We start from the raw sequence: 72,089 nt of genomic DNA, 5'->3' as shown, positions 1-72,089 counted from the left end.
GATATGGTAATATAAAATTTTATGACAACACTGCTGATTTTTCCTTTAATTTGTCACATGTGGAACACTGTAGTTCAGTAAAGACACTCTAAAAATCAGCCACATCACAGTTAGACTGATGCAATACTGGATTTACTTTAGACAATACAGGGTAAAAAAAACCACTGGGTCACACAGTAGTTGTTTTTTTCATTAGTGTGTGAATTTTTATATTACACACCTGTATTCTGCCCAGTATTAGACACAATAACCGCAAGCTTTATGTTAAAACACAAAAATGTATTATTAGATGCACAAACCAATATGTATATGCCATTCAAAGGTGGACACAAATGATCCATAATCTGTGGCAATTAGTTACATGTGAAAGCCTGGCGTATTTAGTTTGTGTAGGCAAGCAGAACTGGAAATAAAAGCTCGCACTAACAGTGGTTAGAAAAAAATTAGTTTGGTGTTATTATATATGTTTGTGCAATTTCCTCTTAAGCTTAATGTAGACTCTTTAAAGTTGGCACTAATATTTGTATTCTTTGCAGCTAACAACTGATTTGTTACAGTTTTAGGTAACATGTAAAAGAAAACAAAAAACAAAAATAGAACCCAGACTTTCAAATCATCACTTCAAAACTATTTTTTGCTATGTCTTGCCCTTTCCCACTTTCTGACATTTGTCATTTAATCCATCTCAAACTTTTTAAAATAAATTTTCTACAGGAGGTTTTAGCAATGAAGAAGTTGGAGTTCTTTCTTTAACAATCAATTTCCATTCTTTTTGAATAGCACATGTGTAGATGTGTGTGTAGATGTGTTTAATCACAGACTTATTACAGTACAAAGGCTTCACATGCAGCAGTAAATGTAAAATTTTGCATGTGCGTGTATATAGGCAAATATAAACAGAGCAGGCACAAGTCATATATGTGAGTTTTATTCTTTAATTGTGAGACTGGAGGCTGAGACAGAAATTTGTCAGGCCTCAGACTAATGTGGCTTCATTACCATTATGCATATATGGCTGCTTCCTGTATTCCGGCACACAGGATGCAGCCAGTCTGAGTGAAAACTTAATCTTAATTCTGCATTGCTTTCTTTGGCCTTAGCGCCTGGGTTCCTGTTGTTATTTTGCCTTCTGGATACAGTGCTTTTCTTTTGTCTGTATACTGTATAGAGAAAGTTATTATTATTATCATTATTGAAAGAAAGAGGAACTTCCTCGGAGTGATCACCTCCAGCTATACTGGAGCTCAGCTGGAGATATTGTGAGCAGATATATTGTTTTTACTCAAATCTGTAACTGCAGGACAGACATCATTCAGGGAGGCCTTTGGTGGTGAAAATAAAGCAGCTTAGACAAGTGCAATGAGTTACGCCAAGGTGGGAAAATTTTCATCACACATTTTCTTCCTTTTTTTTCAATGTCATTGTTGACACCTGCTAGGTCAGGCCAGTGTGACCTGAGTGTGAGAACTGTACAAGTCAGTTTCTGAAACTGTCTATAAGGTACAGTAGCTCCACTGACATTGCCTGAGGTGAGACGGTACAAATATCGAGAAAACAGTTCAGTTACCCGGTTGGTTGTAGTTACTGACATTCCCCCAAAGAAACCACAAAAAACAGCAGCATCAGATTGGCTTCCCAAACTGTTCAGGAACTTTGCCACGTGCCATAATTACCAGTTTACTTCCAGCAGGGGTTTGTAATTCAAACTAAAGCACGTACGACCAAATGCCTACAAATCTGTCTTATTAAAAAGTGATGAAAGCTTGGGTTGTATTAGATTTTCCCAAAATGAAATGCAGAAAATACCCGCATGCATTCTCTGGATTAAAAAATGATGTACTGAGTTTAAGTCTCATAGAATTGTGGCTTGTTCCAAATCACTGAACAGGGTGGTAAAGTCTCATGTTAAAACAACATGAGATCATTTTCATTCTTGAGTATGTTACATTGCCCTACTGCATGGATGTATGTATTGTAAGGTGAAAATGTCTAACTGAAAAATAACAACAATAAAACAAAATTTTTCTGAAGTGTAAGGCGACAATTAAATCAAATAAACTTTCCCCTCTTCTAATCCTGATGGAAAGTTACCACCTCAGCTTGCTGAAACTCAGATTGGACAAATCTGTGTACTTGCTACTGCTTGAGTTGCCACTTTGAAACTGATGAAACACAGCAGATGTGAAGCAAACAAGAACAAAGTTCATTTGGGGCAGATCCATATAGAGTTGGTCATCAACTTTTGCAATATCAGGAAGCAAGCCTGGGAAACACATACATTTCTTGGACAATTCAGGACTTTCCCACCTGTCTGGACACATCTTTCATGTCACGTTGTCTTTTCAAAAAAAGAGCATTTGGGGTGGATGCCAGTGTTTCCTCTCTGATACAGCATGATGATACACATGATGCTCCTCAAGCTGATGAAAATCCTCACTGGTCCTGAGGCTATTTCAGTCTTTATTTCTCTTGACTATAACATGTTACGCATTTCATTTACAATGTAGAAATACTTCTGTTGTGTCACATTACTAAACTGTCAATTACCAGCTGTTTGGTCAGTGTCTAATTGTTTCATACCAAGTATTATCCTCTTTTCCTTTTGGCTTTTCCCTTCAGGGGTTGCCACAGCAAATCATTTGCTTCCATAACCCTATCCTCTGCATCCTCTTTTCTCACACCAACTAACTTCATGTCCTCTTTCACTACATCCATAAACCTCTTCTTTGGTCTTCCTCTAGGGTGGCAGTTCAAAACTCAGCATCCTTCTACCGATATCTTCACCATCTCTGCTCTGTACATGCCCAAACCAGTCTGGGCTCTCTGGCTTTATCTCCAAAACATCTAACATGTACTGTCCCTCTGATGTACTCATTCCTGATCCTATCATCCTGGTCACTCCCAAAGAGAACTTCAATATTTTAATCTATACCCACAGCTCTGCCTCCTGTCTTTTCCTCAGTGCCATCGTCTCTAAACCATAACACATCGCTGGTCTCACCACCATTTTTTACGCTTTTCCTTTCATTCTTGCTGTTCCTCTTTTATCGCACATCACACCTAACATTTTTCTCAACTTGTTCCAACCTGCTTGCACACACGTCTTTATTGCACCCTGAGAAAGGGGAGTAGCGAGGACAGAATGGAAACTCCAGTCCAGTGGAAACTATTTATATTTTCATCATGCCATGTATGATGACAATAAAACCATCCTATTCTATTCTATTCTATTCTATACTGTAGGAAGTCTAGCTGATCACATCATGATGTCCCTTACCATATGGACTTCAGGAGATGATTGGGGAATGCAGTCCCACCTCCACTTTGAACTCCTCTGTCGCACATACAGCACATCTCACCACCATCTTACAGCAGTCATACATGTCCTGCACCACTCTAACAAGCAGACCTCCTCATGCTTTTTAATTAATTAATCGCAATTAATCACATTTTTGTAGATACGTTTTTTTAATCGCTGCCCACCACTAGTCCCGACATTCAAAGTCCCTACTCTCAGTCCTAGACTCTTGACTTTAATCTTCTCTCTCTGCCTATGAACACACCTTCCTCCTCTCCTTCTTTAACCAACAGTAGCCCAATTTCCAGCAACAGTCTGTGGGTCAACAGCACCGATGGCGGTCGTAGTTAACCGATTATTACTGATCTGGTATGGAAAACATAGGATTGACTCGCATATTTGATTTGGCCGTAGGATGCCTTTCCTGGGACAACTCTCTGCATTTATCCAGGTTTGGGACAGGTACACAGAGGACACTGGCTCATGCCCTCTTCAGGCTGCATTCATTCAGTCTTATAATCACCATTATTCATTTATCTCACCAATCAGAGTGAACCAATCAGAAATTGGCTCATAAAAACAACTCGTGTCATTTAATGTAAAATGCACAAGCTTTAATGCAATGTGATCAAGTCTTTTATAACTTATGGACTAACAAACTGGTCAAATTGTGACTTTCAACACATAATACAAGTGAATTAGTGTCTTTTATATTAACAGGATAAAAGAAGGAACCATTTATAACACATAAATAAATAAAATTGCCCTTCTGTCAACGTCAGGGCTTTTTGAGGCTATTGCTGTAGCAGCTACATCCTGATTTAAGTAATTTACCAAGAAGAGCTTGACTGTCTATTTTTATTCTCATCTCCTCTGGAAATGATAAGCAATCAGAGTGCTAGAACAAAGTGTCTGTCACTATTAAACTGACATCATCAATTGAGGATAAAAGTTTTTAGATCTGTGCTATTGTGCAGCTAATTGATTCTAGCTCTGCAGACTTAAAGGATTCCATTAACATTTTGGGAAATATGCGTAGTTGCTTTCAGGTGGAATTAGCTGAAATTAGTAGATTGACACCACTTTCATCTCTCTGTGTGGTGAATACAAAAGGGCAACATAGCTAAGCATAAAGATTGGAAACTGGTGAAAATGCTGAGTCTTATTCAAAAAATACAAAATGCCTTTAAAAACCTTCTTGCCCTCACTAAGTAACATGCTATATGCCGTTTATTTCAATCTTGACTCATTGTATTCACCTTATATTTGCATAGCAGCTTATTATGTGCACAGAAGCTTTTTGGGGATCAATGTGTAAATTAGCATGTTGCTTATTATTTAAACTGTATTCAGAATGTAATTTTCTTTCAGCAAATGCAGAAATTCATACATTTTAATGGTTATATTCATCTTACATGAAGCCTAATCTGAAAATGTTGGAAATGTAACTAAGCTACAACCTCTTTTCATTTTTTTATTAATATAATATGAAGTTGTGAGAAGAAAAAAACATACACGTATAAAACTCATGTATATTATGGCAGTCTTGAGTTCTAATGACTCCTATAACAGAATTTTCTATGATGGAATCTTGGCGGTCAGTGCCAGTTTAGAAAGGGATCATTTAATACACTCAATAGACTTAGCCACAAACAATTCAGTGGGAAAGTAAGAGGAGGTCCACAAAGATTTGAAAAAGCAAATCAGTGACTTGAACAAATTAGGGGAGTCACTTGGGGCCCTTTCAAAGCAGCTACAGATCCCTAAATCAACTGTGCAAATAATTGTAAGTATGAAGTACATGATACAGTTGTGTAGATGAAAACACAAGCTATCAACAATGTATTTTTTGGGGTTTCTTTTTTTTTATCCCTTTGGCCATTCTGTGACACACTGCTGAGTACAGAATGGTAACTTGCACTGAAAGCTCTTCTTATAATCTGAGAGAAGCTTTTGGTTATCAGACTCCCATCCAGGCCAGTGACTTTACCCAGAGCCATGTCACTCACTCTGCCTCAGTGCTTCCGCTGTAAACCACCACACTGTCTGAGATATTGGATTTATTCAGCCTATTCTGCGTCTGATGGCTATAATCTGATTGCACATTTAGTTGATTTAATTTGGCATGCTAGTGACCAGACTGTGTAGGGGTGTTGACAGACTATTAGGCCTTGGTGAGGGGCACTTCTCAGATGAGGCCATGTGTGTGGCGCATGAGTGTGTGTGCACAAGCCCAGAGAGTCTTCTTCATGTTACATGCGGATTTGTTAAATTGGGTTGCTTCGACCCACAGTGTGTGCACTCATGGGACTCTGCTCTGCTCCAGGGTGGTGATAAGACAACCTCTGAAATACAGCTAATGAGCTCTAACAACCTGACTGATGACACTCATGCATTAACCAGAGAAATGAATCTGGTGACTCTCTCCTACATCCTGTGAGTAAATAATGTTCATTAAGCTGAGTGACATGGCACGCTTGAAACATGAGGAAAGTGTTTCCACATGGACCAGCTACACCTTTATTTTTCGTTGTTTGCAGTGCCTGCATAGGCTGAGACAAATAGCTGTTGTGCAGGAGAGAATTTTTTCTGTGGCTGAATGAATGAATGTTTTTATTTTGGACATGTGAGAAAAGAAAAAGCCACAAAAACAAATCAAGATATTCAAAACATCAACAAAACAAAATAAAACACAATAAAACAAACAAAACAAAACAAAGCAAAAAAGTTACAATGTTGTGTAGTTACAATGATGCCGTGCCGCTATCTCGCAATGATACAGAAATCTTTAACAAATCCGTGAATCCAGACTATAAGCTGCATCACTGCCAAAATCTAATCACTTGGTCCTTGTGTCACTTCTGACCTTCCCTGAAAATTTCATCCAAATTCGTTTATCCGTTTTTCAGTAATGTTGCTAACAGACAGACGGACAAACGTATGCTGATCGTCACATAACTCCACCACATTCCTTGGCGGAGTAACAACCCAACATATCCGAAAAGGAGTAGGATTAAGCATAAGCTTATTCACTCCTACCCCTTCTCCATCAGGCACTCAGTACCACACTCAAATAGTTATGTACATATTAACAAATAAAATAGAAAATAAATAATAGGAATAAACAAATATTCAACAATCAGTGATATACCTGTGTTAAAGCCTCTCCTCCTCCCTGTACCTCATGAAAACTGTATTTTTTTTTACTGCTTTTGAAACTACGTCGTACTTGGACGTTACTTGAGCCCCACCTCCAATCTGTTCCATAATCTCACTCCACATGGTGAAAGATGAAAGGACTTGTGCAAAATCTACCATGTTTTAGTTTTAAACCCCCGCCCTCCAATTATAACCCCCATCTCTGTTAAAAAACAAGTTCAGAATATTTACGGGAAGTTAGTTGTTTATTGCTTTGTACATTATTTGTGCTGTTTGGGGTTGCAAGATTTCTGACATTTCGTTTGGAAATTGGCAATTTTTGTATGTTGGGCTTGGGATCATTTGTGAATGGCTTAAATAATAACGAAAGTATATTAGTGCCACAAGTAATCTTTTTAGGGAAATCATGAACACATTACAGCTCCTGATTTCCAAACTATGGAAGTTTTTCAGCTACGTTCCTTAATGAGTGCTTATATCTTGACTCTGTTAACACCACAATATCAACAATGTTATGAAGCATCCTTTACAAAAGCAACAGAGTGGTTAACAGTTTATGGGTTAGAGAGTTATGTTGAGCTCAAAGTCAGTGTCACAAAAGTGTCTGTTAACCTGCTAGATCACCATGGTGACTGATGCTGCATAGCTAACCTGCTCCACTGGAGGTTCTGTGCAGGGTTTGGGATTTCAATTGGCTGTAAAAAATATCACCAATTCTTCTCCTGATGTTGTACTAGGTGCGCAATACATATTCTCAGGTCAGGGAATACATATTATCTTTAAACCTGTTGAGCTACTGATCCCAGTTCGCAAAGCTGTGCAGTCACCGTATGCACCATGTTGCAACGGAAATCTGTAAGCATTAACTTAATGATGAATAAAATGCATGAATACATTTTAGTGTTTGGTTCTGATTTACTGCCAAGTCTGTTTTATGTAGCATGTATTGCAGCTAATAGGACACGGATTAGAGAACTGATTAATCCATTGGTATTTATCACTGAGAACATCCAATAAGTAACATTAATTTCACTTGTGAAAGTGATTTCTATTCATTCTTCATTATGGGGCAGTGTCTGACCTAAATGTTTTATGTTTAAATGTTTACAAGTCTAATGAGCATTTGTTATGTTTAAAATAAGCACTGAGTGCACTGAGTGGGAAAATAATTACATTAACTTATGTGATTAACAATCTTCTGTGTGTGTATGTGTGTGCTGGAAGTGGAAGCTGGAAGGGGACAACTTTTTATGATCTCGTTAAAATGCTATTGCTTTATGAATACATGAACAATCGAAGCATTTTATGGCTTTGTGAGTATTTTTCAGTTTTATGACTTTTTTATGTTATTTTTTTCCTTATTTTGTTGAGCGTGTTCGTTTTTTGAGATAGAAGACAAGCAACTTCTCTCAGTTAAAGTTGTTTATTCTGCAATGCCAAGTAGCTTGATATCAAGGACCCTTACTGTTCAGAGGACCATTGTCGACAAAATGTTAATCTTTAGCCATCTTCCCAGGGATGGATGAAATTCACAGCATACAGAGTGTATTTATGAAATGTGCGACAATCTCATTGGTCAAACACTGATGGAGAGGAACCACATTTAACCCAGCCCTCTCTTCGTTGGTACACAGGCATGTCCTCAGCCTCTTGGCACACAACCCTCCAATCAGATGGTCCTAGGTACTGAAAAACAATCCCTCCTTATTATGATTCATATGTTTCTTAGTGTATTGTCCCTTTATCATTAACTGCTGACTTCTATCTCAGTCATATATTATCACAGCTTCTAGTTGACGCACCAGCTTCAGTCATATCTATTTTATCAGTTCTTAAACACAGCAGCTTTTGTTCTCACAAGAAGTCCTCATGACTTGGAGTGGCCTTCAGTACCGAGTGAGTGCATGTGTACGTGCAGTGTGCGTGCATGTATGTATGTGTGTCAGCAATGTATGTTGGTGCATAAATGAGTGTAAGCAGCTGCATTTTGTTCTGTCTGATCTGGTTCAATTTATCTTTGGTGCTATTCGATCACACCGTGGAATAGCTGCTCGAACACCTTTCATTTATTCACAGATCAGTGCAACTCTTTTATTCAGCACATAATGCAATGTGTAAATCAGTATTAAGCTAGCAGTATGTTTAATAGAAATAATAATAATAATAATAATAATAAATCCTAACACTTTAATCACATACTTAGCCTTGTATTCTCATTCAGCCAACTGTAGCACCTTTAATCATCATTATCAATCATGTATTTATATATGCACAGCAAGTTGGAAAGTCTATTCCAATACATCTTCTGGGTACAGCTTGTTTTGAGGCATAACAACTATAACGTGTTATGACTGAACAACTTGTGCATTCGTCATGTCTGGGTATGAACACTGTTCACCTCAGAAGTGATGAGTTACAGTCAATGCCAAAAAAAGGTCCAGTTTTTCAAATTACTGCTTATTTTTGTTTACAAGGGCACTTGTGAGACTGGCAGTGCCCGATGCTGGCTCACTCAGTGTGGGTGGAGTGGCATGACAAATTGGAGCTGCCTGCTAAGAGGATTTATACGGCAATAGAACACACGTGTAATTTATGGCTCTGAAGAGTTTGCAGTGATCAATAGCTAAACAGAGGAACCAGCAGTTAAGATAAGGCTTGTGTGTATTTATAGTGGTCTTCAAGTGCTTCTAAAATGCAAAAATTAACATTCTGAAAGGATATGTTAGAAGCACAGAAAGAAAAGATGAATAACTGGAATGATGATAAAACAGAGAGAGCAACGTCTGTAGAAATATTTACTTTATGAAAGCAGCCTTTATTTTCAAATTAATAACATTGCCTCGTGTTTCTGCTCTGGGATGTGGCATACTTTGGCTTGTTTTGAAAAGCTTGCCTAATTAATTCACCATTTTCTGTGACTGTGCTGCTCTGAAATACTATGACACAATCCTTCTTCAGATACGCAGATATAATACAGAATCATTATCATTGCTTTTTCACCCATTTAGACATCAGAGTATGACAGCACTGATATTACCATCCATGAATATAACTTACTACTTTAGTCATTAAATCTGATGTATCATATAATTCCCTGTGCTGCAATAATTTCTTCTAGTCCAGAGCACACATCTGCTTTCAGACATACAGATTTTAAGTCACAGACCCAGCGAGGTATATGTAAATGTTAAATATTCATTCACAAATGCACTGTGTCTCTCCAGATGTGCCACACTGAGGGTCCTGGAAAGTGATGATAGCAGGAGAGTCACAAATGCCTGTCAGAGAGCTGAGGCTGGAAAATAACTCACTGGCTTTATGGCCCAATCACACATAATCTGTTTGTCTCCATCAGGACACAAACCCAGTTGCCGGGCCTCAGGCAGAAAACACAAACACGACATCTCATAACCATCCCCCCCATATGTTTACTTCCTGTGCATTATGGAGGGAAGATAAGACGCTCCATCCACAACTTTGCATTTTCTTACACCCAAAGGATGTTAATTGTTAAACAAAAGCATGCTATTAATTTAAAAAATATATTCCAGCTCTGGGGATTCTGCTTTTCTGCTTTTTGTCAGGGTCGAATATGTTTGGCCTCTCTCAGACTTGCACTTTCTTCTGTTAATCTGAGGCAACTAAACATGTTTGCTGCATATCTCAATGAGCACCCTGCTCGCTTTTCTACAAAAGTTTCACTGGCAGACTTATTAGTAGCATTTCCGTATCATTTTCAATGCAACGCAAGTCTGAACTGCTTCCACTCACATTAACCGATAGACACACACAAGCAATGCTACTTCGAGTTGCATGAAGTGATTCAGAAATGGCTTTTCAAAGACATTGAAGCACCAATATCCATCCAAAAACATCATAGAGAGCAAAAAAAAAAAAGTTTGTGTCCCAAAAATTACAACACACCATTCTCACTCACTTTGCTCCACAACTAATCTATTAGGCTACAAAATGAAATGCCTATAATAATCAACTTTATTGCAATGAAAACAGACACTAACAGCTGAGATTCACTGTCTTCACCAATAATTAATGTAAACCATTTTTCCCCCACAGCATGCTAACAGGAGCTGAAGTAGCCTGAAGGAATATGAGCTCTGACATGGAGAGTGGATCAGCGTGATTAGCGTCTCTAAAGCGAGAGAGTTGACTGCATTTATGCACAGAATCACAGCAGTAACTTAATTATTTAGTTATTTGAAATTATCCCGAACATGGAGACAAGATTGATAAGCTGTTAAACCCTGCACAAATTAAGGATATGTACATGATAAAAACAAGCAATTTCTGTTTTTCTTAAGTAAATCTCAGTCAGCAGTGTCAAAGTATGTTTGTGTTAATAATACAAGCTTTAAAAATATTTGTCCCTTTAGTAGTCATAGTTCTGTTGAAAGATGGTAATATCTGCAACAGTGAAAGAAAAATCACAAATATTTGTTTTTTATATGCCTTAGAAAAATGAATAATTCATTAAGACAACTCACTGTAAACATTTTTCAGGGCTTCTCAGGCTTCTGTGTTTTTGGATCCACAGAGCATGTGGATTAGCAGCCTAACTCAGTGATTTTGCTTTGACACTTTCATTTCCATTGGATCCAATGACTGAAATCATGATTAATACATCCCATCCATCCATCTATTATCTATACATCGCTTAATCCTCATTAGAGTCCCCGGAGGGCTGGAGTCTATGGTGATTAATACAGTCTTTTGGTAAATTCTGATACAATTAATGCAATCTGACTTTTATTTGTTTTATTCTCAAAGAGTGACACATCATCCAGGCCTTGTCTGTCCATGTAGTCTTTGATTTCTCCACCATTTTGCAAGTGGTAATCATAAAACAGAACTATTTCTCCGGACATGTTGTCTAACGTCTTCAGGAGGACAGCACTTGGTTGTTTTCTTCAATAGACTCATGAAAAATTAAAGAAAAGGGGGAGTATAATGAGTATAATGCCACTACATTTGTATCTCTTCTGGAAAGAGCTTAAGGAGCTCCTCTTGGTTGGATACATTAAATGAGAGAAGTTCAAACCTGGGCTTCACCTTCTGGATCTACTCTGCTGAAGTAGGTGTCAATGTTCAGTTGACAGTTTGGGAAGTTACAGCCGTGATGCTGAAGAAGTGTTAGTCGCTGCTCTGAAGCAGGATACTGAAAAGAAGAGATACTGGAAAGCTGAAACAGAGCAGCTTGAATAAGTCAATAAAAGTTGCCATATCCCGTGCCTTAGCCACAATAAGGACCGGTGTGCCATCAAACAGCAGATAACAATAGAGGTTGAGTCAATACTCACCTCACTTCTAAGCCAACCTACTGTTCATTCAGCGACTCCAGCCAGCCAGCAGGCGAGCAAGATCAACATTAATCTGAGAAAGTCGATCGTCACGTGCTTCCTTCTTTGTATTTGAACATCATGAATGCTCACCAACACAAAAGCTACTGCAAGTTCAAATGATCTTTCACATACATTGTAATTTATTCTTTCACCATTTGCACAAAGCCGACACAATATACGATCAACTGTACACACCTGAATACAGTCATTTTTTACTGATTGATTCTTCACATCACATATATACTCTATATAACCATCTTTAAGAGAAAATACAAAGGAACATATTGATTTGGGCCTTTCAGAGAATACATTCAGGCAGAACCACTTTGGCCCAGGAATGGGAGTGACCCAAGCTGCTGGCTTTAAATACATACATGGTCAGGGTCACAGCTTAAAACACAGGTATTGGTTTGAAATAAAAAATATCAATATGCTTACCTCTCCTGAATATTCACGTTACTGGATGTGTACAAAATTCCTCTAGTACTGTGTGAGTTATTCTTCTCCGCAAATAAAGACGAAGTCACTTCTGAGCTGCAGAATGTGCGTCAAACTCCCAGCACAATTCAGACTATTGGATATTTACCAGCTCTATTACAGTCCTCAGCAGATGTTGAAGAAAAACAATCTGCCATTTGTTTTTGCTCACTGACTCGACAGCAGCAACTGGGGGATGTGTCAGTGCACAGAGCTATTACCTCAATGACAAACATGTCGCTGTTGTGCTCTAATTTGCTCTGAGCTGCAAAATGACATTGAGGAATCACACTGAAAGTGGCTTCCAAAATCAAACCTAGAGCTGTGTCTTCCTTACGCCTTATATAGGCATCTGGGAATGTCCTTTGGTGAAACACTGTGTTTGCTAGACTGAGACTGGCTCATAATGACCTCTGACCTCTGTGGGAAGCCACTTGCGCTGGTTTATATCAACCCATCGCTCCTCTGGCTACAGCCAAAAATTCATCCTACTGCAACACATCCACAAATCTGCAACTACACACATTCATACCCTGAAAATATACTTGCACATACGTACATGCCCCCCTCACAGACATGCATGAAATATATTGACTGCAATCAAATACAATCACCTCCATATAAACACATATATACACACACACAGTATTTACCAATTATAAATTAACATTGTGCAAATTGTCATACATACATAGTCAAGTTCAGTTAATTGTGGCAAAACATTTTAGCAACTCAGTGTATTGTCATTAGAAAACTTTGTTCTGCTTTTAGGGTAGAGAATTTTGTTCGAAGCGTCCACACCCACAGTAGACACAGGGTAAGTGTGCATATTAAACACCGTCATTGAACATGCAGTCATTAGCGCAGTCTTTTTTTTCATACATTGCTGTGATGGCATCGTACGGCACACATCCTTGGCAAGTGAGTCAAACACCTTAATCCCACCACATCTTTGCAGTTTTCATGCGTGACAGCTTCTATGTAACATCACAAAAACACCCTTGTGCCAGAGGGGACGTGTCATTTTGAGTGATGACGCTCAACTCGTACTTTATGCACGTGCGGCTTTGCAGGTCATGTCTGCATGTTGTATATTTTTTATCCTAGATTTAACTGCATGATTTTCCCTATAAGTTTTCATTGCATTGGGACTGAGTGGCCATAGAAGTTCATACACTATGCCAAGGTGTGCGACATCATAATGGCAAAGGGGGAAAACAACACACATTTAGTGACCCAGAAATTCATCTGTTCTCCATGAAAACACACCTGGCACATTTAAACGGTTACAACTGCACTCAGCAGTGTGAAAGGTTTGAGCTAAATATATATAAAAACGAATTATTTTTATCTGAAACACATATGAAAGTTAAATGATGATCATTTTAGCTTATTTATAATTCATCCCATACCATCACTTGACCTCTTTTAATGTCTGTATGTGAGCCAGGAAGGACCTGGAGAGAGCAGCTGCCAATTTCCCAGAAGCCCTGGACGGGGCCGCTTGAACAACACTGTGGTCTGTATGACGTACAAGCAGCAGAAAGTTTCATCTTTTTACATTTTCAACAAAAGACAAAAAACTATTTACAGATATCAGAGCAAAGCATATTAAAAAAAAGCATTCTCCTTTGCCCCCTTGTTTTGTATCATTTGTTTGGTCTCTTCGTGTACACAGTTCAATGTCCAGTTTGTATTGAACGTCCAGTACCACAAAAACTCAACCTTTGATAGACAACACAAATTGAAGCAGAGGTTCAAGCAAGGACTCTGTCTTTTTGTTGTTGTTGCTGCTGCTGTTTTTTGTTTGAGGTTTCAGGTTTTTTTCAATATTATCTTACATGGCTTGTTTGTCTTGAGATGCCATTGCTGAACATGCAATGGCTTATTATACTGTCTGACAAATATCTAGAGAAATCCTTCCACGAGACTCACAGCACATCAGACTTCTCAGTGTGAATGTCTGCCGTATTGTTCTCTGTTCTCGGGCTGTGGCGAATGCTGAGTGCCGCTCGATCTCCCAGTGAGGCTAATCTTCGAGGACTGCTCAGACAAGTGACTCCATCAGCACAGCACCTCAGCCAACCGGGGCAGTCTCTCAGAGCCAGACGAGAACTCATCCAACTTTCTTTGTCGTGCCAAGGCCTTTCACAGGTGGCTCTCCATGTTCTCTCTTTGCGCCTCGCAACACTGCATCTTGTCCGTGCTGCTGATATCTTCCACCAGACTGCAGTTGCTGATGGTTTCCTTTTGCAGCGGGCAGGCACACTTGCCTGCCCCTTTACTGTGGACCTCGCCGTTATGGCAGTCAGCCACAAGCATGTGCCTCTCTTCGGGGCTACAGACTGGGGCGGAGGTTTTGGCGATGTCCGGGAGGTGAGGCAGTCGTGAGACATGGTTCAACAGGCTCGCTGTCTTTGTGTTGGGGGTATTGCTGTAGGTGTGGCGATACTCCTCCTCGATGTTCCTCCCCAACTTCCAGCGCTTCCACTTCTTCAGGATCTCAGACTGCACCTAAGGAGAGAGATGGGAGTAGACATTATGAATGCAATGGCTAGAGAAAAATGTGTTGTGCACGTGTGGAAACTCACTTCTTGGTTGACAAAGCAGTACAAGATGGCCACCAGGAGACCCTGTGGAGAAAACCAACATGGAGTGAGTCCTTGCATTTACTCATGACACCAAAAAATATTCACGTCACTGTTAAAAACAATAAAAAACATGTTGATGCACTATAGCACAGTGGGGGGTTGCAAGTGTTTTGCTTTGTAACCACATGTGCATTTCAGTAACATCTGTCTTAGGATCACACAGCTGCACTTGTCATCGTTAGCTTGGAGCACTGGAGAATTTGGTACTTGTTATCAAATTTGAGTTTATGTGAACTTAAGATCTCATAATCAAATCCATGCTATGCTAAATGATTGGCTATTATTTCATCTTGTGTAGGCCTGATTCCCTGCATCTCTTAGTTTCCCTTATCTCAGACAGCTGAGAAGTGCTGTATTTACTTATGTGTCAGAGGGCATTACATTAACAAAGATGCAAAGAGAATCCCAAAGGCATTGCATCTCTCTCTTGCTGTATGTCATCTGTCATCTGTATCCCCAAAGCTTAAAGGTCAATGTCATTATCTCAGCGTGATACAATCATTTGGTAGTGTGGATGGTGCATTTTGTTAATGTAATCCCCTCTGACACATAAGTAAATACAGCACTTCTCAGCTGTCTATGAGACGAGAAAGTCAGCGATGCAGGGAATCTGACCTACACAAGATGAAACAAGAAAAAGACTCAGAAAGCACAGTACTCCACCAAGGCTGTTCATTCCCCTATATGGCACTGACAGAAATGCAGCATTTGTTTATTAGGTATTGTTGATGAGAAATCAATGTGGCCATTTATTGATGAACCCACAAACAAAATGACCTTGCGCTGAGCACAGGCATGTGTTATGCATGTGAACATTATGTACAGATTCCGAATCTAGTGACCTAAATACATAGCGGGCGGCAGGAATTGATGGGACTTGGAAACACCCCTACAATTTAATCAGTTGTTCCTTGTATCATTTCCGACGGATAAATCCAGATAAGACTGCAGCGGTGGATTTGTAGTAGGATCGCAATCATATGATCGTCAGCAGGCAGCTGACATAGTGTTCACTTGTTGTCATGGTTACAGTGACGTCAAGACTATAAGCCGCATCACTGCCAAAATCGAATCACTTGGTCCTTGTGCCATTTCTGACGATCCCTGAATATTTCATTCGAATCCGTCAGTCCGTTTTTGGGTAATGTTGCTAACAGATAGACAGACAGACAGACAGACAGACAGACAGACAGACAGACAGACAGACAGAGAAACCAACGCTGATCGTCATATAACTCCACCACGTTCCTTGGTGGAGTAATAATTTAGAATAGCATGAATTTAAAGATATGGATTTGATTCTGAGATCTTAAGTTCACATAAACTCAAATTTGATAACAAATAACAAATTCTAAAATGCTCCAAGTACCAGTGCTTAGGTTTCACATCTCTGTCCCAAATGGCATGGTGTGATTTCTATATACATGTCCTATCTCATACAGGAACAAAAGTCCATCAAAGTCACTAATACCCCCCATTATTTCATCGTCTTGCTCTCACTGGAACCACATTAGTTTTGATTCATTGCCCTTTGAGCCACAGCCCGGCATATTTTTCCTGAACTGATTAATGATGCTGAGTAATGTCATAATTGGAGCGCTATTGCTTGTGAAAATAATAATAAAGAGATGCTTTGGTTCAAGACCAAACATCTTTTTTCATCGTCCAACCTGGAAGGAGGAGAAGAAGAGATCAATGAAGAGCTTGGTGAGACGCAAACCGATGGTGGTTTTGGTGGACTCATCCGTCACAAAGATAAAGACCACCTGATGGATACCCAGCAGTGGGATCAGGGTTAGAGTTGACTTAGCCAACCTGAGATAAAGACAGAAAGCACAAACTTAAGCAGAGTGAAGTTGCACACAAAAATCAAATGTTAATCCTACAAGGACTCACCTGAACTTATAATCTGTGTATCTCATTTGGTGTGCTCGAAGTTTGGACACAAGAATTTTGATGATATGGATAAATATAAGGAAGTTGATCTGTGAAAGAAAGAGAAACAAGTGTTATTAATAGTGTTGATTGCATACATTTACTTATTGTGATTTGTAGTCATGCAAAAAGTTTTGGTTTTATTCACACATCTAAGATACCATCATAAACCGTCTGCTTTAGTGAAAGTATGAACCTGGGCTTGTGCTGCTCAGCGCATAGCTGCATTTGGACACAGATACAGACAGGCCCAGAAAAAATAAAGAAAGAAGATAATGCATCATCTGTAGTGATCAATGCATTTTTTTGTAATGTGGATGAACCATCCTTTGAACATTATTAGACACAGAAGCATATTGTTACAGCTGGCATTTCACCACCCAGTAGGTGTTCCGATAAAAGAAAATGACTTGTGATGTGACCTTTTATATCTATAGTTAAGTTGTTGATGAAAGTGAGCTGCACCTAATTTGTACATATAACCACTGCCTAGGACCAAACATAACAAAATCCTGGTAGTAAAGAACAAACTATACATTTTAAACTCAACATCAACCCAGTTTTTACCAGTGGGAAGTGTATACATTTGTTTGTTTATCAAGTGTTTAAAGCACAACTTGCATTAGAATACGAACAATAATAATAATGACAAGCTGTAAAAGATAATTCATTTAGTCAGCAGACTCATTGGTATTCTCACCCCCAGCATATCAGGCTGTGACTGTGTCACCACATCACTGATCCCCAAAGCGCTCATAACCACACATGACCCAGACCACCCATTTTAGCAGCACTTTACCCTCCTTCCTCCTGGTCATGGGTCCAGGCTACCTATGTGCAGAAACGCCTTATTTAGCATGAGCTTTGTTCCCACAGCAATACAAGCTTTAAAGAAAGTAACCCCCCTCTTAAGCTACAAAACAATCTGGCCTGTGGTGTGGAGTGTCAATCCATGTTTTCTTCTTTGCTGTGTAGCAGCTGAAGCGTCCTTGTAAAATCTGGGTTTGGGCCAACTCTGTAAAAGTCTATATTCATGGCTTGCTTGTGTTATGAATGCGCCTACTGTGAAAAAGGATATCCTCTTTGAGGACAGATAAACTATTTTTCTATCTTACTGACATGAATGTATAAAGGAAGGTTAAGCATTGTCATGATAAATAATTTATCATTAAGCTTAAATGAAAATATATACATTATATGTAGTACAAATGTAGGGCCAGATACATACTAAATCACACTGCGGATTTAATTCCCCCACATACGAATACATACACTGTAATGTGCACAGTATATATGTATGAATGTGTCATTTCATATTTGTATGGACTCAAATGAAGTACTTATTAATGTAGTGCATGTTCTAGCAGCAACAGTCAAATGTGCACAAAGTTGCATGCACATAGACAGACATATACAGAGATATTACTGGGTGTAGTTTTTTGTACAGCATGAAAAGGTTGGGATTAGGACAGAGAGGGGAACATTGAGATAGAGACCAGCCCTTCTATTCCTATAACAACTGAAACAGGAATTCCTGCGGGATACAGGCCACTTAGCAGAACGATTAATGCATGGAAAATGCCAGGATGTCTGGCTTCACATATGAGCCATGACAAATCGGACGTAAAGGCACAGAACTGACCTTTATGAACACACCTTAAATAACATCCCTGGCCACAGGATGAATAAAGGGTAGCTCAACTAAACTATTGAACAGGTCACAGAGCAAAATCATATCTACTTTGTCTAAGAACCTTTGAGTCTTAACATGCTTCCCTGAAGTTAGGTCTGACGTACTGCCAGCTTTTACATTTCATGAATAAATGAAGTGTGTTTAATACTGTATAGTGTATGACAGGAGGAAAACATGCTGCAATGAAGTGGAAATGCTAGATTGCCAGTTACACATGTAGAACTTAAGGGTGAACACACGTTTTTGCCGCTAAATTTCAATGCAAAAAACAATCAAAATTTTAAAAGAACGTTTTCAGAAATGGCATAACAAGATGTGAACTGAGGGTCAGAAATAGCATTAGAGAGAAAGAGGAAATTACCACAACAGCTAGTAATATCGAGGAACGAATTATCCACCAGTAATTCATGTTTATAGTCCGCAACCAGCATCTGAAAAAGAAAAGCATTGAAGGGAATATCAGTCAACCAGAAACATATATTGGACACCTCACATGTTTCTGGACAAGGTTCGCTGTGTAGCACATTTTGCAAAGCTATTTTGCAACTCCAGCTAAAACAGAAAGCCTTTCTCTCTCTGGCTGATGAAGGCAGATGCACAACATAGATGTGGGTTTTTAAAACTTCAAATAACAAGCAGTGTCTGTGCATTTGCATAGTGTGCCCTTAAAATCAATCTCACCCCTTTTACTGTTAAGTACATGTCCATTAGAAATTAAGAGCACAGCAGAAAACTCAGGCGCTAGATGTTAGCATGAAATATTAAGAAGGTGCAAGCAGCTCATCCTGGAAGAGGTAAAATATGTTGGTGTGAAAAGGTTATTTGCAGCCAAACCGCCTGACAACTTTTTTAGACATGCTGTTGACATGAATAAGTAAAATCTAAAAAAAAATTTGGAGCACTTTCATAGCACAGTCAGGAGTAAAAGAAAAAGGAAAGGAGAGACAAGGACAGCAGAAACTTACTCTTGGTTTTCATACATGTATTTAGCGATCACCCACGGCACAAGGAATATTAAAGGGGTACCTGTGAAAAAATGCAAAACAGTCATTTTGCACATCAGTGTTATAACCTTTAATCTGCTCTGGTTTAATTTTGTGTCGTGAAAAACGCATCATACAGCACATAATTAACTTGTGTCCCCTGCTTTATTGCTTCGCACGTGCAAACACACACACTCACAGACGCACAGCAGGCCAGCTCACCCCAACCAATGCACAGGTAGATGTTGAAGTAGTTCCTCTCTGTGAACACAGTGATGACCAGGAGGTTGTTGAGGTAGATGCCTTCCACCAGCAGCCAGTAGCTGTTGGCCATGATGCTGTACTGCATCATTACCACGGCAACGCGGCAGCCAACCGTTGTCTGCAAGACGGCAATCAGGCTTATTGCACAAATAATATAGCTGTGTGGTGTTACCTTGTTTAACTGATGTGAATGCTGAGATCTTTGCCACAGCAGATGGGAGCAATGTGGGCTTGTCGCAATCATAGCATACGAAATCTTTAATCTGCACCAGCTGTGACACAAACACAATCTATATGTCATTGCATTTGGTCCCGCTTTTATGGATAATTAGCTCCTACAATCATGTATTACCCTTAAGACTATTTTCCACACAACTATTTTCACTTTAACTACAACCAACCCCTTTTTTTCTACTATTACAATACATATATCTATCTTGCTGTCTTTATATTGTATTATTTGTACATGTTTACATGATACAACCTTTATAGTTTTGTCATGTTTTGCAAATCCTTAGGGACTGTATGTGAATTATGGAAGTGGGAAGGATGTTAAATTTCATTTTTAACTTATACTAACTACAAAACCCTTGTTGTATTTAGAACCTTAGTTTGTTTTTTCTCAAATGCAGCTCCTTGTCCCTAATACCTCAAATTATAGTATTGTTTTTGTGCAATTCTTTCCATTATTTATAACATTAGACATGTAAGATGCTGAAATCTAACATAAAATGTCAAAGTACAATTTAGAAGTTGATAGAAGATCATGGAAGACATAGTTTGAAGAATTTTATAAGGACTATCTTAACCTTTTCTGGACAAAATTTTAACTCTATGATGCAGAAAAAAAGTGACAAAGGAAATAACTTTTATTGGAGATAACATTAAGTTAAATGGGATAATTAAATTTCCTAAAAAGACACAGGATAATGCGCCACTGGAAATACAAGAACCATCATTTGGGATTTTTTGTTTCCTTTCTTTTCAATGACCCTCTGAACCCTCAGCCGTTTCAGGGCATTTTTTACTCTTGTCACATCTTTATTTACTGTGTGCTCATTTTCACTGCAATTATAAAATCTTCCCCTTAATGGAAACAACACAACTATGGCCTGAGGTGGAGACAGCTCAAAAATGTCCTTTGTGGTGTATGACAGAAATAGAATCCCATAAATCATGACAAAGACAAAAACAAAAGCTGAAAAAAAGATAGCAGCATGTACAGCATTTTTCCAAATGCCCTGAGGTGTTACCAGCACTAATAAAAGGTAGTTCTATATGCTACAGATATTCTGCTATTACATTTTTAACGTGCTTCCATCATTGTCACCTGTCTGTGTTAAACACAGCCTGAATTTTTGTCAGATCATTGTTGGTCACAGCTGATGACTAAATAGCTGCACTGAGGGGTGCAGAATTTTAAGATTTTTACGGAACTGGTTTTGGAGAAAATGGTTCAAATTTTTAAACGAGGCATGTGGAATAAAGTGATATTGGTAGATTTTTACATTTTGCTAACAAAACTGCATATTATAGATGAGTAGTTCAAGGACCAATGGAAAATTGAAAATCCATCCATCCATCCAGTATCTACATTATCATTAGGGTTGCAGGGGGCTGGAGTTTATCCCAGCTGACTGTAGTGAAGGCAGGGAACACCCTGGTCAGGTCGCCAGTCTGTCACTGGTCTACGCATAGAGACAATGTAGAATAACTGAGCATGTTTTCGGACTGTGGGAGGAAGCCGGAGTACATGGTGAAAGCCCATGCATGCACAAGGAGAACATGCAAACTCGATGCAGAAAGATCCCAGGCCCAGGCCAAGACGCGAACCGGGGATCTTCTAGCTGCAAGGTGACGGTGCTAACCACCGAGCCACTGTGCAGCCCCTTTGAAAATCCAGTGATTCTTTATTTGTACAGCACCTTGCTCTGATAAAATGTCTCATTTTGGACTGACAAGAACTACCCTCCAGACTATCTTCCACTTCTAGAAATCTGAGTACACTCCCTAAATGATCTCTGTACAACACCGGCCAATATAGTTTGTTGTTTAGCTGCAGATCACCTCATTGTTGACCAGCAGTTCCACTGGAGGCATAGATGCACGAGGGAATCCCTGTTCCTGGTCTCTGCTGAGATCCTGTGACGCGTGGTTGGCCTCCAAAAGAGCATCTTTGATGAGAATGGACAGTGCTCGTAGGATGAAGGAGGCAAACAGATTCATGTGGATGTTGTTCCTCATGCAGTGCAGTTTCCTGATGAATGAGAGGCAACAGTGGTCGACATGGTAATCTGTGTTTTTTTCACCTTAATCCATTATTTCCAGAAAAACTGCAATGGAGTTTTGTACATAGATATCATGATTTCTATCTTTTGTACAAGTCAGCTGGAGTTGTTTCCTCATAACATAGTCCAATTCTGAGAGTTTCTTTGACTGAAAATCATTATTACCTGAAAAATATAAGGATGCCAAGAGCCAAGACTAAAGCTACCAGGGATAAAGAATAGCCCACTGTGTACATGACCCAGATATAGTCATAGTAGTGCTGCAAAATAAAGCACAAAAAATACAAACATCTTAGATTTTTTTCTGTTATCTGCATGAAATGATGATATGTGACAATGGTCTAATCTGATTTAGTCCAATCTGTAAAATAAAACTTTTTCACTGCAGAACTTTTAGGACTATCAATTCATTGAGAGTATTTCATTATAATTATAACAATTTAAGCAAAATCTGTATAGTGACAATACATTTCCATAAGATAAAAATGCCAGTATTTTTTTTTGTTTTGCACTTGATATAAATTCTGATATTTTACCTGAATTTATTTATTTATTTTTTTTGGGCAGCGGTTTCTACCAAACATTTTTTTAAAAAAAAGACTTTTCTTTTTTTTACATTATATGACATGTGTTATCAAATTAAAGAAAAAAATGAATTCAAAAATCTACATCTAATATGTGACTGCTAAATTAGTTCATGCAGACCAAATATTTATTCTTGTTCGATTCTCTTTACCACATCTAAGACCAATGTGAAAAAAACGTTTCCTACCAGACTTGGATCGTGAGAATCACACTCGCTGGTGTTCTTCGCAGTCATCCACTGGCCGCTTGCATCACATTCCTGATACACCATCCCATGCTGAACTACAAACACACACATGCAGCCTCTTTGATTTACTGGGAAGTCCAGTCTGGACAGACAACTGTCTTTGTCTGTAGGATATTTTAACTCTCCTGTTGTCCTCATCACCAAAAAATATTGTTTCCTTGTCTGAAAAAAATCCAAACATTCAACAAAAAAATTCCACAAATTTCTGAAAATTTGCAAAACCTTCAGGAAGAAAATTCCAATAATTCCTTAAAAGTTTTCATTAAAAGTTTTATTTAAAAAAGAATCCCCCAAATTTGGCAAGAAAATTCTTGTAAATATTTTTTTTTTAAAATGAGTAAAAATCTTCCAAAAAAATCCTAAAAATATCTAAAGTGATCACATATATATCAGTAAAATTTCTAATATTTTCTTTGAGAACATTCACAAAAAAATAAACCAAAATCCAGCAAATTTTGCTGGATTTTGGTTGATTTTTTGTGAATGTTCTTAAGAAACATTTTTAACATCTCTTTTTTTTCCACCAAAAAATGTTCAAAGATTTCCCAAAAATGTTGAAAATGTGGACATCAGAAGTTTCACTGTGAAAATATATATTTTTTCCACATTTTCAAACTTTACAACAGGTCAATTTTGACCCACGGGACAACACGAGGGTTAAAACACCCTGCATCAACATGACTGGTATACATTGTGTATCCACAAAATCACACATCTCTTACCTTTATGGTGCCATGGCAAATACCACGGACACGCCACACTGACAGTGCTGTTTGGGAGTCCGTCTGGCCAACAGGCATAATTGTCAAAAGTCCTGTTGCACACAAGACCTAGGGTTAAAAACAAAAAAAAACATCAGATATGGGTGAGATTGTTGCCTACAATCATAGCCCTTATATATTAATCTCCGCTGGTCTGAGTCATAGACTACAGTAACGTGTCTTTGAAGTGATGGCAGCCAATTTGGAATTGGTCATAATCATGGTCTTTCATCTTGACTTCAGAGACCCTCATAATGACCTTCCCCTTACATCACATCTTTCATCTTTAGACGTTGTAAATTATCTCTACTGATCGTATAGAAAGCTGGATGTTCAGGTGTAGAAAATGATGCATGTTACTCACTAATGGGATGACAAGGAAGTTACGTCAGAGCTGCGGAGTAAGAGACCAGAGTGCTGGGATTGTGCGAGCAGTGAGGGAAAGGGCTTTTTTGCTTTCCGGCTTTATCACCCAGGTATAGAACATGGTAACTGACTATAATGCAACTGAACAGCACACTTTGTTGATGGAGTGAGCACTTTTCACTTAGCATGAGCAGACAGTGAGAGTAGTGCAGCAGATACAGTGTAATAATGGGAGTGACTGCAGTGTGTTATGCAGCGGTCTAAGCAGTGAGTGGAAACTGCTGATCCATCGTCTGGTAACCAAACTATTGCCAGCTTTTGATAGCCGCCACTGTGCCACAAGATGACAGTACATGCTCATTTTTATTTCTAATGTGTATCCAAAGAAAAACACAGTTTCCTTTCTTGGGAATGTTACTGGGTTGCAATCAATAATTTAAAACGATGGTTTATGTTACACTTTCAAGTTCCAAGTTTAATATCTATAATCCTACATAATCCTAGGTAATGAGTGTAATATTTATATATTAACTATGGATTACATTACTACTTGTGACAGAGTTCAGTCACAGAGACAAGTCAGGGACATAATGCAGGTTTATGACCCACACTTACTATAAATACCTCATTCAAATATTGCAGTCCATAATATTTCTCTCCAATTCTCTCCTCTGTTCAGGGATTCATTGTGTCACTGCCCTGGGTGATTGTGCTCCTTCTCATTTTTGTAGGATTAACCTCCTCACATTCTGTATGCAAATTTCTATGTGTGAGTTTCTTCTGCAAATCACTACCTGTGCTGTCTCACCTAAATCTGATTCAACATCTGACTGGACCAGCATACAATGCTGACCTCCAGTCAAGCCATGTCAAACTGTACAACTGATTTTAAAAGTGCTGCCAACCCTAATTCAGAATTGTATGAATTTGAGACTGTAGTTCCCTGTTCGGAGGTTAGGCTAGATCAGGGGTTCTTTCCTTGAATAAAGCCACTTAATGTTTGCATAAAGTATTTGACATTTGATGGCGAGCTACTCCTTCATGTACCTTTTTTGTTTTGGGAAACACAGGTGACTTTGGTGCTTTTATTTTTGTTAAAACAGAATGGATAGGTGTGTTTTTAACTTCCCTTAGTGAGCTGGGCTGGAACAAGTTGGGGCTTAACTGTAATCTTTGTCACAACTGTCCCTTTGGAACCTATTTTAGGGCCATTTTTGGGAAAGATAAAAAACAGCTACTCCAGAGCCGGTACTTCTGAAAAGCCAAAAAAACTGCTTTATAGGTCACAATACTGCTTGGATAAACATGGAAAAGGCAACACGGTTGGCTAAATTCGGAAATGTCACGGCATAAAGTTCACTATGTAGGCTTCATGACAAACTCTCCATAGTTTTTTGAGTTGGTGGAGACCAAAAACAGAGATAAAAGTATGACTACATTAGATTTATACTCATAAGATGGGGAGAAATATAACAAAATTTATTTCTTTGGCTCTATTGGATGTGCAGAAAACCAATTGTTTGCTAACAAGTTCATATTAGCTGTATATGATATTTTTTCATGATGTGCTTATATTATATTATACTTCCCCGAAGTGACCAAAAGTGAGTTTTTTTTTAACCGAAATCACATATTTGAAGTCCAGTACATCCAGTATGTTTAACTCACCAGTGCTTGGTGGATCTCTGCTGTTGTTGTGTTTACACTCTTCCATGTACAGCTTCCAACTCTCTATCAGCTTATCCAGGGTAGCAGTAGGAGACACCTAATGGCATGGTTGAAGAACACAGAAGACAGTTCAATAACATTTATGTGGAGCAAGCAAGAAAAATGTAGAGAATGTGAGCTTCACAGAAGCCATTTGGCAAACTGGGATTCATTTGTTCCCCTTGACTTCATATATACAGTAGCTGTAAACAATCCGTACTCATGCCTGGGATATAATCCATCAAGATGACGCTGTGCCCCACTATAATATGTGTCAGTGTGAGGGGGGGCTTGAGTTTCTTAGCAATGCATTTAGGCTTACACAATACATCTCACTGGTTTGCTTCAGCAGAACTAAAGAAACAACCTCCTTACTGTGAAGGCCACTGGCTAATGGAGGTTCAGACAACTTACTGGGAGGCTTGTAAGCTCTAGGAAAAGAATGCACGTTATGCATGCATGGGTGTGTGTGTGTTCCTTTAACCCACCTGGATGCTACAGGAGACAATGAGCATTGCCAAAAAGAGGAAGAGCCGTGACATCCCTTATTCCTGCTGTTGGTGCTGGGAGGGGATACTGCAGGACAGGAAGGGGTTTTCACCTCATAAGGGGTTTATCTACACTCGCCACACAGCCTAAATGACACAGAGACACACAATTCATCAAAGCTCATTGTAAACACACTGATTATTAACCTTGGCACAGCTTGGCCGTACAAAATGAATTACCAAACAGGAAAAGGCTTGGTCATATCTATCACACTACAATTACTCCAAATTTAGAAGTCATACAAAAGAAGACATAAAATGAAAAGCTCTGTTTAACTTAGCCAGAGGTAAGGACATCCACTGTGAGCCTGACCAGTCCCACTTCTACTACCCAGTATAACTGACTGAAGGGAGGAGGATCTACCGGTAACCAGACTGTCCAGAACACCAATAGAAGGTCAAAAACCTCCAAGAAATGCTGTTTGTCCCCATCTGTGAGACAGCTGCAGCTCAGTAGAGCTACATTAACTTGGTGACTCACATTTGGTTGCTGTCCACCTCAGTATTAAAGCCAGTCAGTGTTTGGTCGAACGTGTGTCAGTGTGTGCTAGAGGTCACTCACCTGCGTATCGATTGCCGCAAACTCCCGACAAATTTGGCTGAAGCCGGAGAACGGAACGAAATCTGAAACGTTTCTGCAAAAAACACCTTGACCATGGAAACATTTTTGGCTAAAACGTTTCAAATTCCATTCTGTTCTAGTCTCGTGGCGGGTAGGAGGACGGGTTCATGTTGATGCATGAGCAATTTCTTTTGTTTACTGGGGGCAAGTATTTGTTCAAGTGATAAGAGCACAATGTTTCATGACAGATGGACAGCATGTAATGTATGAGGTTGGGAAAACCTGAATTTAACAACTTTTTCAGTCTGCGTATTGACTGGAAATGTCAACAAGTTTCTAAAATCTGGGGTAAAACAGCAGCTGGGAGGTTCCAGCCACAATCCTAATGTCTGCCCTATATGTAACAAATCTGTACTGGAAGTCAGACTTGATAATATCTAAACCAAAGTGCTTTCTAAATGGCCTTTTCAGTGAAATAACCACTGGATGCAGTTAACATTAGCTATAGCGCAGACTGACTGATTGCTGTGGGCGCCTGAGGGATCAGAGCTACTCTTGTCTGGCCTGACATCGGTTCAGGACTGGTCCAGCTCAGATCACAGCCCTTAGCCCTATCAGACATGCTGTCGTCATAATCCAGTTTCCACCGCTGTTGCTGATGTTGTTATACATTGATTTTACAGCAATGTAACAGCCTTATAACAAACAAATATGTTGGCTGTCGCTCAAGCATTTCACTCCAGGTGCAGGTCATTAAAGGCGTTGAAAGTCTGCCAAACACAACTTCAGGTCAAACTAATGACATGTACAAAACAACAGCCACACTACGTCAATCACACTGCATTGCGAAGGAAGCTCTGTAATACCAAACAGCTGCAATGGAAGTGTCTCAGGTTAGTTCTTACCAGAGAAAGAGGTCAGACATCATTCTGTGATTGGATGACGCTTCAGTCCTAGTAAAGCACGCATGTGGGCGAGAGCATGTTCTTCCTTAGGGCATAAATGTTACGCCATGTGTGGCAGTTTTTAAGGGGTTTCCCTCTTCCCACACTCACTCACTCTCTCTCTCTCCCCACACACACTCACAAAGACTCATTTTGTAACACGGTCAGCCGGCCTGCACCACTTTCTGCAACTTAGCACCAAGCAGAGAACAATGATTAACCAAACGGCATTCTCAGTTGAGTATTGCAGGAGGGATGACGAAACGGAGAGGAACAGATAGAGGGTGTTTCAAAGTGAGAAAAAAGAAAGTTTCTCAACCTGGCCCATGACCGCATTTCCATGTCCTGACAATGCACAGAGTAACCATTACATAGTTTAGTTGTCTGTTAAATTTGAAAATGGCACGTCTTACACCATGAGAATGGGTGGAGATCCAGACACACTGTAGAAAAATTATGTCAACTTAATCACTTAGTATCAGCAAAAATCCTGACTTTACTTAGGTGAGTAAATGATGTTTTGATGATCTTTAGACCAAACTGTTTCCTCCTCCCAGCCTCCTCAAATTTCAAACTGGCTGCATAGATGTAAAGCTCTCAGCTTTTCTTCATACTTTATCTGCATATTTTTAGATGTAACAACATCACATGCCCCACAGCTGAGGACAAAACAAGGTTCTCCCTAGAATAAAGATACACTGCTTGCAATGTTAAAAAAAAAAGAACACGAAGCCAGAGCACAAGAGAATGTCTAAAGAAACATCTGGTGTGTTTCTAAATCTCTCATGCAAAAATAATGTGCAGATGCGTCACATACAGTATGTCTGCTTGGATGCTTCGTATGCAGGATGATGGGACTCATCAGCCATTTGGCGGGAGCTGGAGTGGAACTAATGGGCTTCGAGGTGTGGGACTAATTAGGCTTGTATATTCTGCTGTTATGATCGCCGGCCAGAGCTGTATCACTCAGGGCTTCCACTTAGCTCGCTCAGTTCGCTGTGACTTCAGACCTATCAAGGTCTTCTGAAACATGTGTTGTTTTACCCCACTTGCCCTCTGTTCCAGGAAAAAAACCTGGCGCTTTTATCACTATTGTTGCACATCTGATTTAAGAGGAGCAACAGCAGCTGAGCGAGCCAGAGCAACCCTTTGAGGTTCCTTTAGTTTCTTCATACTCAAGCAAGTTACTAAGTCAGAAGTGCTTCATGTCTGCCTGGATTTGTGTTCAATGTGTGAAAATGATGCAATGTCGATCTTTTTAGATAAATAAACATAAAGACTAAAGAGCTGTTGGATGGACAGGATGGACAGTTCCTTGTTTGAATAATACTTGGTCATTTATTTGTACTTGTGTAAAAACAAAACACTCCGACAAACACAAATGCATGACGCAAATTCCCCGAATGTTGCAAACAACATAAAAACTGTTCAGTGTTCAAGTGCATGTTGGATGGCTTAACACAATGGCCACAAACAATCGCTGCTGTTTGTTGGAGAGTACTTACTTTCATTTCATTACACTGTCTAACAAATAAAATTACAAAAGGAGGGTTATGCGTGCATGAATGCGTGGCAGAGGGGAGCACCAAGGAAAAACAAACCTCTTTGAAAACACAATAACTGTCCGACTCAGAAAATGCCCCTGAGCGGCAATCTGTCACTCGGCTTTCCAAACACAGAAGTCAAACCGTCCTGCCTTGCCCATCATCTTTGCCATTCATGAGGCCTAAGCGAATTTATAAAACACTTTTCTGAAATATCACAAACGTTAATACAAGAATATGGCACAATTTTTGTTGAGCTATGCGCCATATTCTTCTAGCTTCCCATGCGTCGCCTAAATTAGCCGAGGCAAAGCTCCCCATGCTCATACCTTAGGGCTGCAGATGGTACACTGAGCATGACAGTGCTAGATGAGAGCCCCACTATCTGATAATAGGGTGACGCAGAGTTCAGAGGAAACAGATCATCGTGCTGGAACACATTCTGCAGCAATGAAGGCAGGATATTGCTTCAATCTAAGCATCGCACTCTGCTTGACGAACCTGATCTTTAGCTTGATAGCACAATTATCTGAATATAAAACAGAAATTAAATCAGCTATTTGAACTATTTTTCCTTTTTCTGTGGGATGTTCTGTAACAATTATCATATCATAGATCATATTAGAATGGATTAGCCCTTTTTAATGTCAGAAAAAAAATATAATTCCAGTCTTTTTTTCCACAGTAGCACTTTATCTGAGCTCCTCCTATTTATCTTCTTTAATTTCGGTCAGAGATTTCCAATGGTCCTGAGAAATTCTTTGGAAAAAATTCTTGAGAGCGTGCATAGAGCTGACCCACTTGGCACTCGCTGCTTAGAAAAAGTGCCAAAGTATTTTTGAGAGCGACATTTCCTCCATACTCTTTCTTTAAACTTTTACAAGAATGTTCAGATCACTGTGGCTCAACATGAAATTCATCCTGACAGACAGCTTTCTCTTCATGTCCGACTGGGCCAAAAACACTTCAGCAAATATTAAACAAAAGTTGTTGGGGTTTTTTTTGCAGAATCTGGTTTAAACAATTGACATGCTCATAAGCAGGATTCAGCAGGACCAACAGGTCAAGGAGGACAACATTGATGCTGTGGGGAAGAAGTTGCAGGAATTACCACAAGCTGCTGAATTGATGCCTGTGCTGTGTTTTGTCATGAACCTGTCTGTCTGTAAGTCAGTGTTAGTATACTGTGTTGTTGTATTGTCTAGAACACGTCCCTTAGTGTTGTTAGTCAGCAACTCAATGTTGTTTGTTATGTCATTTGAGGACAGGTCTCTCTTGAGAATGAGACCCCGTGTCCCAATGAGATTACCTGCATAAATAAAGGTTTAAAAAAAAGAAAAAACATAAAGAAAAATAAAAAAGCTTAGATTTGGTTATATTTTCTGACAGAACTGCACATCACAGATCATAGATCACGGACCTTCAGAAGTTTAAAAATCCAATAGCTTTTTGTTTTAATGACTTGTGCAATTTTTTTACCGACAACATTATTTTCAAACCCACTGGAAGGTTTGATTCTCCAGAGGGCTAAAACGAAGAACACTGAAAATGGGGTCCCACTGAGCTCGATCCCACAGAGTTCACACCTCATTACACTTAACAATCCCCTGTAGAGCATATTCAGTCTTTACTCCAAAAACAAGTAACCATCCTCTGTATTATCATAACCTAATTTGGTCAGTCAGTCTCTCTGGACAGTTGAGTTTGTTGAAGGATCTGACATGTCGTTGTCCCTGGGGACTGCTGGTGTTCCTCTGCTTAATGGTGTTTGGAAAATGTGTCAAGGTTTTACTTATCCTCCTTCACTTACACAGGCTTTTACACAGATTCTACATTTTTCCAAGCCTCAATGAATATGATGATTTTCATGAAATGGGACTTTTTAAAATATTCACCAACTGGCTTACACTGTTCTTACGTGTTTGCACTTTAGAGATGTGTTCAAAAAGCCAACAGGACTTTGTATTTCACTGAATATAAAGGTGAATGTTAACAGAATGACAACCTCCAGTCTATATATAAACAAACTGGACAAAGGAGCCCATTGTGTCTTTCTAACACAATAACATGGCAAGCGACAATGCATGCAATCCTCAAAAACAAATGGAAAAATTGTGATTCAGTCTTCAGCAGCCGTGCAATGTGGCTAACCTCTGAAGCACTCAAAATGTTTGTCACTGACCCTGTTGCAGCATAGCAGCAGTTCAGATTGTGACCCATCCGAGGATGCATCCATAGCGGCAGTGACCCAGCAGCTGGATGCTCCCAACCTCTTCTGTGCGCTGGCTATTTACATGTTTTGATAAACCTATTCAGAGGTCACTTCTGATGAATGTGAGTGGAAAACAATGACGAGCGGTTGTGTAACATTTGAGATGTACCTGTGTTGTGTGAGTGTGTGAGGCTTTTCTGCGCTGAGCTTGTGTGTGGGAGGTGTTTGGCTGTGGCTGGATGCCGCTTCATACACTCTTTGGTGAGGTGCACTGGACCTACAAACCGCTGTGAAGCTACAACAACAACCCTGCAGGGAGTCTTTGGTAAGCAGTTACCATGTTCACTATGCTACAGTGTTTTCACTGTATGGCTCAGCTGAGTTTTGTCATCATCACAGCAAAGAATGAGCTCCAATACCTAACTAACTTCTGAGGGTATTTTGTGCATAATTTATCTGCAAGAGCGCTGAAAATTCTCCTTTTCTTAGTATATACTACCTTTCAAAAGTCTAGGGTTACCCAGGCAATTTCACGTTTTCCATGAAAATTCACATTTTTATTCATGTGCTAGCATAATTGCAGAAGGGTTTTCTAATCAGGGCTGCACAGTGGTGTAGTGGTTAGCACTTTCGCCTTGCAGCGAGAAGATCCCTGGTTCGCGTCCCGGCTTTCCCGGGATCTTTCTGCATGGAGTTTGCATGTTCTCCCTGTGCATGTGTGGGTTTTCTCCGGGTACTCCGGCTTCCTTCCACAGTCCAAATATATGCTGAGGTTAATTGATTATTCTAAATTGCCCGTAGGTGTGAATGTGAGAGTGATTGTTTGTCTATATATGTAGCCCTGCGACAGACTGGCGACCTGTCTAGGGTGTCCCCTGCCTTCGCCCGAGTCAGCTGGGATAGGCTCCCGCCCCCCCCGCGACCCTAGTGAGGATTAAGTGGTGTACAGATAATGGATGGATGGATGGGTTTTCTAATCATCAATTAGCCTTTCAACACCATTAGCTAGCACAATGTAGCATTAGAACACAGGAGTGATAGTTGCTGGAAATGTTCCTCTGTACCCCTATGTAGACATTCCATTAAAAATCAGCTGTTTCCAGAGAAAATAGTCATTTACTACATTAAGAATGTCTACACTGTATTTCTGTTTCATTTAATGTTATCTTCATTGGAAAAAAATGCTTTTCTTTCAAAAATAAGGACATTTTTAAGTGATTCCAAACTTTATTCACCTTGTTAGAATGTCATTTTTGTTGTTGTTGTTGTTGTTTTTAAAGCTAGAAAATACATCATAAGCTAAATGAGCAATTAAAACCATGACTAGGTGCACTGATGTCATTCTCATTTTGGAGTTTTGTACATCATAAATCCGAGGAACCAATCCTGTCAACTTACAGAGCGTAGCTTTTTGTATCATTATTTCTCTTCAGAATTGGTTTCCAGTTCCAACATGTATGGCTAAATTACTCCAATATTACAACTTGCCATTGAGTAGCTCAAAGCACTTTTAAAGTGTTTGATCTTCATTTTGAGACAATTCACCAACAACATGACAATTCAGTAGAGATGCAGGTACAAGGATAGACATAAACAGGGAGGTTGGTTGCTTAGTTGTAGAAAAGGCTGTTAAGGAAGAGCATCAATGAAGAAAAGAAAGGCAGCCGCTAGTATAGAGGAGGCAAACAATTCCTTCCTATAATTCATTTTCCATTTGTTGCATTAATCACTATTACCAAAGGCTAATGTCTTTTGCTGTCTTCTGTCATACAATGGGAGACACAGTGACATCTTGGGCTCAATCAGAAAGTAAAATGTGAATGAATGTCTGCATCATTGTTTCCAAAAGTGTCTGTATCTGTTTCTTCCAGACTACAACTCAGCACCAGAGGTTTCATAAGAAAATTAGGTCAGCAGTGTTTCCAAAATGTGTCTATTTAAGGGCACAGACATATCAAAGAAAACGCATTTCAAAATGAAAATTTTATTATATGGGTGTAACTGAAGAAGCAATGGGTCAGACTAATGAAAAGCTAAACAACGTGACTGCTTATTTCCTATTTACATAGAGTGAATTGATCAGATACAGGTAAAAAGAAGTTGTTCAAATTAACATTATGTTAGCTGCTCAGGTGGGTTTCTCTTTTCCATTTTGCCAACTGAACCTGAGTGTAACCTGTATGAGAGCGTCAGTGCCAAACAAGACTGCCGCAGAGCAATTTTGGTGTCAGAAATTACAGCTTTTATGCAAAATTACGAGGCATCTGCCTCGCATGTTGTTCTCTGCCTCAAATTGCTTTAATGGAACTTTGCATTTCTGTGAAAGGGTCAATTTATCGAACAATCTGAACAAGGAATCAAAAGAATCCAAACCACATGCAAGATTTAAAAATGTAATTAAAACCAGCATACTATTAAAATGCAAAGAAATAAATTAAGAGTATCATAGTGTTTGTTATGAGAGAAAACTGATAGGAATGAGAGTGGCTTTGCAGGCCTCTCAGACTTCATAGTCATTTTGTTTGTTGTTTGTTTTTAATGCTCATTGTGAATTGATTGTTTGTTATACAGCAGCAGATTACATAAGTTTATTCTTCTTTCCGCTCCTTTTCATTCAAAAGTCGGACATTTTTGTTGTTTTATTGCATTGAATTGTTTTTCTCTTCTGTCAGTGAATGAAATAAAAACCTAACTACTACTAACTAACTAACTAAATAACTAACTAACTAAGTAGCTTCCAGAATCCTAATATGACTGACATGTTTGGTTAAATACTGTATTACCCAATCAGTCCACTTTCCTGTGCGTTACATTATATGGCAGCTGTCAAACTGTCCCACATGCTTGCCACTGGCCGCTATTAAATGACCTGAATAATGTCATACATCCACCCGCAGCTGATTATGTCACTTGATACGTGAAGTGATTGTTCAGACCCTGCACCACTACATCATTTTCCTCCTGGTAGGCACTTCTATGTGCAGCAACCAGGACTGCTCTCTTCATCACAAGATTGTCAAGATTTCCATTACACAAAGCATGCTGCTTTGAAAGAGTAGATTACACTAACCCTGAGCAAAGCCGCGCCAATCACACCTCCTCAGAACTAGAAGTTTCCAACTAGCTGCTGCTTACCACAAAATGAACCACGATTAGGTTCCTGAGATTACAAACGTGATCTTGAGACAACAGTATAATTAGAGTCCAGCAGTGTTGCCAGCAAAGAGCGGGAAACACCATCCTGTAGATACTGTCTGAGCTTGGCAGGAATAATGCTGTGCACGATTCAAATATGAAGAGCTCTTAGCTTATTTGTCTCTGGCCGTGTACTTGCTGATATTCACTGACCTAACTGGCTTGAGGACGCAGGGAAAAGGATTTGGATAAATGGGAACACACTGGTACCTATAAATCTGCATTGCATACATTGTTTCTGCACTAACAACTACAGATTCATTATTAAATCCATTTATAATATACAATGCAAATAATATGCCAGGATATAAACACACCAGGGTATTTCACAAAGTTATCAGTCTCATCCAGAAACAAGTGGTCTAACTTCTATTTTGGGGCACAACTGTGCACTATAAAGCCACTTTGTCCCTCACTGTCCCCAAAAACTCCAATGTTTGAAGCAATCAAAGAGAAAAGTAAAAAGTTTTGAGCTGGACAATGCTAGGACGATGTGCCCACATGTGCTGGCAGAAGCAGACAAATGTGGTTTAAACTGTTGAACCTATCTCACCCAATCTACCTCTGTCTGACTTCTGTTTCCAAAACTGAAATCCCACTTGTGCAGTCCATTTTCAGAGTTTCGATGATGTCATCCATGCTGCTGAGGAGAATCTGGAGGCTCAATATGTGATCTTCTTCAGAATAGCAAAGTTTGAACATCTCTGGGTCAAGTGCATTTAAGTTAAAAGAGACTGTGTTGAAAACTGATGCAAAAACAGCCTCTCCCCTGGTGAGGTCGTGAACTTTTTGAAGTATCCTCATATTTTGCACTGATTATATTAGTACAAATGTATCTAACTTGTACTAGTGGGAGTCAAAGTCCTCTGCTCATTTTGAGTGTTTGGCAACTTGCTGTACACTAAGCCAGAGACCTCTACCGCTGAGAGAACCACTCAAGTACTGCAAATACAAGTTTGAGGTACTTCTACTGAAGTGTTTTTATGTTATACAACTTTCTGTTCTATTGCTAGAAACATTTTATGCCACTGTGTTCTTTTTCTAGTTTTGATACTTGTTACTTTGATAACTAAAAGGTCTGCGAGCCCACACAGGTGCTTTAAATTACTGAATATAACTCAATTTAAGTTGAAGCTGTGTGGAAAAACACTGAGATATGTAATGTGATCAAACTTATAGGATTTTTGTTTGTGTTTCTACTCTGACCTCAGTGCAATTATGCTGAACCCATCTGAGCATCAGAACGAGGACAAACATACAGTCCAACCTGAACCAATTCACATCTCAGCAGTCCGGTCTAAAGCTGCCAGATGAATTCACTGGACAGAAAATGCAAAGCAGTGACTTGTGACTGCAAAAAAAAAAAAAAACACCTTATAAAGCACAAAACTAGCAAAGCATCTCAGACCGGTCTCATGAGAATAAACAAAATGGACCTGTCGTGGTGATAAATTGCTCTATGACATTCACAGCATTTGCCTGAGATTTGGTATAAACAAGCAAGCAAGGAGCAAAGCGAACGTAGCAGTTTCACCTGTCAGCACCGGCAAGTTCACACGAAAAGTCCTGTCTGTGAATTGAAAACAATCCTCACTGTGACATTTACTAAAAGCATTATCTGTGCCCAAACTAATCGGGGAGGATGTTCATTCTATGCAGGGTTTTACGTGACATGATGCGCAACGATATACTGCAAAAACAGGGGCTGTGTTCCAGCATGTTGAGTGATGCAATGACATTGTGTTTACTCCATTGCAGTAAATGTCAAGATTAGGACCAAAACAAGAACATGTCCATACCTCTGTATGTGTGTGTGTGTGTGTGTGTGTGTGTTGGGGGGGGGGGGGGGGGGGGGGGGGGTCATGTCAGAGGTGTTTTTATGATGCTTTAACATCATACAACCTCACTCAGGGTTAATAAAGGCTTCAGTTCAGGGACAGGACCAGCTGTTTGTTAAACACTGTTATCTAAACCAAGACCACACGATTAACCAGAGGTGTTTTTATGATGCTTTAACATCATACAACCTCACTCAGGGTTAATAAAGGCTTCAGTTCAGGGACAGGACCAGCTGTTTGTTAAACACTGTTATCTAAACCAAGACCACACGATTAACCTGCCTAATTAAGTCCAAGGGGTGCTAGGTCTGTTATGTGAGATAAACAAAAACTGAAAGAAAGACAAAGGGAAAACAAGTCACATTTCATGCACAAACACACACACACATCCCTGAAGCAAAATACAAAATAAACAAGAAAAGCAATCAGAAAGTGTAGTACTCTGCCAAAGCTACTCAGTCGTTGTATCATTTCCGACGGCTGAAATCTTGAAAAAATTTGTGGCAAAAATAACGGCACCATACAATGTGGCCATTTAATACAGATGTACCCACAAACAAAAAGACCTTGCGCTTGAATGCAGGCATGTCTTATGCATGTGTACGTTACGTACGGATACCGAATTTCGTGACCCAAGTATGTAGCGGGTGGCAGGAATCGATTGGGACTCAGAAACACCCCCAGAATTTAATCAATTGTTCCTTGTATCATGTCTGACGGATAAGTCCCGAAAAGTCTGGAATGGTTGATTTGTAGTAGGATCGCAATTATGTCATCGTCAACAGACAGCTGACGTAGCGTTCACTTGCTGTCATGGTTACAGTGACGCTGCAACGCTATCTATCAAGGATACAGAAATGTTTAACAAATTCGTGGATCCAGACTATAAGCCGCATCACTGCCAAAACCTAATGAGGTGGTCCTTGTGTCATTTCTGACCTTTCCTGAAAATTTCAATCAAATCTGTGAGTCCATTTTTGAGCAATGTTGCAAATAGACAGGCAAACAGACGAATGTACGCCAATCGTCACATAACTCCACTGCGTTCCTTGGCGGAGTAATTAATACATGCACAAGAAAAAATACAACAGTAGGAGTAAAGAAAAAAGCAACTTGGCAGAGTCACAAAGCAGATCGGGAAACTTTCAAATTTCATGATTGTGGTAAGGAGACATGAGGGAACAAAAATGGCAACACTGATGCTTGTGGTAGGTGTTGTGTGTACTGTATGGTCACTAATAAGATTATATGAAATTCTCAAATACCAAAACAAACAACAAAGTTGAGAACGCTAAGCAAAGAGAGGAGAAAAACACACAAATGATGTCTTTCGGTGTGTCCACATTCAGAAAAATTCCCATATTCCTGTGAGGGATGCTTGACATTATTGCCTGCGTGACTCAAACGAGAACCTTTTCCAGAGCTCTTTGTAATGTTTATGAGCTCACTCCAAACGAACCTGCTGAATTATGAAAGCACCTCCCTACACTGTGTCTTCTCTACATTATATTCACAAAGCTCTGTTGTGGCTGATGGATGCTGGCAGTGTTTATATGTAGTAATCCCCTGAGCTCCTTTACGCTGCTCCGTTACTCTGCCGTCCGTCTGGAACTTATCAGACACTTCAGGACGAGGTGGTTTGTCAAATAAAAGCTGCACAGAATACCAGACCCCATACATACTTACAGTGGATCTCTTAAACCTTATTTAGACAGAAGAAGCTGCTAGGGCAGAAATCAGATGCTGCTGGATTGGGAATATGTGAGGAGGGGTAATTAACCTTTACCACAGGTATGTATGCCACACGTGGACTTGGGATACTGCTTAGTATTCACACCTGAAAAAACACCGTAAGATGATTTTAGAAAGGGTCAGATAGCCAGTGCAGATGTTGACTTCATATGTTTTGTCTGCAAACTAATTGCTGTTTTTCCTCCATAAACATACTACACATCTCCTTCTTTGCAGGAGGAAAGAGGGACATTATATCGAAGGGATGTTGCCAAATCCCCAGAAAAGCTTTGAAAAGTGCATTAAAGCAGTTATATACTAGAGGCTGATTGAATAACTGCTGCAATAAAGAGAATAAGGCTGGTACTGTTTGTGCTTTTATGATTATCGCCCAATACGCTGAAGAGACTGAAACTAAGACTGAATTTATCCCAATAACATGCATTATCTGTACAAGTGCTTTGGTCTGACTCTAAAGTGGAAAAAGCCCTTAATGCCGGGTCTGCTGATCTTCAAAAGCTATCACAAATGGTTATATTTTTGTATTTGAGCTGAGTCAGAAGACATAGCCCTCGATCTGCCAGTTGCTCTACGTTCCATCCTTCATCTGTGGTCATGAGCTTTGGGTAGTGATACATGCCTACACGATCAGTAGATTCAACGCTTCCCGTTCATTGTCTTTGTAAACAGCAGTGCAATGTGTTGAAGAAATTTCACTCTTCGTCTTGTGAATGTTGCTGTACTACGGTGTTTTTTGGTATTCTGGCATACGGTGGCAGGCAGTAACAAATAACAAAGAAAACAAAATTGGGGATAACCGTGGGGAATGGAATGAAGTCGGTGACACGTGACACTAATACCAAAAGGTGTGCTATTTTCTTCATCTCATCAAATGCGTTCTGGTAGTGGCGCGACACATTTCTAGACACTGTGTGTTGCGTGGCCCGCTCTTTATTCGCATGAAGTTTGAGATCTAGGTGACTTTATGCAAATCGGGAGCACCGGGTCACCTCTGGAATCTCCCCAAAAGACTAAAATGAAGATAGATTCAACAACTGCAAGGCTTATTTCTCAGTTCAAATGATTTCAAAAACATATTTTAGTGAAATGTTTCCATAGTATATTCCAAAGTTTCTAAAGGAGCCACCATGTTGATCCGGTTTGAAATCCAGAAGAAGACAGCTCACGAATGGAGTCCAGTCAGGTGCCGCCAGTGTTTGTACGGCTGTAGGAGAATTAAGGATGTGTTAAGAGCACCTGTCAATCATCTGCCATGACAGATGATTGACAGGTCCATCAAACAGCTGCTCCTTTTTGTCCAAAGGATCCAGCTGAGATGGTTTATACCTGTGATTAGGATGCTTCCTGGGTGTCTTCCTTTCAGAGGTTTTCTGGGCGTGTCCAACTAGAAATAGACCCCAGAGTAGGCCTAGAAGTTGCTGGAGGGGATTAGATACAGTATCTAGCCTGGGAACACCTCAGAATCCCCCTGAAAAATGAAGAAACATTTCTGGGGAGAGGGACGTCTGAAAAGCCCTGCTTAGCCCACTGCCACTTTGACTCAACTCGTGATTAGCAGAGAAAAATAGATTCTGTGGCAACATCATAAAAAACTATAAAAATAATCTGTAAAGTTAATGTGAGTCAAAGGCAGATGGTTTTGATTTAACATACATTGTTCTCTGTCAGGTTTTATTGTGATATTTTGTTGATAATTCTAAAATGATGAAATAACAGCCTGCCTTATCTTTAAATTTCCAGCTGGGAATTATCACTCTGCTCACTAACACTGTCCCAGCTGCAACCGTTTCTAGCCTTCCAGCTATTACACTGACTCAGAGAGAGATATTTAGAGAGATACTGTATGTTTGTGTGTCAGTATGTGTGCAGCAAATTCTCTAAAATGACTGGTGAGGGTAGGATGAGGTTCCACAGAGCTGACTGTAATGTCATCCCAGGTGGCAAAAAATGTAATCCTCAAAAATACTGAGCATCATTCTGGCTTACTGATAATGAATTCAATACTTTTTGTAGGATAACATAGATATAAGCAGAGGTCCAGAGTTGTTGGTGCAATCTCAAAATCTCCCTGCTGTCAAACGCTAAGTAAAGGTGATTTGTCTCGATTTCACTTGGCTCCCACAGCTCCTTTACTTCATAAAACTCATCTGTTATCTCACTCCATTTCCCCCTTTTAGTATCTGTATCATCCTTAATCTAAATGAGCTCAATTTCTTATTACCACTTGGCAGAAAAACTAAACTTATCTGCAGCTCCATCTCCTCAGATATACACATTATGCTCTGCCACTCTTGCTCATCTCACATGCACATGCACTGCAACACTACCCACACAAACCCACACTTGCATAAGAGTGATACACTTACATTAGATGTTTAAAAGCCATCTTTATGTAAACTTTGCCTCAAGTGCTTTGTAATTCTCCCAGAAGGATTTCAGTTTCCTAGATGCTGCAAGTTTCCCAGCAGTGTCCAATTTGTTTTTCTTCATGTGTGGCTAAGTTGTTGATTTGTGGTTGACTTCTGCTGTTTGCTCACAACAAGCCTCACTGTGTTTTTAATCTTAAAGGGCCATCTGCCATGCAAATGTCTGAGGCATGTAAGACAGCTTTGCTAATGCTCTGGTTCTCTTCTGAGCAGCAATGACATCTAAATAGGCGTCTAAGTGTTGCTCATTCACCCATGAAGAGCTGTGCGTTCACTTGTTGCAACTGACCCCACTTATGAATGCATTAACCGCACGACCAGTTTGGGTCACAGAAACAGTTTATCTGCAAACATAAATCGGCATGCTCAGCCTGATACAGTACAGTAAACTGCAAAACAGAAAGGCGATCCATGAATTTGGACTGCATGTCGTCAAACGCTGGCCTGGTTTGTCCTCAGTCATTTAATTAGGTAGGCATGACCGACAGTGTTATCGTTTCCCATGTCTGTACATTGGAGATGCAGTTAATAGAGTGTAGAATAACATATCCTGCCTCTCATCGCTGAGAACCTCACATGGCTGTGCAGCATCAACATCCTCAGTCATTCACGAGAAAATACGGTGCGAGGCAAAAAGGATATCAATGTCTCATGCAACAGCAAGCAGCAAAGCAAGCGAAGGAAGAAGAGCGACCCAGTAGATGGAGATGTGACATAGGTCAAGAATGTTGAGAATTACTCCAGAGCCTCCTGCAGTATATACAAATTATCTAGAGCCTCTGTCATGACAATTTAATATGTGCCTATGTGTTGTTAAGACCAAGGCTGCAACTAACTGCTCATTATTCTCATTATCAGATAATATACCTATTTCTCTCTCCATGAATCAATCAATATTTGTCTTTAAAATGTCAGCAAACAGAAAAAAATGTCCATCTCAATTTTACCAGAATCAAAAGTATGTATTTAAAGGCTTCTTTTATCCAATCACAAACCCAAAGAAGTTAGTGCCATAGGAGACTATCCAACCATCCATCCGTTTTCTTTTAATCCACAGTCGGGCTGCGGTGGCAGCAGACTAAGCCATAAATTCAAGGCGTCTTCTCAGCAGCATTTTCCAGTTTCTCCGAGGGCATCCCAAGGCATTCCCAGGCCAGGTACTTTATGTAATCCCTTCAGCTAGGTCTGAGTCCACCCCGGAACCTGCACCCGGTTTATGGAAACCGGCAAAAGAAGACCGAAGAACCTGCTAAACACCTCAGAATGACATTCTCAAGCTCCAGAATTGGATTGAAATTGGTGACAATGGCTTTAAGCTGTGCAGTGCCACTACTGCTCTGTCCATGAACGCCATGGTGAGTATGATTTGCACATGAAAACCGATGGTGTTATTAACACCCTGGACACCTAGATCATTCCAAAGTCTGACCATAAGGAGGAGGAAACTCACATCCTTATTGTGAAGGGTTTCCTTCTTGACACCTTTGATCAATGTGCTGACCAGGTTTACTCTATGACTACATGGGGAATGCAAAAACAGGAGATGGTCTATGAACTACACACTGCCAGACCTCTCTAGCATGTTTGGTGGTCACGTCTGGCCCACATGTTGTAACACAAGAAACTCCTGATCCCTACAGATGGTCAAGCTCCTCACTTTATCTCTCAGTCTGAGTCCAGCCCTTTGGAGGAAACTCATTTTAGATGCTTGAATCTGCGATCTCATCCCTTCATTCAATATCTAGAGCAAAAAACCACAGGTGAGGGTTAGAAAGCAGATCGACTGGCATTTTAGCTCCAAAAAATTATTAATATGACTTAATTATTTATTGATCATCAGGGCGGTGGAGCAGTGGTTAGCACTGTGGCCTCACAGCAACAAGGTTCCAGGCTGAAACCTGCTCAAGGTAGTTTGTATGTTCCTTTTTCCATAGTCCAAAGAAATGTATGATTTGTTAATAGGTAAAATTCGAAATAGTATTAAGAGGTACAATTCTAGCCCCTCTGTGACCCTCTACAGGATAAAGCTGATACAGATAATGGAGGGATAAATCAACTAATCACGCTCTTTCGGACTTTTATATAATGTGCATTCACCAGAGCCCTCCCCCCAAAAAACAAAAAAACATTAACCACACTCAAGTATTTTTTAATTACACTGCATATAGGACTATAACAGTCCAATATACAGTAAGCCAGTGTATTGTAATACAGCTGCATTACAGATACAGTTATATCAGCCTTCAAAAGCATGCTTAGGTGATTATGTGATACAGGTAATGTAATAAGCAAACACAGACTAATTAGGCTGTAAAACATGAGTACACACAGACTCACACAAGAGCACCATTTACTGTTTTGTGCAGTCTTTATATAAAATATAATATCAGAGCTCTAAAAATGTAAAAAAAATATATATATATACTTTGATTTAAAAAACAAAACAAAGCACTGTTGACACCATAATTTCATAACTATAATAGTTGAATTTATGTGCTTTGCAGCTTCTCTAGAGAAATGTTACACCCCGTAGAGATGGTAATGAAACACTGTGGAAAAGGGCACACAAAGAAAAGTGGGCTTATAACTGAAGGGGGATTGAATTTAAAATGTCTCCTCTACTTGCTTGAGTATGAGATCTGTGGTGCTGACAGCCAGAGACCAAACCATCCAATGGAAGCAATATTACGCTGTCTTGAGCTTTCCAAAGACTGTCTCTGTAGTTCAACACAGGCCTCTGGAAGGCATAAATTATACTCTATAGCAGCAGTGTTAGCGTGTAATGAATATTTGATGTGTTTAGTCAATGACAACGTGGCTCGAAGAAGAGAGGGGAGCATAGTTAATGGCAGCTCTTTAAAGAAGATGAGGTTTGACAGGAGAGAGCTGCACATCCAAGGTATGAATCATCGCACGGACAAGAAGCCAGTGAGACAGTCAGCTGCAGACTGGTGAAGGGGTCACAGAAGAAAAACAAATACCTTGACTTTATTCAGTTCTGCAAGCTTATACAAGGCACATAAATGAAATGCGATGGCTGATGACTCAACTCGGAGCAAATCTTCTTATATATAAATCCTCACCAGAAGAAAATTTTGCACTCAACAAAATGCAATAACAAAAAAACAACAACAATCTCACATTTACACCCTCTTTATATAGTAATTTCTCCATCCAGGTTTTTTCTTACTTTCACAATAATTTGTGCCACTAACAGATAACTGAAACAATCCATTTGAGGAGTAAGAGAGTAATGTCACAAATTATTCGTGGCTCAAAACAGCACTGGTAGCAGACAGTGTGACCTAAATGCATGAATTATTTAGCTTGTTTATAAAAACTAAGACAATATTTCAGTGTTCGACTGAGACACTAAAATCAACACTAAGACTTGTTGGTGTTTCCACAGCAGCTTGTCAGTGAGTGTATGTTACATGTGGACAGGGATCAATGTCCCTGTTGTGTACACAGTAGGTGGAGGCCCATATTCAGCCCCCTGGGTCAAAAACATCCTGACATCAGCAGTCTCTTTGGTGACGCAAGAGGGCATGTTGTTTTCTGACCCCCATTAACAATCCATGCTGCTAAAAACCACAGAGAAAGACTTCATTCACTGAACAGTCCCACAGACAAAAAACACTCCACTGGAAGAAATTAGTCGAAAAACATCTGCAATTCACATCCCTTGATTTACATCCAGCCCTCATTCCAATCGGTTTACCTGTGGCAGCGCTAACAACAAGCAGCAGTGCTGGATGCTGCAGTCACTTGAGGACACTTTTCCAGTTTTAAAGGTGTGTGTTGTGAATTGAACTTTTTTCAGATGTACACACACAGGACTTTCTGGAATCAATTACTGAGTTAGATGAGAGAATCAGTACCACTCCAGATACCAGGAGCAAGGTAGCATTGCTGAGTTCAATGCAAAGAAGAGCTCAACAAAGATCATTTGTAGCTTTAAAAAAAAAAAAAAAAAAGTGATTATGAGCTGATAAGTCTTGCTGAGATCCTCCATCAAGTTCCGGGTCCAAGCCAAGAAGTAGTCTGGTATATCAGCCCCGTAAAATGGTGACGTCTTATATTCACAGTTTGATTTTTGGGTGAACTTCTTTTTAAAAAAGCAAACAAACAAAAAACATCTAATCTGTTTTGTTCCCATTGAACCTTGTATCACATTAACCTACGTTAAAAGTCACCTGAAGAGAATGAATTTCATCAGCAGTCAATGTTTCTATATTTTGTGCTTGTATGTCCTACATATTCTTATATCCATATATTACAGTGTTCTGGATATATGCCCCGAGAAAAGGCATAGTCTCTTCCACTAGTGGGAATAATCTTCACTCCTGTGTAAGCCACAGTACCTCATCACACATAAAATGCACTCTCTCTGCAGTTGGGAAAATATATATTTTCTATCCAAGTTTACATACTGTATGTTCCTCCTGTGACATTTCACAGCTCATGTCTATGTGCAAACTCGTCCTTTCCCCAAAGCAGGAGGAAAAGTAAGGCAAGACTCCCTCTGTGGTTTCAGCATTTCTAAGGGAAGTCACACGGTGATCAGTGACCGTGTTGGATGCAAAAATATACCCCAAACCCTCTAAATTCATGATCCATTTCATGAGCACTGATTGTGTGGAGGGTTATATAGCTTCTCTGACTATTTTCCCTGAAAAACGGAATAAAAAATTAGCTGGAAGCGTATTTGCTGACTATATCTCACCACAGCCGAAGTCGATTTCCTCTAATTCAAAGATATGGAGAGACGAATGGCTTTAATATCTAATAAATCCATTCATATATTTTTAATTTTTTACTCGCGGCCAAGTTATGTGACTAACGGTGTACGTTTGTCCTTCTGTTAATCTGTTTGTCTGTGCACAACATTACTCAAAAACGGACTAACAGATTTGGATGAAATCATCAGGGAAGGTCAGAAATGACACAAGGACCAAGTGATTAGATTTTGGCAATGATGCGGCTTATAGTCTGGATTTGTTAAAGATTTCTATATCATTGCAAGATAGCGGCTCGGTGTCACTCTAACTATGACAACAAGTGAACACTACGTCAGCTGCCTGCTGTTGATCACATGATTGTGATCCTGCTACAAATCCATTGCTGCAGACTCATCGGGACAAATCCATCGGAAATCTTAACACGACTGAGTAGCCTTGGCAGAGTACTGTGTTCTCTGAGTGCTTTTCTTGTACTAGTATTTGACAGTTCTTATGTTTTATTAACTAAGCTTGAAAATGATCAGGATTTATTTTACTGTTAATTTTTGGAAAACTTGATGAACCTTGAATCACCTTGAAATTCACTTCTGTGTCCTCCTGACTTGTTACTCAAAGATCTACTTATCATTAAACTATAGAGACTCAACACATGACTGGGGATGCAGACAAATGTGTTTAACCTGGTCAAAATCTCTAAAATATGAAAACAATCTTTCATTTATGCCTTTTGTTCTTGAATTTGACTGGGGTTTTTTTCCCGAAATTCCTGTGAAATTTTAGGCCTTAAAATAAAGACTGTTACTGTTTTTTATACTTAATGAAGGACTGCATATGTAAAATTGATTGAACAGTCTCACTCAAAAAAAGCACAAAGTACACATTCAGCAAGAGAGTCATTGTAGAACAACAAAACCACTGGAGCAGAATTCACAGATCATTTGTTGGCGAATGGAGAAAAGTTGTCGTGTGGACGGTGTGCAACTCAAAGCCCAGGACAAAGGCATGGTTGCAACAGTTTCCAGCTGAGCAGTCAGTGAGATAAAGTGACTGTTTGTGCTCTCTACTGTAATAATTGCTGTGTTGGGGAGCAGAAAGGAGCTACACTTGACCCTGGATCGGCACACATTGTGGAGGAGGAGGGGGTATTTTTAGCACCTTGCCACTGTGAACAAACAGAAAATGGCTCAATGTTTTTTACCTCCTCTAGGGTTTAAAAAGCACTTCAGTGATAAGTAAAACTTTGTTGTGTCCTTTGATTTGTTTTTCAGATCCTCTGCTGTACCTCTGCTGGTATTGATTCTTCTATGTTGAATCTTTTTTTCTATGTGGCAATGTCTCAGTGTGCACTGAGGGGGAATTTACAGGCATGTTATCTCCCCCGCTGAGTGAGCCTGACATGAACATAACCGCCACCTTTCAAACTCTCAAATCTGATCCCTTAGCTTGACCAGTAGTGGCCCTTTAAGTGCCACGTGCACATGGCCCTCTGTGCAGACAACACTCGAATGTGTAGGTTGATCATTAGTGGGTAATCGTATAAGCCACACTGAGCCTGACTGTGTGATTCATCTTAGAGCAAGACAGCAGTGATGTGTTTCCATCATCGCAACCCACTGACTTCTCTCAGGCAAGCATGACTTATCTGCATCCTCAGACATAATTCCAGTCATGACCTCTGGGAGTATGAAGCAACATACTCCAGTCCATCTCCAGCACATAAGCTCTGATTTTATGTAATGGGCGGGCTGCTTTTCTTTAGAATGCTATTTACCAGAGACCCTAAGAAGTTAGGTTAAGTATCAACATGTGGGAGGCAGCGCTGAAATACCGCTGGTCCACATCTGTTGAGCTCAAATATCAAAGAAAGCTGAAGCTGCACTCTAACTCCCATTTATTTTACATAATCAAGGTTGCTGAGAGTTGAATACATGTGACCTTGCCCTGAATGATTTGGGGAAAATAAATAATTAATGCTTTTCTGACAGATACTGTGATTTAACTTAATTTTTTAGGTGAAGCTTCACCTCAGTATCCACTGCGTAATAGATTTAAATCACCACAAGAGACACACAACTGTCAGACAAGAAGGCATTCATTTGCAAAACCACTGACATGACACTTTCAACCCCCTGTCAGATGCGCTGCAAAACACATATCCTAAATTGCAGCCATTTCAGTGTGGGAATTGCTTTGCAGTTTTCATTTAAACTCGACTATTGTTCAGCCCCAATGTGACTTCAGACTACTGGAAATTTATTTTTAATGAATTGATTACTTTAAGAAATCTAAGGCAAAAAATCTCAAAAATTAATGTTTTTAATGAAGTATCAGAAAGCCAATGTCTTCTTTTGATAAAAAAGTTCAGATAAATAGAAGGAAATCTGTATTGAACCGTGTCCAGTTCGGCTCCTGTAAGCTCTTTTTCAGCAATTCTTTCACCTCACTTCTTAGAAAATGCGCATGAGGATGTTCTTTTGGTTTATTTTCCATGTTCTGACACTAATATCAAATACAATAACAATAATAATTGAATAATTTTATATGTCTGTCTTCCGTGTCCTGCTGGTATCACAGACATACAGTATCTGAACCAACCTCAATGCCTAGGCTTTCCCATTGGTTCACCTCTTCTTCTTGGCATTTACCTTGGAAATATTTCGCATTTGTGGGAAAATTCTGTATGTTGAAAAAACGCTTATAAGCATAAATATATCCATCCATTATCTGTACAACGCCTAATCCTCTTTAGGGTTGTGGGGGGACTGGAGTCTATCCCAATTCAAATTTAGAATTAAATTTAAAAAATACAGTTGAAGCTAGCCATAGGGTATACTGTTCTAATGCTTTTAGTTGTTAGTGTGTTTGTAAAAGTCAGTGGATTTTGTAGTTATGTGTGGTTAGTAAGTTTTTGGTTCTAGCTGGCTTCCTGCAGGTTTGAAAGGCATGTTTTCTTATAAAAGACAAAATGGAATAAATCAGCAAATTTTCAACTTTCCATTAATAAGTGAGCATACCATGTATGAAATTTTGTTCCATTGCAAAAAAAACCCAAACAAATCTAAGCTTTAAAATGTGACATTTCATCAAAATCAATTTCTTCTAACATGGCATTTAAAAAAATTAATTAATTTTAAAAAATGCCAAAAATAACCTGTTGCACTAAAAACATAGAAAAGAAACAAAGAGCCAGTGATTATTCAGCTGAACTGCATGATGTGTTCACACAGAGCAGATAGCATGAAAACAAATTATAAACTGAGTAGAAAATAAATCATAAAATAAATCTAGCATGGCTCAAAAATAGTACACAGAATAGTAAGTTATTATCACGTTGTTGGAAGATACATTCAGCATGGTGAAATATTTTTCCACAGTTAGTGTGTGCATCATAGTGAAAACACCTAGTTTGTGGAGGTTGCAAAAATTTTAATTGTAAAATATCTGTAGCATATACTGAACCCTTTTTAAAATATTGGTAACGTGTGGGTGCTTGGGAAAATGTTGTTTTCAGTTTTTGTAAAATAAATAAAGAAACTCAGCTTCATTTTTTCAAATGGTTTATGGTAATATAACTTTGTTGTACTGCACAGAATACATTTTTTAGTTTGAGTTCTGTCTACTTCTAATCATTTGTTCTGTTTCCATGAGGTGCAGGATTTTATATTACAGTGAAAAATGAGCCCACAGCAAACGAGAATGTGACAGGAGGAAATAAAAAACACCCTGAAACTGCTTAGTATTTAGAAGGTTGAAAGGCTCCAATTTCTGTGTGGGCAGACTCTTAATAGCCACACAGGGATTTACCCAGATGGGAGCCAACATTCTGCATTTTCGTTGTTAGTGCCATCTGTGATTTCAGTGCTCTGTATGCTGCACCATGTCGTGATTTTAATTACAGGGTTCTGTTGTTACAACACAACCTGTTGCTATATTGCTGGTGTGTTGAGTTGTCACAGTCTAGTTAAACAAAATAACCACAAGGAGACCTGTGAAAGAGAAAGAGCTGTGTTGGAAATTCAATAGGTTTTAACATAACAAAACCAAAAAATTTACATTTAAGTAGGCCTGATCGATTACTGATAATCAATGTCAGTTATGACCAACATTTGGAATAGATGTGTTTGCAGTAAAAAAAAAAAAATAAATAAATAAATATTAATATTAAACTCCAACACAAAACTTCATTGAAATTACTTTGTCTATTCATGTTTTACATTCTTTTAAAAATACAGCTTTTTTAAACTTATATCCTTCAGTGTTGATTTGGTATTTTTTAAAAAAAGATGTTTCTGCAGAAATGCATTCTCTCTAAATACTGTTCCACAGTGAACAAACAGGATTTCCCCTTTAAAAGGTCATTGATTTTAAAAGATCATTGTGAATGCCCCTGTGTTAACAGTGATTAGGTATTGATTAAAAATAATGGATAAATCAATCAATCATCAGACACTCGGCTTTAAACCTCGTACCCTTGGGAGCTCTTAATCCTCCCTGTGGAACTGACTGAGTAAAGACAGGAAGAGTATGATTTAAGCGTTTAAGTCTCTGGTTGATGTCGAAACGGAATGTGGTGAGTCGTCGTGCTGCAACGTTGAAATAGCAAAGCTCTTAGAAAACCAGGAATGAAATGATGTATTGGGTTCTTGACATTGCATCTTGTGGTTTTGCTTTATCTACTAAATTATAATAGGTTTCTTATGTTCAGTTTGCGAGAAAGTGGAAAAACAAATGACGCAATGATTTCCGACTGTGGCACACTCACTAAAGCACAATGTAAAACAAATTTTAAAACCGCTGCTAAGCTTTGTTTGTTGACAACAGCTACAGCACTGATCGCTTTGTGCCGACGCTGCAGAAACAATTCAGCCTGTATACCAAGAGGGGACTCCTCTGGCACGTCAGGTTGATTAATCTTGTTGTTTCCCTGCAGAACAACACAACATCAAAACACTGTTTGGATTTGTTCGCAGGGGCAGGAAGGTACGATGCTGGCAACCACCCAGAGCACAGTGAGTGATGGAATGTGCTGCACTTCATATCTGATCCGTGGTCTTGGTCCTGAACACAGAACATGGAGGAAACGGCAATAGACACTACCCAGAGACAACTACAGGACACGGCTCATATGGGCAGAGGGGGAAATGGTTTCCAGCCAAGACATTAAGTGTTCACATGTTGGCAATGAAACAAGAACACAATCTGCTACACTGTGGCTGCATGGAGAACAAATGCACACTACTGTTTGAAAGTTTGGAATCACTTCGAAATGTCCTTATCATTTCATTTTCAATTCATTTTTCATGGAAAACATGAAATTGCTGGGTGACAATGCTCCTGACTTTTTGGGTTTTAAGCAGGAGGTGTCAGAAAAGTTACCACAGGGATAACTGGCTTGTTGCGGCCAAGCGTTCATAGCGACGTCGCTTTTTGATCCTTCGATGTCGGCTCTTCCTATCATTGTGAAGCAGAATTCACCAAGCGTTGGATTGTTCACCCACTAATAGGAAAAAGCATTGAAAGCATTATTATTATTATTATTATTAGTGTAAGGCAATACTCGGACTACTGCTCACCTGCATTTGTTCTCTAACTGCACAGAAAAGTGCTGATCTTTACTCTCTCCATTCACAAGATCATTTGCTGCTCTCTGTTCCATATTGCCGTACTGAATTGGGTAAAAAGGCTCTGCACCTTTTCATGGAATACGTTGCAGAAAGATGGGAAACTAACTGAGTTAATCTCATCGAGTGCTTTTAAATCCAAACTGAGTTCTTGATTCAGACTCCACAACATGCATTTTTTTTAAAAATTTGTTTTTTGCTCATGTTTTAAATATGTTTTAACTGTGTAATTTTGTAACTGTGTTTTGTATTTGTTGCTGCCTATCTTGGCCAGGACTCCCTTGAAAAAGAGGTTAATTTCAATGGGATTTCTCCTGGTTAAATAAAGGTTAATAAAATAAAATAAAATAAAATAAAGATGCAACAACAGGCAGCTCAAACAATATTTTTCCGATGTCACAATAAAAAGAATAAAAACACTGTCTAAGTCCTTCACTTTGACCAACGCTTCTGTGCATGTCTTTATTGCTCTATCAAAGCAAATATGTGATTGCATTTTTCTCCAGAGGTAAAGAGCTTGTGCCATTAAAAGAACTGAGAGTTGTTCTGCTGTTGTAACACTGTTAGGTGTACTTGGGGAGATTTAATAAACTCATAACTTATCAGTTTAACCCAGCACGCACATGAAAGTTGGACAGCGAAATCTGCCATCAAACTGTAGCTCGAAGCAACGTGGAAGTCGATGTATATTCAATTAGCAGTAGATGCTTCCTGCTGCTAACAGGAAGGGATTGGTCCTAATTTTTCCATTCAACTGTGTATATAAACATTGTGTATCTGCACATACACAGTAAGAGAGAGTGCACATATTGTACACTGATGTCAATTCTGCACATGGGTGAAATTTTTTTCACGTCAGTTAGGAGATCATTTAATGACCAAATGGATTATGGTTTTTTTTGTTTGTTTGTTTGTGCTTGTGAAACAAAGTTTAAAAAAGCAACTTTTAAATGTATTTTAAGTCAACATAATGTAAAAATATTAATTACACTCCCGTTCAAAAATTTGGGGTCACCCAGACAATTTCATGTTTTCCATGAAAACTCACATTTTTATTCATGTGCGAACATATTTGCACGAGGCTTTTCTAATCATCAATTAGCCTTTCAACACCATTAGCTAACACAATGTAGCATTAGAACACAGGAGTGATGGTTGCTGGAAATGTTCCTCTGTACCTCTATGTAGATATTCCATTAAAAATCAGCTGTTTCCAGCTACAATAGTCATTTACCACATGAACAATTTCTAGACTGTATTTCTGTTTAATTTAATGTTACCTTCATTGAAAAAAATGATTTTATTTAAAAAATAAGGACATTTCGAAGTGATCCCAAACTTTATTCACCTTCTAAGTGACCCCAAATGTTTGAACAGTAGTGTAGGGAGTTGGCCTCAGCTTTACGTGATTTTACTCGATTCAAGATTTTTTTAAAAACTGCATCAAAAATGCTTGAAAATATCATACCGTAATAGCTGATTTTTGCCCACCCAACACAAACAATGAAGTTTATAAATCATAGAAAATGTAGAAAAATTAAATGTGAGTGTGAACATCATTGCTTTGCTTTTTTTTCATTTTCAAAGTCCCTCAGACTACCCAACAAGAAACAATAGATTTACTTAATTCCCTGTATGACGCAGAGATCCATGTGATACCTTTCATGCCTGCATTCCTCTTTTTCTTGAGAAATTGTCCTGAGGATGGCGACAGCACAACATTTCACACAGCTGGCTCACCTGGGCATTGTTGTGTTTGATCTAGTACACATCAGTGCGTGCGGTATGTGTGTGGTTGTGGACGAGGTGTTATAGGCTGGAGGGCACATGGAGCTAAGCACATGGAGCCCAGCGGCGGCTTCTAGACAGACCCTTATCACCTCTCTGTTACAATCCAGAGTGACAGCTCTTTGTAGTAGAAGTTATTCTTAGCCCCTCTGGGTCCATTGCAGGGGTCTGAATGAATTGGAGCCTGTAAAGCCACACAGAACACCCACGGTAACTTGATGGATGCTGACGCCTACACACACAACCATCCATCTCACCTCATCTCTTTAGATCTGCCTCTTTTTGTTTGTTTACTCACTCTGACTCTCTGTGATTCAGTCTCTATCATTAGGTCTCTTCTCTCTGGCTTCTCTCTTTCTATTGTCTGCACAACAACCAAAGGTAACGGTTAAGCAGCAAGACGTAAGCCGCTGTGTTCCTCTCTTCTCATGCGCTTCTCTCGCACACTCAGGAAACCACAGAAAAGGCAGAGAAACATAAATCCGTCCGCTCTCTTCTTTTATCTAGCATTACAGCTGCAAGCAAAAAATCTGTCTTGCAGGCTAAATGACTTTACTGTCACTAAGTATGATGCATGTAAATACTGTCAGTGAGCTCTAACCACCTGTTATTGCTCATTTCTGTGACAGCTTAGGTAACTACAGGCCACAAATCTGATGGAGCACACATTCATAACACAGCGCTGATTCTCTGCAGCAGTTTACGATGTGACACATAACATTAAAAGAAAAAGAAAATCCCACTTCCTAACACAAAAGAACAATTCACAAGTGAGATCACACTGTATGAAAGAGAGGATTGGAGTCATTTGAGTGCCAGTGCAACTATGATCAAAAACAAATTCACCATCTTATTTTATTGGCTTTCAGATTTTGGCCCCTGGAATCCAGATCACAGTCACTCTCATTTAGCCATGCTACATGAATATTAATATTAATACTGTTAACAAAGGCATCCCTCTAGCCCCGTATTATCATTCTGCATTTTTATCCATATACATAATGGAACTCGTGACCGCAAATAGTACCCTCAACTGACTGTGGCAGCACTTAGAGAGCATCAAATTGCTTTATGCACTGCAAAACTTTACTAATGTGTATTCTGTATGCATTGAAGCACCTGTACCGCCCACTAATGTTTGCAAATTACCACTAAGGACAACATACAGGAGAGACACCTCTCATTCATGGAGTGCAGCTGTATGCAGAGGCATTATTCTTCACAGGGGAGTGTGCATCTTGGATCACTGCAGCAGACGTGGTAGTAATGAATATGTTTGGTTAAGTGTAAGAGCTGTTTACTTAACAATAGGCACATTTAGAAGCCACACTATGTTCAGTGTAAGACAAGGCAGCACAGGGGACTGAGGGGCCCCACATGTTGTCCTCTCACTTGCGTGTTCCTCCTCAAGTGGGTCCAATTAGGATCCAAATCACTCCTGGACAATAAACTCCCCTAACAATTAAATTTTTATATGTTCTAGTGTGTGTTTCTTCTGGCTGGTACATAATTAGATACATGTCCTAATGTGCAGAGAAGGAAGCTCATTGATATAATATCTAACTCACTATAAAGCAAACGGAAACTTAAACATGTCATGTTAATCATTTATTTGCCATCTTCATGTGCAGGGGCACATCTTAATCCCGTTTTCTTTTTCTGGCTTGAAAATAATTAGCAATTCTGCACTAGACATACAATTATCTGCACAAATTAAGGTGGAAATTAGTTATTCCCAACAGTGTCTGTCTGTCTGTCTGGGTGTGTGTGCGTGTTTGTTGGTTTTGTTTCCACTATACTGAACTTCGCGATCTGTTACTTTGGTTTGAAGTGCAATTGAATGCAATATTCAATCATTTATTATGGTCTTATACCAGGTTTGTTTTGACTGAACTGATGGGGTCTGCAGAAGTACTAGAAGACTTATACCACAGTGTACACAGTAACAGAAACAGTGTACCACAGGATGCAATGCAACAATGCCACAATTGCATCAAATTCAGTGTCAAAAAAAGAAAAAAATTACTAAAATATATCATACTGTATGCTTTATTTTGCTATTGTGTCTTTTATATTAAAATTATAAAAGCAGAATGTGGAGGAAGATAGTTTCTGGAGTTTTATAATAATAAAAAACTTTCTTTTATTCAACACTAACAGCTCTTTTAAATAAATAAATAACATTTAATCATAAGAAACTGTGCGGTTGTTCTTCACCGGAGACTGTTCGTGACATAAGTAAAAACTAATGCACTGAAGAGATATTTTGTGGTATCAAACGCTGTCTTTTGCGCACATCCACTTAACTGCTGCGGGTTTGACACTCCGGGCAGCAGTCCAGAATTCCTGATAAAGGATGGCTGAGATAACATGGCATTTGGTCGGGAGCGATAAGTGACACCAACTCCACTTGCTGGAATTCAAAAAACCTTTCCAGAAATTCAACTGTGTCCCACACCAGACGAAAAACTGCAAGCGCTACAATGACCGGTTTGTGCGTCAGGCTCCCAACGAGTTTGTAAACCACATCTCAACTAAACATAATCCCTCTGCAAAACAGTTTTACTTACATTTACTCACAGATCTCATGAGGATCTCAACAGTCTGTACTAAAACAAACGATGACAGTCAGCTCACTTGAAGCACGAGTGGAAATATAATGAACAAAACAGTGCAGAACAAATTACCGTTGACAGCCCGGGGTTCCGTTGATTCCACAAATATGTCCTTCAGCGCTGCTTATCATCTGAGCAGCATTACTCCCTCAAGTGGCTCCGTGTAATCCAACTTTCTCAATAAATTACCTCCGCAAGAAGTTCTCAGTCCTGTCAGCGGACTGCAAAGAAGAACCGACTGCAAAAAAAAAACTCTCCAAAGAGGAATAGAACAAAAAAAAAAAACACACCAAACACTAAAAGAGCTTTTCTGTGCGTGCGTACTTGGCACCGCTGGCTGTGTGAGCGAGAGGCGCACCGCTGCTTATTGCGCTCCTTGTACCCGTGTGACGTCACGGGACGGGAGAAGGCGGGCGGAGGTGGGCTAAATAAACCCGAGTCAAAGATAGACAGTGTCTATGAGTGGTTTCACTTATCAGACTGAAAGGTCTGTGACCAACATGATCTGACAAAAGCTTTATTATTTATTGTAGGTTTGTCTTTTTTTGGGGCAGTTTTTGGGGGCATGTGTGGTTTTTTTGCTTTTTTTCCACCTGTCTGCTCATCAGAGGTTTTATGTGCTCTGATGTTGAGGCCTCCTTGTCTGTCTGAGTACCTTTACTGGTCCAGAACATAAACTATGTACCAAAATGGACAAATCATCTGTGGCATTACTTGTGGGTTTCCTGAACAACAGTTTTCAAGCTCAGAGCAGGAGGAAGACGCCCTCTAAGCTTCAAACTTTTCAATTTGATAAAACTTATTGTTAGGGTTGCTCAGGAATGCCTGAGTTTCCCCCCGAGGGCTTGAGTCTTGTGCTTATTCTCTCCACGGATGTCTCTTGGTCTGGAGCTACATGTCTCTGATCTCCGTCTCTCACCACCTGCTACCCTCCTATCCCCACCTCAACACCTCCTGCTACCCTGCCATTCCTACCCCGATACTTCCTGCTATCCCCACACGCCTCATCCCCACTCTCACCCAAACAGCTGAGACAGATAGCTGCCTTCCTGAGCCTGGTTCTGTCAGAGGTTTTTTCCCCTCCTCCCTATTCTCAGGTTTTTTTCGTTCCTTCCCACTGTCGCTCACAGACATCTTTGGATTGTTGGGTTTTCTGTTCTCTGTTAATAATTCATAAGGTCTGTATCTTAATATGCTAGGCGCTGTGAGATGGTATGTTGTGAATGTATGCAACACAAATAAAATTGAATTGAAGTGAATTGAATGTGTTTGCCTCTAGGGATAGACCAATTCTTGACCTGGCCGATTATTGTGACCAGAATCGATATTTATATTGGTGTCACGCCCTCTACCTCCAGCACCAGGTAGTGGCAGCCTTTCCCTTTCCCCTCCCTTCTCTCTCTTCCTTCTCATTAGGTGGGTGTGAGCGTGGTGTGGATGCATGGAATTCAGACAGATGCTGTCAATTAGGTAATCACCTGAGGAGATGCCCCTGCGACAGGGAGTGGTCCAACTGCAACTGCTCGATGCTGGACTGTTGAATAAACCTCATTCTGGACCCACCTCCGCCTGCTCATCTGTCCCTGACCTGGTTGTTCAGCCTGTTCTCCACCGCTGACATGGACACCATCGGATCACCACCTGGAAATCTGCCATTGGATCTCAGCACCTGCCCTGCCTCTGCCATCCACCACACTGCACCTCCACCTCCACCTCCACCTGCCTCGTCCCTCTCCTCTTCCCCGCTAGTCAGTTTGTCAGGTAAGTTCCCTGCTCGCTCTCGGTGTCTAGTGTGCTTATTGATAGCATAGTATTCTGTATTTTGCCATGTCTGCGTTAACTCTAATGATTCTGTTTTTTGCCCTTCTGCATCTTGTAGTTTTTCATGTTGCAAGCGTGTTTTGTGTCTTGCACTTTCCTAGCTCGGTTATACCTAGTCCTGGTTAGTTAGCTCATGTACCTGATTTTACATTACATCAGAAAGTGTTTAGTGTTCATTTCACTTTTAATTTTCATCACCAGCCCATAGAGGTCCTCATGAGTTAGTGCTTGTGGCTGCTGTCATTCAGTTCTGCTGTTATCAGGTGTTACTTTCTGTTGTAGTTTTCTTGAGTTTTTATAATAAAGATGATTGTTTTCTGGGTTCTGAAGATGGGTTCTGTGAAGCGTCTTGAGACAATTTGACCTGTAATTGGCGCTATATAAATAAAATTGAATTGAAATGAATTTTCAACCACCTATCTTCTGAATCTCTGAACCACTCCGTAACAATTGGCCAATTATTGATAAATTAAATAGGCTTTTTCAAGTCATACATCCTCTTCTCTGTCTGTAGAGTCACTCTGTGGCCTCAGAAATGTCTCTCAAACAGCAAAAACTGAACAAGAAACACTAGTTGTTGCCACAAACCAGGAAATTAGCTGCTCTCACAGTGCTAAGGCTACACTAATGGTTAGTGGCTAAGTTGGAAGGTAGCTGCAAATTTCCCCGAAGCAGAGTCTGGAAAACTATAATTATGCTTTAAGATATGAACCTTAGTGGGTAGGAGACAAACTGATTAATCTCAATTGATCCCACATAAACAAAGAAGAGGGTCCTAATTTATTGTCCTATTTTACATATTCACTTATCACCCTTATCAATGAAGAAGCCTAGTTATGCATGACCAGTTCACTGCTATCACATGCTGTTGAAACATTACCTTTTAACATATAGTGGTTATCTGTCTGTCTTGATTACCAATCATTGGCACTGGTCCTTAAAAACAAAAAACAAAAAAAGCATATCTATCGATCCCTATTGGTTACGGCTACAGTTGTCACCATCTTGGCAGTGCCTTACTTACCTTATTGGTAAAGGCCAATTCATGCTTTTTATGCTTGTGTGTCCAGACTGATGCAGATCGCTGCTGCAGAATGCTTCAATAAGAATGTATCATTCTGCAACTCAGTTCCCCTCATATCAAACACAGAAAAACACATAGGGCTGGATATATCTGAAAGTAACTGGCTACAGATTGGTCTGTAGCAGTGGGAAGATACAGCGAGATTTGTAGCGATAATAAGAGTTTCCTACTGTGTTTGGGCACTGTCAATGGAGAGCATGCACAAATCAAAGCACCTCCACAGTCTGGCAGCAACTACTTCATTTTCAACTTGTAAAGTTACGGATGACAGAATCCCCGCTGTCATAGCGTCTCTTCATAACAAGCAGTTTTGTGCAGCATTTGTTTTCCTGGCATATGTGCAGTCATCTTGCTGGCAGTACAGACATGTACTCCTGCAGACACATGGATGAAAACAGCATGAACTAGATTTTACTCCCACGAATCCAAAACTGTGCAAAGAGGTGGATTGTTGCACATCATGGACCACAGGCTGTCTGGTGACCCACCTGTCACTTAAAACAGTCACAGCCTTAACTATGCAAAACTTTAAGCCTCAATACAACATATACAGGAGAGTTGTATAAATAGAAATGAGCTATTAAGACCAGAACATTTTTTGTACCAGGTTGTAAACATGTTTATTTCTACTAGAACATTGGGCATTTTAACATGAGGGTCTCTGGGGACAGACTCGCCTTCGTAGCCAGCCTCAAGTAACCATTTGAGGAATGGCAGTCTTCTGAGTCTCCAACATTGCCGTTTGGTCTGCAGGCTTTATTGCATTAAAAGCAGCGGTATGTAACTTTTGTCTTCCTTTTGGGACAAAGAATGTAATTTCACAAACACTGTCAACATGAGCTTCCTCTGAGTAGTGAGTTTTGTTTTTAATCTGAGGCATCAGAATCTTTTCTGAAACGTTTCCTCATTTTTTCCATCTGTCCGAGTTGCTGTAGTCTGCTTAGTCTCATTGCTTCCCTCCTCAGTTCTGCAAAAGACTTCATTTATATGTGAAAGTCCCATACTTTAGCTTTAAAGTTCCTTGCATGAGTCATCGCCACTGCCAATGCATTCCCTTTTTCTCATCAATAAATAATAAAGCTAAATAATTTGGTGAATTCATGAAAACTTAGAAAAACATTGCAGTTTGCATCATGTTAAGAAAAGGTTGGGTAGGAGAAAAAAAGATATTTAATGCTTAGAAACATAATTAACAAACAAAGAAGACAATACTACAAAAGAAAAACAGGGCCAGTGGGTGTTGCTGAATCAGTGAAACAAATAATAATCCAAAGATAATTCAAAAGAGGGCTAACAGCATTCAAATTTGCTAAATATACTGCAAATGAAAACTAAGAACAACTCCCCAATCAAACCGCAACATAAAGCCAATAGCACCCCTGCTTGTAGTGCACCTAAAAGAAATACTCCTAATTTAATGCCAAGCCTGGCTCAGTCTTCAGGCAGTCAAACGAGCGCCTCATTACACAAATCACAGAGCTGCAAGTATCCGCTGGTAAGTGGAACACAGACAACAAGCACCCACCAGTGAGCAGATAGAGGAAAAACAGCGCTTCTGGCTGCAAATGTTACAGAATTATAAAGAACGCACAAGGCAAGAATTACCAGGTGTAGTGACTGCTACAGAAAAAATACACTATCCTTTGAAAAGATGGCAAAGTCACTAGCTATTTCAAAAGACATCATTTACACTGTAAAAAAAAATATTTTATGGAAACATTCTGGCAGCTGTGGTTGCCAGAATGCTACTGTAAAATTCTGGTAAAACATTTTCTTCATTTACTGTAAAGAAATAAATCAATGTTGTTGGTTTTACGGTTAAAAAAAATGTGCTTCATTCCATATTTTACTGTAAAAAAAAGTTTTAAGCTTTAGAAATTTTAGTTTTACTTGAAAATTTACACGGAAATACCAAATAAAGTTTGTATGACCTTGTATAAATATTACAGCATTTTTCCATTACCAGCCCAACACTTAGTGTATTTAACATTTACTGTGTGCATTTTTAGCAATGACATATATAGCTGTCATAAATATTAACGCATATGTCTGTTATTAATGCAAAAGTGCATTAATTTGACTAGTACAAACTGTATTGTTTTACATGAAATAAATGCAAAAATCGCCATGGTGCTTGTTATCGATATTACGGCTTGTTTCCAATATCAGCACAACTCTGAAAAATTTTTTTCTAATTGCGAAATAAAGCAGAAATTACAATATTGATGTTATACATATTATGGCATTTTTCTATTCAGTAACTGTGTAAGGTGAAGGGAGATGTGTTCTTTCAAGAGAAAAAAATTAAAAATACAGTTTTCTCCTGATGAACTTATTTACAGTGATTCAGTGTTATATAAACGGCATCAAACAGTTTTAGAGTTTATAGATTTTTACCATCATAGTTTGACAATTGTTCACCTTAAAATGTATCAACATTTTTTGCAGTGTATTTAAATTTTTGAATTCAGAAGGATGAGGATTTTCCTGATCTACAGACTAATGGAGTTTTTCTGTCCAGACAGATGTGCATGAATCCCTTTATGAAGCTGATATTGATGGTACATCTGTGATATTACTTTCCTGATATACTGGTTGTGTAAACCAATATAAATGTATATGTGGCAAGTATATGAAGGTATAGAGACAACCCTGCCAGGCACTGCTGTGTGTTCCCATGTAGGTTATGTTGGGTGGTTTTTTTTTTTATATATTGCTATAATATTTGTGTGTTTTGGGGAGGCTAAGGTCTTCAAACTTCATTCCAATTTCATACACAGTTTTTTGGCTGAGTGAACTTTGTCCTGCTCCTGCTGGACGCTTCATATTTCCAATGTGCTCTCAGCTGTTGTTTCGCAAAATTGGTTTACGTCTTTATCCTTGGCAAGGCTGTCTCATTTGCTATACCGAGCAGAACTAATGGTATTTCCGAGGGGATTTGGGGCTGGAATAGTTATTTCTTTCACTGCCAATGAGGGTTAAATTTGGTGTGATCACCACTGAAAGTGCTAAGCTGAAATAATCAATGCCTACCTTAGTGCTATTCATCCCCAGCTGAATCTGTATTTATGTTTTAAACAGAGAATCCATCACACAGAGAATGTGGACTGTTCTTTTCAGTAAGGTGAGATAAATGCATTTACAAAGGATTAGATGGAGCAAGCTGCTGAGAATGCATTGAATACTGTCAGCATTTCCAGAATTTATGGGGAAATCTTAGTTTTCCCCTACAGAACCTTATAGCATATTAATAGTCTGGGGAAATTCTTGGACTTTTAACCAACTAATCAATCAGCACACCTTGCAGTGAATTTGACTGCATATTCCATTATGAATAAATTCAATGTGAACAACACTTAGATAAAAGGAAGTCATAGTCTCTTGTATGCTGCTGCAATGAATCCTTCGTGTTTATTTTTGCAGAACACACATGCATACTGCTGAACATGAACTTTGCCCATAGAAAGGATTCTGACCTTCTGCATGTGTCAATAAGTTCTGCACAAAAGAAGCGATGATTTGGAAAAGAGGTTTAGCGGTCAAAAATAATTTAACAAAACACAATTTTCTGCTGGGGCTGCACAGTGGATTGGTGGTTAGCACTGTCGCCTCACAGCAACAAGATCTCCGGTTCATGTCCCTGGGCCTGGGATCTTTCTGTGTAGAGTTTACATGTTCTCCCTGTGCAGTCTCCCACAGTCCAAAGATATGGTGAGGCTAATTAGTGATTCTGAATTGTCCGTTGGTGTAAATGTGAGTGTGGTGTCCCCTGCCTTCACACTAAGTCAACTGGGATAGACTCCAGCCCCCTGCAATCCTTATGAGGATTAAACAATATACAGATAATGGATGGACAATTTTCTGCTATTAATGATACACCCCTCTGTTTTAATGCTAACTGCATATGAGATATTTGATGCACCCACACTACGTCCTTTATTATTCTGTCATTTGATTAAAGTCATGTTTTTGACTTGTGAGCAACTTTACATTTTCTTTAGTCCGTTGGGTAATTTCTCCATTTTTTTTTTTTTAATATTTGATTATTCATGCAGTGTTTATTTTTTTAATTTACTGAAAAGAAAAGCCATATTTTGCCAGATGGAGTGGTCAGCAGATCAAATTTCTCCACATATTTTTATGAGTCGGTTGCTGTCAAAGCTGTTGTTGAAGCTGCCGTGCTTTGAGCAGAGTGAGAAACGACGAGCAGCAGCTTCTGTGACTTTTGTCCTCTTTATGTGAAACAAGTCATGTGCATGAGTGAGAGAGCTCTCTGTGGCTACAGTGCTCCACAGAACACTACAATAAAGTCCAGTAGCCATATCGAAAAGCTTTAAAACCCTACTCATTGTCCCCATCTCCTCAGACAATCAACATCTGAATTAACCCGGCACATTTACAAGAGCGACTTCACTCCAAATTTCAGTGGCCTCTTGCTTATGTGATTGTCTGTATCATTTTTCTACAGTCACTGCATGAACAGTAAAAAAAAAAAAAAAGAAATATCGAATTGCTCATTCTTTAAAACAGACCCCCAGGCCACGAAATGAAAAACACATTGTGTGTTTGCATCTGCCAGAGTGTACTGGCTGAAGATAGGAGAAGAAGCCTCATAGTATTAACTAATGACTCTGTGTGTGTGTGTGTGTGTGTGTGTGTGTGTGCGCGTGCGTGTGTGTGCGTGCGTGCGTGCGTGCGTGCGTGCGTGCGTGCGTGCGTGCGTGCGTGCGTGCGTGCGTGCGTGCGTGCGTGCGTGCGTGCGTGTGTGTGTTCGGAGGCTCGGCAGCAATGCCCAAACTATCCAATGGAGGGAGACAATGGTGAAGCAAAGAACCGATTTCTTTTTTTAAATAAAGAGATCCATACCTTGATGAAATATGAAAGTATTGCACGTATTTGAAGATCTTCTTCTAAACTCTCTCTGCATCACTTTCTTTAAGCTGCCTCTGCAGGTTGCTGTCTCCATATTTTCTGTGTTCACAGTACAGGACACACATTTGTCAGTGACTGTATGCAAAGTAAACATTTAAAGAGGGAGAGATTAGCCTTGCAGCAAAAAGCAGTGTAAACATTGTAGGAATAGTTTGGTGAATTAAAAACCCGGGATTACACTCTTAAAACAGACTCTGGAATCTGGATAACAGAGTAGCTCCATGGTTTGTCATGGCTACAACAACTGTTCAAGTCCTAATGCCCCACTGTGCACTGCCATGTAAAAGCAAAAATAATTTTACGGTGTTGTCAAGATTGCACATCAGAATAAATAGCTTAGAGCAACTTCTCCAGTGGGACGTACTGCTGCCAAGATAGACTTGTGGACAAGGTTAAAAAAAACAAAAACAAATTGATTACAACCATGAAAATATTACATTGACTGTGTTGAGATTGTTTAGGGTCTAAAAAAGCAAGCTGGCAGAAGTGAAAGACTGGTGAGGGCTCAATACATAGCTATGACTTGTTTTCAGAGTCTGGTCACGCTCTTTGAGTCTGGCATTTGGCGGGATCTTATTTTTCATGCCAGACAATGAGGTCAGTGCGCTGCAGCATTTTAAAAAAATAAATTCTTTCATAGTTTTTAGCCCAGTTTGAGCCTTTTGATCTAACATTTGTTTTTGTTCATAATATCCATCCAGAAACCTCAGGCTTTGCATCGAGTTCATTTAGAGCACAGACAGTGTATGTGGGTCACTAAATGCAACAATACAAGACTATAGATGTATTGTTCACTGCACTTCACTTATTAATGAAGCTTCACTTATTAATTTTTTACCATATCATCTTTAAGTAGTAAAGGGTTTAAGAAAGGGATGATCAATTAGGGCTTGATCAAAGAGGCCCTAATTTTACCACATCATTTACAGATCACAAATAAAGACAAACACTCAGACAGCGCAGTACTCCACCAAGGCTGTTAATTCCTCCATATGGCTTTGTAAGAAATGCAGCATATTTTTGTAGAAATGCAGCATTTTTTTTTATTAGGTATTGATGATCAGAAATCACGGCAACATAGAATGTGGCCATTTAATATAAATGTACCCACAAACAAAATTACCTTGCGCTGAGCACAGTCGTGTGTTATGCATGTGTACGTTATGTATGGATACCGAATCGCATGACCTAAATACGTAGAGGGCGAAAGGAATTGATGGGACTTGGAAAGACCGCCATCAATTTAATCAATTATTCATTGCATCATTTCCAATGGATAAGTCCCGATAAGTCTGCAACGGTCAATTTGTAGTCAGATTGCAATCATATGATCGTCAGCAGGCAGACGACATAGTGTTCACATGTTGTCATAGTGACACTGTGCCACTATCTCGCAATGATATGGAAATCCTTAACAAATCCAAGGATCCAGACTATAAGCTGCATCACTGCCAAAATCTAATAACTTGGTCCTTGTGTCATTTCTGACCGTCCCTGAAAATTTCATCCAAATCCGTTAGTCCGTTTTTGAGTAATGTTGTGCACAGACAGATTCACAGAAGGATAAACATACGTCAATCATCCCATAACTCCGCTGCGTTCCTTGATGAAGTAATGAAGAATGTAAATAGAACAATAAAGATGTGCCATTTTTAGTTATTTATGAACACATGGGTCATCATAAGTGATCATATATAGCCCTAGGCTTTATTAGATAAAACAAAGGTGAGGTAAGCTACAGAGGTGGGAGTGTGATGGAAGGTCTACCGACAAGCAGAGACTTTTCCAGAGCAGCTGAAGAGAGTAGTCAGTGGATAAAGAGAGAGGGCTAAAACTGGGCTCCCAAGTGAGAGAATGGCATTGAAGGCCAGTGTCATACTTTCCATTTGTCTGAAATCTCATCATCCCACAAAGTTCCACAAATTTGTGCCCAACAAGGTGCTACAAGGACAGTAGTGTGCATGCTTGGCAGTAGTTTGTATGTATGGGACACATAGATGCATCCTATGGCGCATGTATGCAATAGAGTTCTCTCAGATACATACATGTAATAACTTGTGCACCATTACCAAACATGCACTGCTGCTCCTGAAGCATAGCTGCTGCACAGACTCAAATTTTATGCTACATGTGGATGAACTTTCAAGGGTTTGGCCAGATACTGACAATTACATAGTATCGAAACTAGTGGACCCTTTAATACTTGTGGATGCAGAAAGTATTAGGCCTTGATTGCATTTCCTTGTGGACACACCCTAATTTTTAGTTCCCTTGGAGTCCACTAGGAGGACAACAGCGTCTATTCAGTAAATGCACACTATTGCATGCGAACATTCACAGAGGCATCCACACAAATTTTCACAGACTTAACCAGATGTCAAAATTTACGTCATGTGTCCCCTAGTGGGGTATGTGAACTGGTTTCAGGGGTAGACTGGAATCCGTTGGACGCTGGGATTCACTGCTGCAGGTGTCAGAGAAACACAGGAGAGGACGGCGCCCACTGGACAACCCAGAAAATGCCATCAGTCACTTAGTCATCCCACAGAGTTCAGGCAGTAGGTCTAAGGAGTGTAATGCTGGTTATTATGAGCTATTCACTTCTGTTGCAGACTACAAGATAACTTTTCTGCAATGGTTAATATACCACAGGCAATGTCGAGGTAAATCCAGGCAGGTAACCTTCACACTTAGTGAACTCCACCTTGTGTAGAAGCACCATTCACTTGAGTCTAAGCAGCATGTATCATGAGTTTAATTACAGGATACTAACAGCTAGTCCTGCATGACAGATGGTGAGAAGAGAGATGCTAAGCAGGGTAAATTTTTAAAGGCAGCACAGTGTATCTTTGTTTCCAATCCAATAACATTTCAGGTCAGCCACTTGCTTTTTCAAGTTAGGATTGCAGCTTAATTGAAATAAATTTACCTCTACTTTCTACCTCTCTTCCTGCTTCAAAGGTACAAATAAATTGCCAGCCAAATTAATGAACTTTAATCTGAGTTTAAAAAATAAAAACAAAATAGAGTCTACTGTGAAAAAAAGAGCTGCAGTTACAGTATGAAGTAAATGATACAAGGCAGGGCAGCACATGACAACACATGTATGCTCCCAAACTTGGCAAGTTGAGGCAACATACAAATAGACAGTCTGTATATGTTTTCATCCAAGCATCTCTGTGCACTCATGTGATGACCTGAGTGTTCTTTAGCCAAATCTCCGTCAGCAGTTAAGCCGAGGTGTTCAGAAAGGAGCTGACAGATGTAGAGTCATGTTGAAAGGCTATCAGCTGTGTTCTCACCCTGTTACCTCTGACAGCCAGCTGGCCAGAGTGTGATTCTCTGTGGAGAGGCTGAAGTGAGCAGTAGCTCCAATCAGACGTCAACTCTCCCTCTACAGGGTTAAAAATACAGGATCTTCTCTGAAAACCAGGAGGAGCTTTTATAAATGGTGTAGAGGTTTCCATCAAGTAAGAGGTATATTGTTTTATTAGTGGCATTTAACTTTAAATGTTAAATCACGGGCTGCACAGTCATTTGGTGGTTAGCATTGTCGCCTTGCAGCCAGAAGATCCTCGGTTTTTGTCCCGGCCTTCACAGGATCTTTCTGTGCAGAGTTACCATGTTCTCCCTGTGTATGTGTGGGTTTTCTCCACGTACTCCGGCTTCCTCCCACAGTCCAAAAACATGCTGAGGTCAATTGGTAATTCTAAATTGTCTGTAGGTGTGAATATGAGTGTGATTGTTTGTCTCTATATGTAGCCCTGTGATAGACTGGTGACATGTCCAGGGTGTCCCCTGCCTTCATCCTAAATCAGCTGGGACAGACTCCAGCCTTCTGCAACCCTAATGAGGATTAAGCGGTGTATAGATAATGGATGGATGGATGTTAAACCACCACCACCACCCTTGGCACATTATACTTCAGAAGACATTTATTAAATGTTATTTACTGTATATAAATACTAAAATAATATAAACAACAAAAAAGCAAAAATGTTGTATCACTTCTTCTTTGTGAACATTTCAATCACGTCATCACTTTGAGCTGGATTTAAATGCATTTCAGCTTAGCTAACAGTTTGTTGTCATAATAGATTTGCACTTTGAATCGTATAATTTTTTTTTTAAATTGCCATGTGATATACAAATAACAGAGGATTTTAAACACAGGGGAATCGCTTCACTTACATTTAAAGCCAATGAAATCTTATTTTCAGGTCCTTTCCTGTCCTATTTTTTAAATATTTACTAAATATCTGCTAAATTAGATTCAGCTTAATCCCATGTGGGTTTGCTTTATCAAATTTTATGAGTGCTGCAGCTTGGAATCGCCTTATATTGTACTTGTGTTGCCAATTTCTGATTAGTGCAGAGAAGAATTTGCAGTTGCATTTTCCACCTGAGACCTACCTACAAGAAAAGACACAAAAATACATGTCTGTCTTGCAGAATGAACTGTAATAAAACTGTTACTTTGGTATGTTCACGTGGGATCCCATCAATTACTGCACCAAGTTGTTTTCAAGGGGTTTGAGGCTCCATCGAACCCACTTATCTATCACTCACATGGGAGTTGAAAAGAAAGGAAATGTTAAAAGCTTTCGTCTTTCAGTTTCCAGTAATGATCTACTGCACTGAAGAAAATCTTTTGATGCATGGCCTACACTTTCAAATTTTCTTTCCTTCTTTGACGGAGGGCTCCGTCACTGACAACGTAACAGTGTGTATAATTATTCTGAGAACAGCAGCAGGTGTTTATTCCTGTGGACTACAGAGGTTCATAAGAGCCCAGAGTTGTCACAAAGTTGGACAATGGCCCTGAGAGTAAAAATAGCTGTCTGGCTGTCAGTGTTATCTGCCTATTCACACAACTACTGAATAACAAAGACACACTCTTTTACTCCCACTTATCTCTCCTTCGTGTTATAAGCTCAAAGTCAGGCCAGCACAACCAGCAGAGTTCACATTACAGAGTTCTATAAACCTGAATAAATGCTGAGGAAATGAATCACACCTCCTCCAAAGTCAGAAAAACTCCTTCTGCCAGTCCCACAAGAGCACTGTATTTTGATAATGCAGAATATGATTTAAAAGTTTGTTGAAATTTCCATTTCTGTGTTGCTAAGTCAGTGTGTATTTGTTGTAAAGAAGCATTTATTTAGAAATCATAACAGAGTAAGTTTTATTTTGCATTCATAGAGCTCCCATAATTAAGTTATCTAGTCGAACTTATACATTTGAGTCCATGTCAGACGAGATCCAAAGCAAATAACTTACAAAGCTTACAAATCACTTAAATCATTAAGCAGGCTAATTGTATTTGGGGAAATACCAAACATTACCAGCCACACAGATTTCAAAAGGCACAACACATGCAGAGTCCTGTAAATCTGTGTCAAACCCTGTGAGATGTATCTGATATTTGTTTAATTTTTGCTGTTTCTTTCCAGAAAGCCATCCAGGTCTTAGCTCACACATTCAGTAGTACAAAAAACAACAGTGTGAGGCTTCTTCTTTTTACTAAAACTCATTGAAATGCATTAATGGAAAAGATTTTCAGTCATTTATACACTGAAAACAAGTTAAAGAACAATAAATAGAAACCTATTGTTTTCTCTTTCTACTAATTTATTAAGCAGTGTTATAAATAGATTGCATTTGTGTCACATAGTTCCAAATGAATGCAGTTTAAAGATGCATCTAAAACTCACCAAGAGTTTGGCTTGGTGGCATGTTTGTATTGAATGAAGCCAATATGTTTGGGGTATTTCAATATAGACTGATAGACAAAGGGCATTATATCTAAAGCATAAATTATGTTAGTGTTTTCAAACATTTTTAGCTCATAAATTCTTCTTGTCAGCAGAAGAGTGAATCTGTGAATGCACAGATTAATAGTGGCAGATGGTCCTGCATGTTTGTTTTTATGAATGGCAACCACTCCTAACACGTTCTGCTGCTTAAACAATAAAATTGTTCCGCAAACAACTGAAAACAGCTTTTGTATATTCTGTCCTCAAATTAGCTGTGTTGAGAGTCAGAATGATTTGTACATCATTTTGCTTCAGAATACAATATCCATTAGTCAAAACAGCAAAACAGTGTTCTGATTTATTCCATAACCACTTCACAATGTTGACCCAGCTCATGAACATTTAGTCTGTCATTCTAAGTGGTAATTGATCTTCAATTCTCTTTACGCCTAAACAGAGCTCAGCTGAGGCACTGCTTAACCTGTTAGGCCCCGTGCAAATGGGATTAGTGAGAATGTAATTATGTGTGAAAAGTGGAAAGAGCCGATAAAGGATGCAAACAAATTGGAATTCAGGACACTGATAATTAATTTCATTAGGAACTGATCAACGCTGTCCTTCAAAATAGACTATACAAACCAATCTGACCACAGTTAGATGCTGCAGAGTTCTGTGTGAATAATACTTGAAGAATATGAACTATATGAACAATTCAGCTCCCTGACAAGTGTAATGTTCATGTGGCTCACTTTTGTGACTGGGTGCTACTGGCATCACAAAGCTGCAAATCATCTCACAACGGAGTTGTCTATATTGTGTTTGTTTTGCTTCACTTTTTTCTAAATAAAACTGTGCTTGTTCATATATCTCTGTCATGATTCAGCCTATTACATGTCAGTTTTGATGATAACAAAAACATGTCAGCACATAGCAAGTCATATTTAGAAGCTCATACTGTCTTGTAGTCGCACATGCATTTCAGAAACTAAAGCCAACGCTTAATGATATCTCACTGTTTGATTCCATCTCTAAATCCATTAAGATTATATTGCTAAAAGAAACTTGGCTCGTTTGCGTGATAGTTAATGGCCCCGAGGCTAAAGGGCTGCAATGACAATGATTACTGCACATTCAGAATGTGATAATTGTAATAATTAGCAGAAAGCTGGTAGGATTTCCATTTTACCATTTATTTCTAAAAGGTGCATCCATGGCTAAATCTTATTTTAAATGAGTCACACAACTATCCATTGAATGTCTGAGAGCACATGCAGGAAATGACATCTGAACCCAGACAGAAATAACAAGTGCTGTTGCTGATATGTAACGATGGCATTTCCCTACAGCTCTGCTGCTTCAATAAATGTTATGAATAAAACATAAAGTAAAATTTCACATCTGTCCAGTGACCAACAGTCGCACATTAACATATATTAATTAAATAGAGGCTTTGTCATTTTCTTTCCATGCGTCTGTTCTCTCCCACGACAGCAGAGATTTTGATTGGTGTTGATTTCTCCATCACAATCAGAGAGGAGCAGTGTAATATGGCTTTGTGTGTAGCTCATCACGTGAATTCATTTATTTCCCCCTCTTTGTTATTCCGTCTTTGGATTGCATTTCATTTCCAACATATGATCTCAATAAATACTGGACAACAGAAGGGAAAAAAGTGATCCTTGAAAGAACGTAACAGAAGTCTGTTTCATCTTTGCAGGCTGCGTTTGCTGCCATAGTGTTTAAGAGAAAAAATATAAATCGTCATCACATCACAACTTAAAAGATATATATATATATATATATATATATATATATATATATATATATATATATATATATATATATATATATATATATATATATATATATATATATATATATATATATATATATATATATATATATATATATATATCTCCTTTAAAAAATAGTCATTTTCACTTTTTCTCTGATGCCAGGTGTTTACACAGCAAACCCAGGTTACACTTTGTACTCAGATTTTCCTGTGTGTTTATCTACATGTGAGTGCATGAGTGGGTGGGTGCACTGTAGGATGGTTACCTGCATCTCTGGAGAGACTAGAGGCAGATCTCTGGTGAACTGTGGATGTCTAAAGTTTTTTTAATGTGGAAAATCATCCTACCAGTGTATCCACAAAGTAGACATTTTTCTGTAATTTAATGTGTACAAATTCATGCTTGATTGACTCCTACAGCTTTTGCAAAATAATTGCCAACATTTTTGCAATAGTTGTTCATTTTAATTGCATAATAACACAGTAGATGGTACTATCTTCACATGTTATTCACTTATATGTCTCAAGTGAATGTATTTCTTTGCAGTTGTCTAATGTGTGCTGGTGGTTTCTGCATAACAACTTGTATCATAATTTTGGTTTTGGCATCTTGACCACCCACAGGGGAATACATGCCAATGTCTCATCCTGACCTACACCACATATCTCGTCTTTGCACTACAACATTAATACATCCGAGACAGAAAATAAGAGAAAGGGCAAAATATTGCCTAACAGCATGATTTTTCAGTGTGTTTGTGTAAGACGTGACTCAACTGTGTTACAATTATGTGCATCACTGGAGCAGCCCAGAACATGTTTGCTTTGTGCTCCAAAAACTTTTTACATAAACAGATTCTTGATTTAATCTTACAATATCAAGTTGTAGCAGGATACCTCACATCAGAGTTTCATAACTTTTGCCTGTTTTGTGAAATGTATTTCATTCTGCATAAACACATTCTCCAATGGATATATAATTATTTTACTTTACTCCATGTTAGTTGCTGTATTTTCCAATTTGCCTTGACAACACTAACACTTCTCATGTTCCAGATAATCATTGAGCAAATACTTTTAGTTGAGCTATAGGGAAACACACTAAATGGACAGAATGTGAGTAAAAAGTGACTTGAAAAAGTG

At 39.3% G+C, this 72,089-nt stretch overlaps 1 protein-coding gene across 3 annotated transcripts; it reads right to left on the bottom strand.

The window, feature by feature from the left end:
- Nucleotides 1-11,931: 11,931 nt before the first annotated feature.
- gcgra (glucagon receptor a) lies at nt 11,932-55,917 on the bottom strand. 3 transcript variants are annotated; one of them, XM_023277982.3, is made up of 14 exons: nt 55,631-55,917; nt 26,260-26,406; nt 25,733-25,829; nt 23,660-23,767; nt 22,878-22,972; nt 22,271-22,365; nt 21,885-22,074; nt 19,776-19,935; nt 19,536-19,596; nt 18,932-19,001; nt 16,839-16,927; nt 16,613-16,757; nt 14,883-14,924; nt 11,932-14,805 (listed from the first exon to the last, which is right to left on the bottom strand). In XM_023277982.3, the coding sequence occupies exons 2-14, from the start codon at nt 26,311-26,313 to the stop codon at nt 14,440-14,442; spliced, it is 1,572 nt and encodes a 523-aa protein (XP_023133750.1). In that variant the 5' UTR covers nt 26,314-26,406; nt 55,631-55,917; the 3' UTR covers nt 11,932-14,439. The 3 variants fall into 3 exon arrangements, with proteins under 3 accessions (XP_023133750.1, XP_035807663.1, XP_023133753.1); XM_035951770.2 differs by lacking the exon at nt 55,631-55,917 and adding an exon at nt 27,787-27,940; XM_023277985.3 differs by lacking the exon at nt 55,631-55,917 and adding an exon at nt 26,882-26,944.
- Between the last annotated feature and the right edge of the window lie 16,172 nt (nt 55,918-72,089).

The sequence above is a fragment of the Amphiprion ocellaris genome, chromosome 19 (genome assembly GCF_022539595.1).
Source record: "Amphiprion ocellaris isolate individual 3 ecotype Okinawa chromosome 19, ASM2253959v1, whole genome shotgun sequence".
Taxonomy (NCBI): domain Eukaryota; kingdom Metazoa; phylum Chordata; class Actinopteri; family Pomacentridae; genus Amphiprion; species Amphiprion ocellaris.
The sequence above is the reverse complement of the archived record's forward strand: the minus strand, read 5'-3'. Positions and strand labels throughout refer to the sequence as shown.

Bases quoted from the DNA above. Each gene is read 5' to 3' on its own strand.
- gcgra (XM_023277982.3), bottom strand. From the start codon at position 26,313: ATGTCACGGCTCTTCCTCTTTTTGGCAATGCTCATTGTCTCCTGTAGC. The intron at 19,597-19,775 runs GTGAGCTGGCCT...ATTTTTTCACAG, and splicing joins CTACCTGTGCATTGGTTGGG to GTACCCCTTTAATATTCCTT. The intron at 14,925-16,612 runs GTTGGACGATGA...TTTTCTCCACAG, and splicing joins TCTTCTTCTCCTCCTTCCAG to GGTCTCCTGGTGGCCATCTT.